General features: G+C 43.7%; 2 protein-coding genes across 2 annotated transcripts; both read left to right on the forward strand.

Annotated features, from left to right (window-relative positions):
• The first annotated feature begins 8,344 nt into the window (after positions 1–8,344).
• LOC144769806 (olfactory receptor 5V1-like) lies at positions 8,345–8,920 on the forward strand. The gene has a single exon (XM_078653993.1). It carries the CDS (start codon positions 8,345–8,347, stop codon positions 8,918–8,920), a length of 576 nt encoding a protein of 191 aa, XP_078510119.1.
• A 364-nt stretch (positions 8,921–9,284) lies between these two features.
• LOC144769807 (olfactory receptor 5V1-like) lies at positions 9,285–52,979 on the forward strand. The gene is made up of 2 exons (XM_078653994.1): positions 9,285–9,356; positions 52,299–52,979. Exons 1-2 carry the CDS (start codon positions 9,285–9,287, stop codon positions 52,977–52,979), a joined length of 753 nt encoding a protein of 250 aa, XP_078510120.1.
• Positions 52,980–72,089: the final 19,110 nt, after the last annotated feature.

Raw genomic sequence — 72,089 nt, forward strand, 5'->3', positions numbered from 1 at the left:
TATAATGGTAAACAGCCTTTACAACCCGTTCAAAACATCGCAGCGCCATCACAACGCAGATTTTAAAATGCAAGTCTTTACCACGACTTGCACTGGAGGGCACTCTATACTAAGGAATAGTAGATTTACTATTCCAACACCGTGCCGACTGTACGTAGGCTGGATTTGGAATAGTGAATTATACTATTCCTAAATCCAGCACCTTACAGCGCAAGTCGTGGTAACGACTTGCATTGTAAAAGCTGCTTTGTGATGTATAGTGATCATTTTGATCGCGTGGTAATATCATACATCCATGTATAACAATTGTTATAATAATAAATAATATTAGACATTTATATAATAATATTTAATATATACGTGAATGAAAAATGTAAACCGTGTATTTCAAGTACATTTGTGTGTGATTCTTTATTAATATTGATGTATGTTTTAATCAGTTGTATATATGTTTTTTTTATATCACATATACACAATTATTTTTAATACTATGGTAAAAATACTATGTATATTTTAATATTAATTACTATTTATTGCAACAACAAAAAAATGTGTAACATTTTTTTAAATGTAAACATTGGTAAATATTTTGAATACATACATTTTTTAAACAGTATTGCTTTACATTGAGTTAAATGTGAAATATATTTTTTCTAGTTTAATTAGCAGTCATTTATTTTTGGGATAAGTGGATCTTGTAATCTATTGCTGTTTTTATTTGGACAGTTTGGAGATAGAAATTTGTGGTTGGAAGCTGCATTGCATTGGTTAATGTAAGTTTATTTTACGTTATTTTAAAGGTAACTAAAGAGTAGGCTGTGGTTGTTAGGTATTGCATATGGTTGTAGTGTATTTTTTATGTTGTAACGTGGTGTAGTACATATATAGTAATACCTGTAGTAGCGTTAATGCTTTATATTTTTTGTGATATGTAGTGTTGAAGAATATTAGTTGTGTGTAGTTAAGTATACGTTGCAAAACGGTAGTTTTTTTACAGTGAAATGTATACTATGAGAAGTATATGCAGGAGTGATTTGTGCATTTAACATTTTTTTTTGCAATAGGGTTTGTCCTGATTTGGAGTTCATTGGAGGTCTCATTGTACAATTTGTTTTGAAGGAAATGTATATTTTTTTGTTATCAACTAATCATTTTTTTTAAATGTATTTCCTGTATTTTTCTGGTTTATGGGAGTGCTTCTTTTTTTAAACCTGTTTCATGGTTCTGCAATATGGAGTTATATCTTGGTGGATGTATTTTTGCACAGCTGTATTTTTCCATTTTTTCGTTTTTTTTTTAAATATAACAAATGGATTCCAATGATTATTATTTGACTGTTCTTTGGATCAAGGTCTGCAGCTATAACATTTTTATTTATTTGAAGTGGGTGGGAAATGGTATTTATTTAATTATGGTTTGGTATTTAGAATTGAGGTTAAAAAAAATATTGTCTATGTGTGGATGATTGAGATGGATTTGTTTGTTAAATTTATATTTTTGGACGATATGTATTTAGTACTTATTTTTAATATGGCAAATAGTAATAAATTGTTATATATATTTTTTGACATAATAATATTTTAAGTATTAAAAAAAGTTTAGGTGTTTTCTTTTTGCTGAGATTTATTGAGGATAAGGGTTCTATTTAGAGTATAGATTTTGCTATGGTTTCTACGTTTTCTAGACCTTTAGTATTTGGGTACAGTCTAAATTGAATTGTTAATGCTCATACTTTGTTTTAGTTTGTTTAGTTAGTTTAGGGCACAGTTGGGTGACAGATTTGTCTAGTCTCAGGGCCTGATTACGAGTCTGGCAGTGTAGCGACTGCGGATTCGCAGTGGTTCATTTGCCAGATTACGACTCTCTGAGTCAGTTCGGTGGAGGACCGCCAGCTGCGCCAGGGAACTTCCGTTCCCTGGCGGTGACACTGCAGAGGAGCAATGCAATATGCTTAGCGGGACTGGCACACTCCTGCCGTGCATATTATGAATTCCTGCAATGCCAGCCTATTGATGGAGGTAAGCCTGCCATGAATATGCTGGTGGTGGTGTGACAAGGGGGCTCTACAGGGCCCCCCACCACTGCATTCACAACATATGCCCCCCTGTCAGCTTGCACCACCAGTTCCAACATAGCATGGACTTCATTGTCCATGCCGTGCTGGAACATTTTGGTGGCTCCCTTTGCGGTGCCCTTTTTCAGGGCACCGCCTTGGGAATGGCAAAAGTCTTCCCCTTCTGCACAAGTTGAACTTGTAATCAGGCGGGCAGTCCTTGCACAGCTTTGGCTGTGCTTTGCAAACACAAAGCTGGCGCAACACCACCAAAGACGTAATTTGGCCCTCTGTTCTTGGTAGCTTTGTTCTTTTTTATTAGATTCTAGTATAATACGTAGGGTGGGTTGACTTCTTCCCATTGTGGATTGAAAGGCATTTTGTCATCCTTCCTCTGAGTTGATGGTTTTTGCTTGTTGGTCTGGGATACTGTTGTACACATTACATTCCACCATGGAATGTGGAATGTAGGTTTGCATCTGTGCCTATATCAGTGTAGTCTTCCTACCGAGGTTTCTTTAAAATAGTTAAGTAGTGACGAGTGTCCGACCGGCACCAAACCGGAAGTGAGACCACCCCCCACAATGAGTCAGCGGTTCCACCTCCCTTATTACAATGCCACCGCCTTCACAGCAGTCCCAAAGTGTATATTTTTCTTTGAGCCTTGTGCAGCGGGCCTGCACATTGCATAGGGATGTTTAGGTGTGCACCATAGATACTCCTCTGGTCCCATATCGGAGGTCCAGAGAAGTGACCAAAGTCAGTTCCCACCTGCCTTTTCATGGCAGGTGACCTCCCATTAAAGAGCATTCGGAGAGGGACAATATAATCACTACGTTGGTGACTGAGCATGTAGGGATTACTGACCCTCCAACAGGACTGTGCTTATGCGTGCTGCCTCCAACCACATGTATTGTAATGCAGTAGTCAGACCATAGCAGCAGATAGCGGGCTGACTGCAACCAATGAGCCATCAATTCCAGTCCGACTGACATCAGAATGAGTAGATTTTAGAAGGTGCCTCCATATGCTCTGTCCAAAATGGATGGCTGTGTGGGGAAGAAAGTTTGAGGATGACTTGTATCATTGAGTGTTTGAAGTCAATGAGGATTTTCTGAAGGTAGTAATTGTTAGTTTCTTGTAAGAAGTTCTACATCAATAGCTATTTGTTTGTTGGATTAAAGTGCATACATGAAAGAGATGTTACTGCTGTAGTATTTTCCATGAATTGTATATCATTGGTAAAATGGTTTGGAACATATTTTAAATGTACCATCCATCATCTATGTTTTACATTGCTGTAGTTTTAATGGCTGTGTATGTGTTGCAAAGATAATATATATTTGTATGACATTTATTGTCATAAAGAAGGATTTGTTCTTCTTTGGTAGTGATTGCTAGTTTTGGTGGTATGTGTACCTCACTGAATGTTTTGGGGTAGGTAAGATATGAGTTGCAGCTGTTTTGGTTCTGCTAATTTGTCTTTTTCGAGTTGGGATGACAGCTAACTGGGTAGTTACATGCTGAGGAGCATGGGTTAGAATGTATTTTAGAATCTCAGTTGTGGGCTTCTGGGAGCTGAGACTAGCTTCCTTAATATTTTCTAAAACAACACTGGCTTTTATTTCTGTTATGTTAGAGGGTGGTTAAGCTCTTTAACATTCATTACAGTTGTTTCCCTGGTAGTTACCCTCCCACAACATGCATTGGAATAGAATTTTGTGCATTTACAATTGGTTTGCAATTGATTTTTTTGGCTACAAGTTTACTCCATATTACATAACAAAAGTTTCCTTTCCTGAGAAATGATACATTTTGCACCTTCTGTCACTTTCTTAATTGTACTGTAATGAAATATACAAGTAGAAAATGTTAAATATATATTATTTATAAAAGGTATACTAAAAAACATAACATTTGTTAATACACTTACATATTTGAATATGTTGATATTTTTGGCTTTTGATAAAATATTCGGTTCTTCTTGGATTTCAGTTGTCGGGATTTTCATATTGAAGGGAAAAAAAGACTTTTTTAATAGTAGTATTTTGTTTAGGGTAGGGCTAGGGCATGGGTGGGATTGTTTTTTCTTGTACACCAGTGGATTCGTTTTTACTAAAATATACTCACATTATTTAGTGGGTTTTCTGTGATTTTGTTTGTATTTAGTTTGATTTCAGTTGGCAAAATCTGTAGAGGAGAGAAAATGTATAGAAACAAAATATGAATTATTTAATTTATTTGGTATTGTATTTTACTGTAATTATGGGTCTCATTACAATGGCAGAGGGATTGCCTCATCCGGCCCGGTCCCTCCACCAACTCAATGCCCATTTCCCCCCACCATATCAGGATGGCAGGGGAAATCATTTCACAAGCATGGCAGGCACAAAGCCCGCCTGCCATGCTTCCGCCACAGGCAATCGCAATGATTGCCTGGAGGAGCAGATAAGGCGGTGGATATGGCACTGCTAGCCTGATCATGATACTGGCATCAGCCAGCCTTTCCATGACGGTGGAACCACCATAGAAAGGCTGGTGGAGACTGGTTTCGGGGGGCCTGTTACAGCCCCCGTTGTCGTGGGGTTCGGTTGTGCACTCGGGGGGAACCCATGGCACCCCCCTCCATTTCCATGCACAAGGTGGCAGGCACTGCACGGTGCGTGCCACAAAGTGCAGGGAAATGCAAAACATGGCCATGTAACATTGCAGTGGATGCTGCAGCCAGCAATATCGGTCGCATCATTATCAGGGGTCCGCATAGTGTATATTGAATTGTTGGGAAATGTGTATTGGTTTCTGTTTTTGTACTTTTATTTTATTGTTTTTTAAGCATCTGTTTAAACTGTTTTGACAGCTGTGTCCTTATTTGGAAAATGCTAATTATTTTTATTTAAAGGTGTATTTGGTTTTAAACTTTAAGTAAGTAAAATATAAGTATTAATTTCATTTAGAAATTAATGTATTCCATGTGTAAGATATATTTTTCTGTGGTGCTTATGTATGATATTTATTTTCGGGTGATAAAAGTAAGTTTAAAAGTGTGAAATTGTGTTTTACTTAAGTAGAAATATGGTTTATGTAGAGATAACAATGTTGTTAATATGTGGGATACATTTTATATTGGCATTAATATCATCTTTCTTAATTTTATTATGTTTTAAGGTTTATTTTTTGTATTTGTATGATATTCATGTAGTCGCTATTTTTACTATCGTTATTTATATTATGTTCTATGTATATTTAATATTTAAGATATGTTTGTTTCCAATATTTGTGTGTTCAATATGAGGTACTTCGAAGTTTTTTGTGACAATATTTTGAAATCAATATTTTTGTGTTTTTTCATTAAATATATTTTGGTGATATTTTTGCTAACAATATTAGTGCGATGATAATTTTGTAGGTTGACATTTGTGGTGTCGATATTTTGTCAGTGAACCGGGAAGTTGCAGGGAGACCTCTGGGGCTTGGTGTGTCCCTGTAGCTCTGGACAGGTGGTCAGTCACCTAATTCTTGGATCACTTCAGTTTAAGATGAAGAATGCAGGTCTATTCCACTTTCTCAGACAGCAGGGCAGACCTCAGACATGGCCAGTTGCAGGACCAGAACAGCAGGTAAGCTGGGCAATCATTCTTCTGTAGTATCCACAGTTCAAAGAGTATACTGAGGAGTTGGACTTAATGTGTGGAGTCTTTCTCTTACCTACCTGGTATCTGGACATCCCTGCCTCCCTGCCGTGGTCCCAGTCCACCTGTAGGCACAATAGGATAGTGTGACGTCCTTTTTATGTGAGCTGAACCAGAGTCTTTGATGTACAAGTGTGGCATGTGACAGTTCCGCCACCCCCATCAAGTCAGGTTTTCCCATCCTGCAAACACCCAGACCCTCTATTTTGTGACTGTCTGGGAGGAATAAACAAAGGACCACTGCCAACTACACCCATTCATGTAAGGAAACAGGCTGTAGGCACCAAGTAATCAGGGCATAAAAATGCTAAGGGGTCCATTACAACGTCGGATCGCCCGACAGAAAAGGGTTCTTATGGTGGTGGTGTCTATCAGACACCGCCAGCCATATTTGGATGGGCGTCTGCAGTTTCTTTTCCGTGGCGGCAATGCCCCCATGGAAAGGCTGACGGACTTCACTCTGGGGGCCCTGTGCGGGCCCCCAGATTGAACGAGAGTACGTGGGTGCACACGGGGGGTACCTGTGGTACCCCCCTGCATTAGCATAATCAAAGCGGCAGGCACCACGCGGTGCCTGCTGCTTTGATTATGCAAATACTGAAATGCTGTTTTAGCATTGTGGAGGGTGGTGCAGAGAGCACGGCCCGCCACAATGCTAAAAATACAGGATGTGCCCGCCACTGTGGCGGGCACATCCTTATACTCCCCACGGGATCCCCGCCCTTATGGCGGGCGGTCCCGACTACCATGAGGATGGCCGGCGGGCAAAGTCCGCCCACCATCCTAATGACACCCTAAGTCTCTAATAGTGGCATTTTACAAATTGAGACTTAAAATCTAACTTTACCATTAAAGAGCGTTTAAAGTTACAATTTCTCAGACATCAAACATTTCTACATACTCCCAAACAAAAGTTATCACTTATTTTTTGTAATAAGCTAACCCATTGCTATCCTATGAGACATGTAGGCCTTGCAAAAATGGAAACAAATGTAAGAGCTTTCACTACCAGGGACAAGGACAAGTTGGCCTCTACCTGCCACCTCCTCGGACTCCAACTGCCTCCCATGAGGTAGGCTTTAAAATGATACGCATGTTATAGACTGAAACTTAAAGGACTAAAGTGACTAGGTAAAATCTGTGCCCATGACACATCTGATTAGTGTTTCCGACCTGAGCCCCATCATGGTCAGCATCAAATTTCACTCAGGTCTTATTCTATGGAGACCAACACCCATCATTGGCACTTTGTGCTGTTAGTGCTATTTCTACTTAAATCATTAAAAATGTAATCCTCCTGTTCCTTGTTTGTAGTGTCATTTTGTTTACTAAATTTTCCTCTACTTGTCTACTTTGTTTTGAGACTTTTATTGGATTGCTTTTTAATATTATTATTGTTTTAGTACTGAATAAATACTTTACCCATTGCTTCTAAGTTAAACAAACCAAATAATGACATTTACTATCACTTAGTATTTTTTTCCACCTGATGAGAAGAGCTGAACTGTGCAGTCAAATTCAATTTAAGATACTGAAATCAAGATATTTTCCGGGCTCACTTTTATAAGTTTTGTCACTGTGAAAAAGCACTCTTCAAATCTGCCAGCTGCGTTTGGGGACCTTTGGTTTGAGAGAATTCACCCAGAGTAACTAACATCTGAAAACAACATACTATGTAGTCCTTGTTTTTAAGTATTTTCATAATTGAGACAAATCATGTTTAAAATGTTAAGTTATGTGTTTTTAACATGTGTATATATGTGTATGAACAACTTTGCAATGGTTTTTTATTAACTATGTAATATAGTTTGTTGATGTTGTAAAACAAAATACAGAAAATTGGAAAACTGGGATATGTGATTTTCATGAAGGGTGTAATGTATTAAGGTCAAGATTTACATATTAAATTATAATGCTTCTTTGTACTCTTTGAATGTTTCCATTTTTAGCAACATTGTTTCTCAAAACATTAGGTTTGGTGTGTTGGAAACTTATGACAAAACAATAAGCATTATCTTGAGTCAGTTCCTCATGATCTTTTTTGGAATATTATATGAGAACTCTTTTCTGTAACAGTAAAAACTAATGCTCTCCCCAATTTTTCATTCACTTTCAGAGACTATAGTGCAAGAGCAAAGTTTCTGACAACCAAATATCTACCTGTGAACCAACTGACAGCAAATATATTCACAGATCTGCTGTATTCCTTCTACCATTTCTTCATTTTAAGTCAATCTGCACGTCTGGGAAAATGGAACCATTAAATAGAACTTCACCAGATAAATTCCTTATTGTTGGATTCTCAGATTTTTCAAAGATAAAAGTTCCAATTTTTTTTGTTTTTATACTGGTTTACATGACAACATTAACTGGAAACCTTCTTATCATGATAACAATATATTCTAACTCTTCTCTGCACACTCCCATGTATGTCTTTCTTACACATTTGTCCTTCATTGACATCAGTAGCACTTCAATCGTATTCCCAAAAATGTTAGCCCAATTCTTTCTGAAGGGCAGCTACATTTCTCTAACTCAATGCATGTTGCAAATATATTTATTTGGGTCAATGATCTCCACAGAATTCCTTCTGCTCTCTATCATGGCTTATGATCGCTATGTGGCCATCTGCCATCCCTTGCGTTACACAACCATCATGAATGATACTATTTGCATCCATCTGTCTATAGCATGCTGGGCTGTTGGCCTCATGGATCCAATACCACACACAGTATTAATATCCCAGCTCACTTTCTGTGGGTCACATACAATCAATCACTTCTTCTGTGATGTTACTGCCCTAATGAAGCTTTCTTGCACCAGCACTAGCAATATTGAGGTTCTTACCTACATACTCGGTGCTATTTTGATAATAATGTCATTCATTTTAATCATAACATCTTACATAAAGATCATCACAGTCATTCTGAATATTCAGTCTGTTGATGGGCGGCGGAAGGCCTTTTCCACATGTACCTCCCACATTACTGTGGTAATTTTATTCAGTGCCTCTGTGTGCTCCACCTATATTCGACCAACATCTGCATATTCAATAAAAGAAAGCAAAATGTTGTCATTGTTGCATATTGTTGTCACTCCTCTATGTAACCCCATCATATATAGTCTGAACAACTCAGAATTTAAAAATGCCCTGCTAAAGAAAATGAATACAGCATAGGAAAACAGAGTGGGTAAACAGAAAAAAAACGAAATCATTGTTTTCATAGCAAATTGTGTCCAGTGATTTGCTGAGTGCTAAAAATATGTTATAAGCAAGTTCTCAAGAAAAAGAGGGGGTTCTCTGAATCATTTAAACATGTCAAGATCTGCTAATCATTTTTAAACGATGTTTCACACAAATTAAATGTTGGAATACATTTTCAGTTCCATCTTTCATAAATGACCATATGCTCCATTTGTAATAGTCTCTACATATATTTCTTTGAATATTTATGAACCTGTAAATCAACTCCAGTACCCACTGTGTGAAGGATGACTTTTATTTGATGTTTTCAGTGTGATAAAATTGTATTTTATCTTGAATGCCTGGTTTTTATTTCAGCTTCCGGCCCGGCTTCAGCACGGAGACAGCACTTATTGAGGTGGCAGAATCAGTAAGGTGGTCGATGGATGCAGGAGACTCAGCGATGCTGGTGCTCCTGGATCTGTCGGCCGCCTTCGACACGGTTGATCATGCCAGACTCTTGATGCGACTAGCGGACATAGGTATTTGTGACAAAGCACTGGGATGGATACACTCTTATCTAACTCAGAGAACACAGAAGGTGGCTCTAGGGACTGTCTCCTCAACACCCAAAGTCCTTAGCTGCGGAGTCCCACAGGGGTCGGCACTCAGCCCCCTCCTGTTCAATATCTATCTCGCCCCTCTCTTTACATTGATTGCCAACTGGGGTGTCAAAGCAATTTCCTATGCCGATGACACCCAGTTGGTATTTCCGTATTCAGAGGCATCACAGGAGTCCTTCTCGAACTTTAGGGGCTGTCTCCAGGATGTGGCATGTTGGATGAACACAAACAAATTAAAATTAAACGCCAACAAAACTGAAGTAATATTTTTTTGGAAAAGGCCCCCCTCCGCCCTCAGAGCTTTGGTAATTTACAACAAGAGGTGGTGATGGACAGAGTCTCTGAATTAAGCAGAGTACTCTCACCCAGTCAAGAGATCAGGGCTAGATCCAACACCGTTTTTTAGCTCATTGCACCATCCCAGTTTCAGAACCTGGCTGTATGCAAATTAGTCTGTCCCTGGCCCAGTGCATCATGGGAACAGGGCAGACCAGACTACAAAAGCCAATTCTTACACTGGGAAGGAAACAAGCTTCCGGGGACCGGTTTCTGCCATTTCAGGCGTCTTCGGCCCGGCTTGCTTGAATCCTGATGGTGCAATGAGCAAGGGACTCACATCTGAGTATACCCTTCCACGCTTAGGGTGGACAAAATAATTTACAACAAGAGGTGGTGATGGACAGAGTCTCTGAATTAAGCAGAGTACTCTCACCCAGTCAAGAGATCAGGGCTAGATCCAACACCGTTTTTTAGCTCATTGCACCATCCCAGTTTCAGAACCTGGCTGTATGCAAATTAGTCTGTCCCTGGCCCAGTGCATCATGGGAACAGGGCAGACCAGACTACAAAAGCCAATTCTTACACTGGGAAGGAAACAAGCTTCCGGGGACCGGTTTCTGCCATTTCAGGCGTCTTCGGCCCGGCTTGCTTGAATCCTGATGGTGCAATGAGCAAGGGACTCACATCTGAGTATACCCTTCCACGCTTAGGGTGGACAAAATAATTTACAACAAGAGGTGGTGATGGACAGAGTCTCTGAATTAAGCAGAGTACTCTCACCCAGTCAAGAGATCAGGGCTAGATCCAACACCGTTTTTTAGCTCATTGCACCATCCCAGTTTCAGAACCTGGCTGTATGCAAATTAGTCTGTCCCTGGCCCAGTGCATCATGGGAACAGGGCAGACCAGACTACAAAAGCCAATTCTTACACTGGGAAGGAAACAAGCTTCCGGGGACCGGTTTCTGCCATTTCAGGCGTCTTCGGCCCGGCTTGCTTGAATCCTGATGGTGCAATGAGCAAGGGACTCACATCTGAGTATACCCTTCCACGCTTAGGGTGGACAAAATAATTTACAACAAGAGGTGGTGATGGACAGAGTCTCTGAATTAAGCAGAGTACTCTCACCCAGTCAAGAGATCAGGGCTAGATCCAACACCGTTTTTTAGCTCATTGCACCATCCCAGTTTCAGAACCTGGCTGTATGCAAATTAGTCTGTCCCTGGCCCAGTGCATCATGGGAACAGGGCAGACCATAGTACAAAAGCCAATTCTTACACTGGGAAGGAAACAAGCTTCCGGGGACCGGTTTCTGCCATTTCAGGCGTCTTCGGCCCGGCTTGCTTGAATCCTGATGGTGCAATGAGCAAGGGACTCACATCTGAGTATACCCTTCCACGCTTAGGGTGGACAAAATAATTTACAACAAGAGGTGGTGATGGACAGAGTCTCTGAATTAAGCAGAGTACTCTCACCCAGTCAAGAGATCAGGGCTAGATCCAACACCGTTTTTTAGCTCATTGCACCATCCCAGTTTCAGAACCTGGCTGTATGCAAATTAGTCTGTCCCTGGCCCAGTGCATCATGGGAACAGGGCAGACCAGACTACAAAAGCCAATTCTTACACTGGGAAGGAAACAAGCTTCCGGGGACCGGTTTCTGCCATTTCAGGCGTCTTCGGCCCGGCTTGCTTGAATCCTGATGGTGCAATGAGCAAGGGACTCACATCTGAGTATACCCTTCCACGCTTAGGGTGGACAAAATAATTTACAACAAGAGGTGGTGATGGACAGAGTCTCTGAATTAAGCAGAGTACTCTCACCCAGTCAAGAGATCAGGGCTAGATCCAACACCGTTTTTTAGCTCATTGCACCATCCCAGTTTCAGAACCTGGCTGTATGCAAATTAGTCTGTCCCTGGCCCAGTGCATCATGGGAACAGGGCAGACCAGACTACAAAAGCCAATTCTTACACTGGGAAGGAAACAAGCTTCCGGGGACCGGTTTCTGCCATTTCAGGCGTCTTCGGCCCGGCTTGCTTGAATCCTGATGGTGCAATGAGCAAGGGACTCACATCTGAGTATACCCTTCCACGCTTAGGGTGGACAAAATAATTTACAACAAGAGGTGGTGATGGACAGAGTCTCTGAATTAAGCAGAGTACTCTCACCCAGTCAAGAGATCAGGGCTAGATCCAACACCGTTTTTTAGCTCATTGCACCATCCCAGTTTCAGAACCTGGCTGTATGCAAATTAGTCTGTCCCTGGCCCAGTGCATCATGGGAACAGGGCAGACCAGACTACAAAAGCCAATTCTTACACTGGGAAGGAAACAAGCTTCCGGGGACCGGTTTCTGCCATTTCAGGCGTCTTCGGCCCGGCTTGCTTGAATCCTGATGGTGCAATGAGCAAGGGACTCACATCTGAGTATACCCTTCCACGCTTAGGGTGGACAAAATAATTTACAACAAGAGGTGGTGATGGACAGAGTCTCTGAATTAAGCAGAGTACTCTCACCCAGTCAAGAGATCAGGGCTAGATCCAACACCGTTTTTTAGCTCATTGCACCATCCCAGTTTCAGAACCTGGCTGTATGCAAATTAGTCTGTCCCTGGCCCAGTGCATCATGGGAACAGGGCAGACCAGACTACAAAAGCCAATTCTTACACTGGGAAGGAAACAAGCTTCCGGGGACCGGTTTCTGCCATTTCAGGCGTCTTCGGCCCGGCTTGCTTGAATCCTGATGGTGCAATGAGCAAGGGACTCACATCTGAGTATACCCTTCCACTGCTTAATTCAGACACTCTGTTCATCACCACCCCCTTTTCTGTATCGTTTTTGGCCACTATAGGTGTGGCAGGGTATACTCAGACATGAGTCCCTTTCTCACTGCTCCATCAGGATTCAAGCAAGCCGGGCCAAAGAGGCTGAAATGCCAGAAACCGGTCCCCGGTAGCTTGTCTCCTTTCAGGTGAAGAATTGGCTTGGTAGTTTGGTCTGCCCTGTTCCCATGATGCACTGGGCCAGGGACAGACTGATTTGCATATAGCCAGGTTCTGAGCTGGGATGGGGCAGTGAGATAAATAACGGTGATGGATCAAGCCCTGATCTTTGGACTGGGTAAGAGTGGTCTGCTTAATTCAGACACTCTGTTCATCACCACCCCCTTTTCTGTATCGTTTTTGGCCACTATAGGTGTGGCAGGGTATACTCAGACATGAGTCCCTTTCTCACTGCTCCATCAGGATTCAAGCAAGCCGGGCCAAAGAGGCTGAAATGCCAGAAACCGGTCCCCGGTAGCTTGTCTCCTTTCAGGTGAAGAATTGGCTTGGTAGTTTGGTCTGCCCTGTTCCCATGATGCACTGGGCCAGGGACAGACTGATTTGCATATAGCCAGGTTCTGAGCTGGGATGGGGCAGTGAGATAAATAACGGTGATGGATCAAGCCCTGATCTTTGGACTGGGTAAGAGTGGTCTGCTTAATTCAGACACTCTGTTCATCACCACCCCCTTTTCTGTATCGTTTTTGGCCACTATAGGTGTGGCAGGGTATACTCAGACATGAGTCCCTTTCTCACTGCTCCATCAGGATTCAAGCAAGCCGGGCCGAAGAGGCTGAAATGCCAGAAACCGGTCCCCGGTAGCTTGTCTCCTTTCTGGTGAAGAATTGGCTTGGTAGTTTGGTCTGCCCTGTTCCCATGATGCACTGGGCCAGGGACAGACTGATTTGCATATAGCCAGGTTCTGAGCTGGGATGGGGCAGTGAGATAAATAACGGTGATGGATCAAGCCCTGATCTTTGGACTGGGTAAGAGTGGTCTGCTTAATTCAGACACTCTGTTCATCACCACCCCCTTTTCTGTATCGTTTTTGGTCACTATAGGTGTGGCAGGGTATACTCAGACATGAGTCCCTTTCTCACTGCTCCATCAGGATTCAAGCAAGCCGGGCCGAAGAGGCTGAAATGCCAGAAACCGGTCCCCGGTAGCTTGTCTCCTTTCTGGTGAAGAATTGGCTTGGTAGTTTGGTCTGCCCTGTTCCCATGATGCACTGGGCCAGGGACAGACTGATTTGCATATAGCCAGGTTCTGAGCTGGGATGGGGCAGTGAGATAAATAACGGTGATGGATCAAGCCCTGATCTTTGGACTGGGTAAGAGTGGTCTGCTTAATTCAGACACTCTGTTCATCACCACCCCCTTTTCTGTATCGTTTTTGGCCACTATAGGTGTGGCAGGGTATACTCAGACATGAGTCCCTTTCTCACTGCTCCATCAGGATTCAAGCAAGCCGGGCCGAAGAGGCTGAAATGCCAGAAACCGGTCCCCGGTAGCTTGTCTCCTTTCTGGTGAAGAATTGGCTTGGTAGTTTGGTCTGCCCTGTTCCCATGATGCACTGGGCCAGGGACAGACTGATTTGCATATAGCCAGGTTCTGAGCTGGGATGGGGCAGTGAGATAAATAACGGTGATGGATCAAGCCCTGATCTTTGGACTGGGTAAGAGTGGTCTGCTTAATTCAGACACTCTGTTCATCACCACCCCCTTTTCTGTATCGTTTTTGGCCACTATAGGTGTGGCAGGGTATACTCAGACATGAGTCCCTTTCTCACTGCTCCATCAGGATTCAAGCAAGCCGGGCCGAAGAGGCTGAAATGCCAGAAACCGGTCCCCGGTAGCTTGTCTCCTTTCTGGTGAAGAATTGGCTTGGTAGTTTGGTCTGCCCTGTTCCCATGATGCACTGGGCCAGGGACAGACTGATTTGCATATAGCCAGGTTCTGAGCTGGGATGGGGCAGTGAGATAAATAACGGTGATGGATCAAGCCCTGATCTTTGGACTGGGTAAGAGTGGTCTGCTTAATTCAGACACTCTGTTCATCACCACCCCCTTTTCTGTATCGTTTTTGGCCACTATAGGTGTGGCAGGGTATACTCAGACATGAGTCCCTTTCTCACTGCTCCATCAGGATTCAAGCAAGCCGGGCCGAAGAGGCTGAAATGCCAGAAACCGGTCCCCGGTAGCTTGTCTCCTTTCTGGTGAAGAATTGGCTTGGTAGTTTGGTCTGCCCTGTTCCCATGATGCACTGGGCCAGGGACAGACTGATTTGCATATAGCCAGGTTCTGAGCTGGGATGGGGCAGTGAGATAAATAACGGTGATGGATCAAGCCCTGATCTTTGGACTGGGTAAGAGTGGTCTGCTTAATTCAGACACTCTGTTCATCACCACCCCCTTTTCTGTATCGTTTTTGGCCACTATAGGTGTGGCAGGGTATACTCAGACATGAGTCCCTTTCTCACTGCTCCATCAGGATTCAAGCAAGCCGGGCCGAAGAGGCTGAAATGCCAGAAACCGGTCCCCGGTAGCTTGTCTCCTTTCTGGTGAAGAATTGGCTTGGTAGTTTGGTCTGCCCTGTTCCCATGATGCACTGGGCCAGGGACAGACTGATTTGCATATAGCCAGGTTCTGAGCTGGGATGGGGCAGTGAGATAAATAACGGTGATGGATCAAGCCCTGATCTTTGGACTGGGTAAGAGTGGTCTGCTTAATTCAGACACTCTGTTCATCACCACCCCCTTTTCTGTATCGTTTTTGGTCACTATAGGTGTGGCAGGGTATACTCAGACATGAGTCCCTTTCTCACTGCTCCATCAGGATTCAAGCAAGCCGGGCCGAAGAGGCTGAAATGCCAGAAACCGGTCCCCGGTAGCTTGTCTCCTTTCTGGTGAAGAATTGGCTTGGTAGTTTGGTCTGCCCTGTTCCCATGATGCACTGGGCCAGGGACAGACTGATTTGCATATAGCCAGGTTCTGAGCTGGGATGGGGCAGTGAGATAAATAACGGTGATGGATCAAGCCCTGATCTTTGGACTGGGTAAGAGTGGTCTGCTTAATTCAGACACTCTGTTCATCACCACCCCCTTTTCTGTATCGTTTTTGGCCACTATAGGTGTGGCAGGGTATACTCAGACATGAGTCCCTTTCTCACTGCTCCATCAGGATTCAAGCAAGCCGGGCCGAAGAGGCTGAAATGCCAGAAACCGGTCCCCGGTAGCTTGTCTCCTTTCTGGTGAAGAATTGGCTTGGTAGTTTGGTCTGCCCTGTTCCCATGATGCACTGGGCCAGGGACAGACTGATTTGCATATAGCCAGGTTCTGAGCTGGGATGGGGCAGTGAGATAAATAACGGTGATGGATCAAGCCCTGATCTTTGGACTGGGTAAGAGTGGTCTGCTTAATTCAGACACTCTGTTCATCACCACCTCCTTTTCTGTATCGTTTTTGGCCACTATAGGTGTGGCAGGGTATACTCAGACATGAGTCCCTTTCTCACTGCTCCATCAGGATTCAAGCAAGCCGGGCCGAAGAGGCTGAAATGCCAGAAACCGGTCCCCGGTAGCTTGTCTCCTTTCTGGTGAAGAATTGGCTTGGTAGTTTGGTCTGCCCTGTTCCCATGATGCACTGGGCCAGGGACAGACTGATTTGCATATAGCCAGGTTCTGAGCTGGGATGGGGCAGTGAGATAAATAACGGTGATGGATCAAGCCCTGATCTTTGGACTGGGTAAGAGTGGTCTGCTTAATTCAGACACTCTGTTCATCACCACCCCCTTTTCTGTATCGTTTTTGGCCACTATAGGTGTGGCAGGGTATACTCAGACATGAGTCCCTTTCTCACTGCTCCATCAGGATTCAAGCAAGCCGGGCCGAAGAGGCTGAAATGCCAGAAACCGGTCCCCGGTAGCTTGTCTCCTTTCTGGTGAAGAATTGGCTTGGTAGTTTGGTCTGCCCTGTTCCCATGATGCACTGGGCCAGGGACAGACTGATTTGCATATAGCCAGGTTCTGAGCTGGGATGGGGCAGTGAGATAAATAACGGTGATGGATCAAGCCCTGATCTTTGGACTGGGTAAGAGTGGTCTGCTTAATTCAGACACTCTGTTCATCACCACCCCCTTTTCTGTATCGTTTTTGGCCACTATAGGTGTGGCAGGGTATACTCAGACATGAGTCCCTTTCTCACTGCTCCATCAGGATTCAAGCACGCCGGGCCGAAGAGGCTGAAATGCCAGAAACCGGTCCCCGGTAGCTTGTCTCCTTTCTGGTGAAGAATTGGCTTGGTAGTTTGGTCTGCCCTGTTCCCATGATGCACTGGGCCAGGGACAGACTGATTTGCATATAGCCAGGTTCTGAGCTGGGATGGGGCAGTGAGATAAATAACGGTGATGGATCAAGCCCTGATCTTTGGACTGGGTAAGAGTGGTCTGCTTAATTCAGACACTCTGTTCATCACCACCCCCTTTTCTGTATCGTTTTTGGCCACTATAGGTGTGGCAGGGTATACTCAGACATGAGTCCCTTTCTCACTGCTCCATCAGGATTCAAGCAAGCCGGGCCGAAGAGGCTGAAATGCCAGAAACCGGTCCCCGGTAGCTTGTCTCCTTTCTGGTGAAGAATTGGCTTGGTAGTTTGGTCTGCCCTGTTCCCATGATGCACTGGGCCAGGGACAGACTGATTTGCATATAGCCAGGTTCTGAGCTGGGATGGGGCAGTGAGATAAATAACGGTGATGGATCAAGCCCTGATCTTTGGACTGGGTAAGAGTGGTCTGCTTAATTCAGACACTCTGTTCATCACCACCCCCTTTTCTGTATCGGCTCAGAGCTTTGGTGGCCGTCGGAGATGGGCTCAGCCCCCTCACCTAGCCTCTCGGCAAAAAATCTTGGAGTGCGGTGGGATGACAGTTTGTCCTTTCCTCGCATATACAACAAGTAGTCGGTTGCTGTTTGGGTAAGCTGAGGAATCTCCGTAAGATCCTCAGACTCCTCCCGGAGAGCTGTCAGAAAACTGTAATCCATGCCACAGTAACATCTCGGCTGGATTACGCCAACGGACTCTATCTGGGCTTACCTAAATATCTGATCCATAGGCTTCAGCTGGTCCAGAATGCGACTGCGAGACTGCTACTGCGAATCCCTTTTAAGCATTCAGTCTCTCCGCATCTGCGATCACTGCACTGGCTGCCCGTCGCCAGCAGAATCAAATTTAAGGCTCTCACGTTGGCCTTTAGATCTCTGTTTATCACCTGCCCGAAATATCTCAAAACCCGTCTCCCGAGATATTCCCAGGCCCGTCCGCTCCGTTCCAATAGCCGCGTTCAACTTGTTGTGCCACGAGCTAAAAGGGCTCGACTGGGAGGTCGTACCTTTTCGGCAAACGTTGCAATGCTATGGAACTCCCTGCCCCCAGCAATCCAGCAAGCACCCTCTGAACCTTGCTTCAGGAGGCTGTTAAAGACCTGGCTCTTCAGCCAATCACGATAATTTCCCCCACTCCTACCCTCTGGGTCAGCTGTGTTCGCACTAGCGCCGGGACACCTCCATCGCGAGGTAGCTGTCGCGCTTTATAAAATGCTGTATTATTATTATTATTATTATTATATCTACATATGTGACAGTCGTACTGCTTTCATACTCAACATACTTCTTGGTGTTTGTACTGTAACTTGAAACCTTGTTTAGCTCAACTACTATACTGAATATAGCCTTTTGAATTTATATGTTCTAGTCCTGTTTCTTTTATGTTTCTATTTTTTTATTATAATACACAATTACAACTGCCATCATAAAAGCACACTTCCTTTGTTGTGAGTACTGTTTTTTATGTTTGAAATCATTATTGGAATAAAACACAAAATATATGGTTGCGTTATTAAGTTCAATCAAATCAGAGTTAATATCAAGTACAGGTAAGAATGAAGAAAACAGCTGACATCTGTAAATGCCAACATACAGAGAGATAATTAAATATATGAATAGTTAAATAGTTCCAAATGTCATCAAAAGTTAGGTTAAACTTGTTCTGTTGTGGATAGAATGTTACTTTCTAGATGCACACATCTCTCGAAATAGTTCAATTAAATAAAAATCAACAATTTAACATTTGAATTCCATATAGTCAAATGAATAAGCCTGCTTCCCTGTCCATTTTATTTTGGCATAGCCAGACCATAAGAGATTCCCTAGTGCCTGCACCTATGTCCTTTCATCCTAAAAAGGCAAATTCTACTTCAAATATATTTTATACGTGTGTTAACCAATGGATTTTCTTGGTCAGGTAGGAGTAAATACAAAGGTTTACAATACACAATTGTGCCACCCCAATGGCAATCATATATTAATCTATATATTTCTGTGGGTATTTTCATCTGTACTAAACACTATTTTCTGAGAGGACAAACAAAGAGAGTATGAATATTATTTCTTACCGTTCGTAAATGTATCCCAGCCTCCTTTCAGGTACAACACTTGGCAAGTATAGGGAAGTTATCAGCTTCATCTTGGCCAAATCTGGTACAGTTAGAATTACTGAGACGAACCTAGCACAATAACATCAGTTCTGTATAATCTAATATATTAACTCATTTAACGTGCAGAAGTGCTGCAGTTGGAGCTTCATAGCCATGAATGTTTCTAAAACTAAGATCATACTCTCAGATATCCCATTTCTTTTTAGATATCTCTACAGTTAGTGTATGCTCCCATTGTAAAATTACATCCTAAAGCTTGCCTGTGAGTATCTCCAAGAATTGAATGTAGATTTTTAAATATCTTTGTTTTAGATCCACCCACCAGCATCTCTATTGCTGAGATCATATCCTATTTCATAACAACCCTTATGATTTTCTTTTTTTGAAAACAAGGTATATACACTTTTGTAAAATCCTGTCAAGCATGTATCAAATTCTCCTTAGAATTCTCTGAACATTCAAAAACATTTAGTCCATGTTAAAATGGCATTGTCATTAAAGATATCAGTAAGAAAAAGCCCACCCCAGAGTGGAGAGTATTGTAATGTCTTGTAATACTGAATGGTTTATACCAGGCCATACATACCTGCAATCCCACTAACTTAAATTATGTATAATAATTTGTTTCTGCCAGGTCAAGGAAATGACTATGCTTTAACTCCCATGTAGGTATGCTGGTCAGACTGTTAGACCTGCCATCCTTGGGTGGCCTTCCCCCAAAACATTTACCTGCTCACATCCTCTTTTTGCTGAATATTTTTGTTGGACTTAAGACTCTGAGCACTTAACCACTGTTGACCAGTGCTAAAGTGAATGTGCTTCTCCCCAAAACATGGTAATATTGGTGTATTCGGAATTGGCTTATTTAGTTTACTTATAGGTCCCTTGTAAAGTTGTATACCATATAGCCTTGGCCTGTGAAGCCTGCAGCACTGATTGTGCCACGCACACAAATAGCTCTTCATACCTGCCTCAGGACTTCCACTGCAGGTCCTGTCTGTGCAGTTTACTGCAGCTATCACTTGGCATTTAAAATCCATGGTCAAACTTTAAGCTGCACTTTTATTATACATAAGTCACCCCTATGGTATGCCCTAGGTAGCCCATAAGGCAGGGTGCTGGGTACGTAAAAGGTAGGACATGTACTGTTAAGTTTTAAATGTCCTGGTAGTGACAAACACCCAAATTCCTTTTTCACTACCTTGAGGCCTACTCTTCTTATTTATAGGGGTGGGCGGTAGTTACGTGGGGGACTTTCACGACTCCGCAAATTTCCGTTACGCTGCACCCGCCTGCAGCCCGCCTCCCACCCGCCTCTGCCCGCCATATTAACATTATGAAAGCCTGAAATAAAGATTTTAAAAAACGTACCTTATCGCCGGGTCATCTTCCTTGTCTGTAAGCCTTCTTGGAACTGTGCATGCGCAGGAGCCTGCGCATGCGCATTCCTCGCCTGGATAAGGTACGTTTTTAAAATCTTTATTTTAGGCCTTAATAATGTTAATATGGCGGGCAGGAGGTGGGCGGACAACTTCGTTCCACCCAGAGGGTGCGGAGATTTGCCCCGGTTCTCCGCCATTTTTGCAAAAGGTGCAAACCTCTGCCCACCCTTACTTATTTATAAGTTAACATTGAGAATTCCTTAGTACATTTTAAGCTGTAATTTCTGATTAGAAAAGAATAGCTTTGTCACATGTTATCTACTTGTAATGGTAATGATAAATCCTATTTACTGATAGAGGTGGATTTAATATTACTGATTTAGAAATGTCATTTTTTAGAAAGTGGGCCTTTTTCTGGTCTTACTGCTGTGTGTGCCTGCAGCATGTCTTCAATATACCTCTAGGATGGGTAACATTTGTCTTTTGCGCATTCCCTAAACACATCAACAAACACAGGAAGGGTAGGTGTGTTGGATTGCCCATCTGCATTCTGCATTCTGATGGCTCTTCATGTGCAGGAAGAGAGAGAGGCACTGACACTTGCACCTGAACAGGTAGTGTCCTGTCCCCACACAAAGGCCTCATTACCTCCTACTGATAGTCTGGAGCCAGGGCGGGAAAGAAAAAAATGCTTTGCACTTTGAAGACACTTCTTTGAAGTCACCACCACTTCAAAGGCACAACTGGGTTTAAGTATTGGGTCTCTGACCCCTTCAAATAAGACCCTACTGAATCTGTGAACAACTTTGCCAGGAGGAAGGACCGCTGTGCAGCTACAAGGACTTCCCTTCTGCTGTAATGCTGCTCTTGAAGAACTCTCTGTCTGTCTTTCTGCTGTGCTGCTCTGCTGCCTGCTACCCTCTGCCCTGTTGAGGAAAGGGCTGGTCCGATCTTACTTGAAAGAAGAGTGACCCCAAGGGCATGCTTGCTCACCCCAATTCTGAAGTCTCGGGGACAACAAACTCTTCCTGCAGCCCTGTAACAGCACCTAGATTCTGCCATCTGTGAATCCCTGTCCTGCCAAGTGGTGCCAATCCAGTCTGCGATGCACCACTGCTGTTCTGTCAATTGTAACCAGCGCATTTCATTCAACATTTTCAGTACTGCCCGATGCCCGATGCCGAAGCTTTCTGAAAGTGAGTGGCTCAACAGCGATGCATCACCTATGTATCTTTCCGTCACTGCCCTGCCTCTGACCACTTAGAGACCACTAACAGTTGGGATGCCTTATTATAAATATGGAAATCTGGCAACGTCAGTCCCCCAAAGTTCCTCGGAAGTCATATATATGCGGCCCAGCCAAGGGATGTACATGGGTGTCCATCTATGGAAATCTGCCTCCAGTTGTTATAGGAGGGGAGGATAGTTAGTCTTAAAAAGGGGTGAGATTCTGGGGTGACCTTTGAGCCTAGATATGTTATATCTCTTTTGGCTCATTGATAGGGGGTGGATGTCACCAAAGACTCCGTTACCTGCTGCGGCAGGGTGAGATTAGACACGTATGATTTGATCAAGTTGATAAGCAATACTGCCACTTGTTCGTAGTGTCGTAGCTCTACCTGCAATGATTCATGGGAGGACCTGGGAAAGGTGACAGTCATTAGTATGTCATAGGCAAAGAGGGAAATCTTGTGCTCCTCTGTGCTAAACGGAATGCCGTGAATGGAGGGTGGCTTGCGTATCTTAGCCGCCAGTTGTTCAATACGCAGGGTAAATATTAGGGGTGAGAGGGGACACCCCTGTCGTGTTTTCCTCTCCAAGTGGAAAAGATCTGCACCCACACCATTTACCAAGATATGGGCACTAGAAATCGCATAGTTAGCTCTGATCATAGTAATGAAATTATTGCGAAATCTTCCCAAAGTGTGGAATAAGAAGGGCCAATGCGCCAAGTCGAAACCATTCTTGGCTTCTAACACCAATAAAATTGTCAGGAGTGACTTTTTAGTTGGTTTGTTGACCAGATGAAATACCTTCCGTAAATTATAATGTGTTTGTTGGTCTTTGATGAAGCCCGACTGGTACAGATGTATCAAGTCTCACATGAGACCTCCCAGTATAAAAGGCTAATATTTCCATGTACATTTTTGTATCGAGCTTGAGAAGCGCTATTGGTTGGTAGAAACTACATTGATGGGGTTCTTTTGCCGGTTTCAGTAGGACCGAGATGAGGGTCTCACTCATGGATGCAGTAACTGCCTTGGAGTCTGTCATAAAGTTGAAAAGGCTCACTAGATGTGGTATAAGTTCTGTGCCAAATGTCCTGGGGAATTGTGCTGTAAGCCTATTGGGAACTCGTGATTTATGAAGTTTGAGACTCGCTATTGCCTTGTTGACCTCCTCCTCATAGATCGGATCTCCCAATATCTTATTCTTTACTGATGTCACCCATGGGAGCTATTCCTTATCCAGATAGACAATTTGTGCAGTCTCTTCGCAGCCATCAGCCATATAAAGGTTCTTAAAGAAGTGACCAAAGGCCTGGGCCATTTCTGTTTCTGTGGCTGTCCTTCCCCTGAATCTTGTTCAATATCTCATATATATTCCCTTTCTCTTTTGAATGCAATTGTTTAGCTAGGTGTGCGCCCACCTTATTTCCCTGCTCAAATGTTGTACATTTAAGTCATAAGAGGGTAAGTTCCGCCCTCTTATTGTGAAGTACATACATCTTGCCATTGAATGTAGTCACTTTCTGCTGGAGAAAGAGAGTAGTGTTTTTCTTTTGTGCATGCTCTGCTGAGTTTAGTTCCACCTCCAGTGTTAACCTCTCCCATGTTCTTTGCTTATTTAGTTCAGTGGAAAGTATTTACCACAAAGCACTGCCGTAAAAGAGTCCCAGTTTTTAGCTGAATTTGTGTTCTGTGGGTCTCTCAGGAGAAAATAGTCTCTAATGGTTTTCCACAATTCCTCTTGCAATTTCTGGTCATGGGCTAGAGCCACCAGAAAAAAACAGCATCTGTATTTTGAGGGTGAGATGTCCCAGGTCATATTCATCATTACGGGAACATGGTCAGATATAGTGATTGGGTGGAATGAGGCTGCCTGAAGAGCTGGCAAAAGAGCCTTGCTAACAAACAGGTAACCCAATCTAGAACAAGTGTGATGTCAGTGGGAGATAAGGTATAGTTTCGGATTGTAGGATTGAGGGTGCACCAAGGATCTACAAGAACCAGAGAGCCAATCTCTTGTTCCAGTGTCTTGGGGAAGTTACCCTGTATGCTCTGTCTGCGTATGTACTATCCATCCTTGAGTCCCAGGTAAGATTAGAGTCCTCTATCAGAGAAATCTCTCCCTCAGCGAACCCCCCATCGTTGATAAAATAGAACTCGGAAACAAGGCTTGTTTGGAATTAGGAGCATAGATAGCAGCAAATGTACATATGCAGCAGTATATCCGTCTCTTGACTTGGCAATGCACTTGAGCGGACAGGCATGCAGGTTGGTCCCAGTCTCCTCCTGGTTCTCAGAGGATGTTTTGTTCAAATTTTTGTTAAGTCCTTAGTTTTAAAAATTGTCCTTCTGGGTACCTTAAGCACCACAAAGTGAAGTGTCGCTGTCGATCCATGCAGTGAGAGTGATACGCTGGCCCTGATCCATGCAGCAGCTCCTATGATCAAAGAGATTTGTTGATTGTCAAAGATGTTTCAATGGAAATACAGAGATCTTGTGCAGTGGTGGTTCATGCATAGGTTTGAAACAACACACATTTACTCGATGGACAACCCCTTCCAGATGAAGCTTACGTTGTTGAAGTGATATATAGATGATATCTTGGTCATCTGGGAGGGTGTCAGTTTGTGCCTAGAAGCCTTTTCTGTGTGACTTAACACCTTGATTATCAACTCAAAGTTCACATGAGAATGCAGTAAGACACAACTTTCATTTTTTTTACCTGATACTGTATCCCAAGGAAGGTGTTAATGACACTGAATTGTCCCAGAAACCTATGGCTCGTAATTCATTGCTTAGCTACAATAATTTCCATCAATGGGCCCTTTACGAGACTATGTCCCGGTAGAGCAGTTCTTTCATTGGAAAAGGAATTGTAAAGAAATAGATAGGTACAAGAAGCATGCCAAAAACCTAAGGGATAATCCCCTGGCACTTCAGTATCCCAAAGAAGTTATCCAGAGGGCTCCCAAATGGGCACATACCAATAATTGGGAGGCCCTATTGGAAAAATATCTGAAACCCAAAACAAAAAGATTGGTCTATGCCAGCACGTTTAGCCACCTGACTGATACGGTCAAGAATGCCATTAATAAGAAGTGGCATATCCTAAACAAAGGTGATAAACTCTGTGAAAACCCCTCTGCTCATTTAAAACCAGTAGTAACCTTGGGAATTGTTTGGTTCATACGAGACCATGCCACTCTAGAATGTATGACATCCAAAAAGCACTATGGACCAGGGAGCCAGTCAGAAGCCACTTTCCATGTGGCTCCTACTCTGTTTGCAATTTTACCCAATTAACAAAACAGTTAGACCTTGGCCTTAAAACACCATGGTTGTTATCTAGCCACACTAATTGTAAATCAGAGGGTGAAAACCAGAACACAGAAGTTGGGTAAAATTCAAAAAATCTAATAAGAAAATAACAACACATTTTCCGGAGGCCGAACACACTGAGGATGACATCAAGTGGGTGGTTTTGGACAAACCGTATTATTGCAAAGAGATTGGTCCACTTGATCAAGTCAGTTCCGCAGGGAACAGCGTTGGGTCTTTAGATTAAATAGCCACTTGAGGGATCTCAAAAATGACATTCTTTGGTGTTCCCTATAAGACAGGATTTGCACCAATGACACCTAGATACAGCTATGATATTTGTGTATAAATATTCTTGCAGAATACTCTTGTAAATAATACACAATACCATTGTGGGTTGTCACACATGTATACTCGTACATTGTTATAGTTGCCGCTAGGTCCTTCTGTTACATACTACATGCCCCAGGATGCCATATCTCACAGGGTGGAGAAATGTTTCCATTGGCTCCGCCTCACTTTTATGTTATGTAGAGATTCCTCACACTGTATGACATTGAGATATTAATTACCTATGTATCTCCTTTAATCTCACTACATACCTTGTCCACGTTATCCCACATTGTTATTACCGAAATTATCATCTGGAACTACATGTCCCATGAACATCTTGCTGGCGCTTCTGGGTAGAGGCACAGAAGGTAGAAAAAGACTGCAAACCTTGCATGCTTCCTCCCATCAGACCTTTTCAATGTGGACGTGAGTAGAAGCTTATGAGGTGAGTCGCTTTGACCGCTCCCGTGTGCTTCTACTCCTATCTGCAGACCTCCCGGACCACGACCACAGTTCAACGACAGCATCGCCGACCTCATCAGCACCCACGCGGTCGCCTCCACGGACTACATCCTCCTCGGGGACCTGAATTTCCACCTCGAGAACAACAATGATGCCAACTCCACTGCCCTGATCGTCAACCTCACCAACCTCGGACTCAAACAGATCGTGACGACACCCACCCAAGCTGCTGGACACACACTGGACCCCATCTTCTATACCAGCCCCCTAGTCTCCTTCAACCACACCACCGAACCCCACTGTACCGAGCACAGATGCGTCCACTTCATCTTCAGGAAACTTATCACACACCACCACACCCAACAGCTGCCATGCCGCTGCTGGGGAAAGGTCACCAAGGACCAACTGACTACCACCCTCGCCCTTAGACCACCCACCAACCCCACCGACCCAGACACAGCCGCGACCAACCTCAAACAGTGGATCAACGACTGCGCCGACAGCCTCGCCCCTCTCAAGACCTCCACAACCAACCACATCAACAAGAAAGCCGCCTGGTTCACCGAAGACCTCCGGATCTCCAAGCGCACCTGCCGGAAGCTGGAGAAGAATTGGCTCTAACGACCGAACACCTGACAGCCACACAGCCCACAAGAGCGCCACCTGCAGACACCACCAACTCATCAGAGCCTCCAAGAGGACCGCCTCCAAGGACCGCTTAGACAACAATGCACACAACACCAAAGAGCTCTTCAGCATCATGAAAGAACTCTCCAACCCCAGCTCCAACACCAACGGCATCCCACCATCACAAGACCTGTGCGACTCCCTGGCCAGTGGCCACCTTCTTTCACCGCAAGATCACCGACATCCACGACAGCTTCAACTCCGACACCCCTGCACCCACCATCGAGTCCACCACCCCTGCGACCACCACCCGCACCAGCCGCCTGACCGCCTGGTCGAACGTCAGCGTCGAAGACACCATCAAAACCATGAACTCCATCCACTCCGGATCCCCATCCGACCCTTGCCCTCACCGCATCTTCAACAAAGCCAGCGCAACCATCGCGCCCCACCTCCGAAAAACAATTAACAGTTCCTTCAAGACAGCAACCTTCCCGGAAAGATGAAAGCACGCCGAGATCAATGCCCTTCTGAAGAAGCCCAAGGCGGACCCCAAGGACCTCAAGAACTTCCAGCCCATCTCCCTGCTCCCGTTCCCGGCAAACGTGACGGAGAAGATTGCCAATAAACATCTAACCCGCTACCTCAAAGACAACAACATCCTGGACCCATCCCAATCCGGTTTTCACAGCAACCACAGCCCGAGACCGCCCTCATCGCCGCCACTGATGACATCAGGATCCTGATGGACAAAGGAGAAACAGCCGCCCTCATCCTCCTGGACCTATCAGCAGCCACAGCACCCTATCAGCATGCCTCCATGACGCTGGAATTCAAGAGAAGGCCCTGGCCAGGACCACATCCTTCCTCTCTGGCAGAACCCAGAGCATCCGCCTTACACCCTTCCGCTCGAAATCCACCGAGATCACCTTCGGTGTCCCACAGGGATCCTCCCTCAGCCCGACGCTGTTCAATATCTACATGGCACCGCTCGCCCACGCTGAACGACAACATAACCTCAACATCATCTCCTACGCTGACGACACCCAGCTGATCATATCCCTCACCGAAGACCCCTACACCCCCAAAGCCAACCTCCACAGATGAATGAAGGCCGTAGCCGACTGGATGAAGGACAACAGACTGAAGCTGAACTCAGACAAGACGGAGGTCCTTATTCTCCGACCCACCCTATCAGCCTGGGAGGACTCTTGGTGGCCCACATCGCTAGGTGCAGCCCCGGAACCCAAAGACCACGCACGCAACCTGGGGGTCATCCTCGACTCCACCCTCTCCATGACCAGGCAAGTTAACGCAGACTCCTCGTCCTGCTTCAACACCCTCCGCATGCTCCGCAGGATCTTCAAATGGATCCCTCCCGACACGAGAAAATCCGTCACCCAGGCCCTCATCACCAGCAGACTCGACTACGGGAACGCCCTCCACTCAGGTACAACAACCAAGCTCCTGAGGCGACTACAATGAAACCAGAACGCCTCGGCACGACTGATCCTCAACGTCCCCAGACGCAGCCACATCACACCCCACCTGAGAGGCCTGTACTGGCTCCCCATCAGCAAGAGGATCATCTTCAAACTCCTCATCCATGCACACATAGCCCTGCACAACACTGGACCTACATACCACAACAACCGACTCAACTTCCACACCCCACCCGAAACCTCCGCTCAGCCAACCTAGCCCTCGCCACAGTTCCTCGTTTCTGGAAAACCACTGCCGGCGTCAGATCCTTCTCCTACCTCGCCGCCAAGACCTGGAACACTCTCCCCACCAGCCTACGACAGACTCAGGACCTGCTGGCCTTCAGAAAACGCCTCAAGACCTGGCTCTTCGATCAGTAGCGGCCCCCCTCCCCCCCAGCACCTTGAGACCCTCACGGGTATGTAGCACGCTTTATAAATGGATTGATTAATTGATTGATCCACATACTTTCAGTTACTCTGCAATGATCTCCATATCTGTCGTTTCCCTGGGGTCTGCCACCTGTCCTTGTCTTGCCGAGGGTCGTGTTTGAATGTTGTATTACCATTTTCCTCCCTCCTGATGATGGGTTGTTCTGATTTACTTTGTGGCTTCACACTGTCCACAGGTGGACGGTCTTCCTGTGCACCGGGCCTCCTCCAGCACAATAACTACCTTGTGAGGTTGAGATAATGACACTGCCCAAGTGTCCACAACCCCTGCTTTTTAAGGATTACGTTTTATGTTTATTTCATGTTTTTTAGGTTTGATCTTGTGTTTCCATAAGGTCACACCCACTAGACACAAACTACTTCACCTATAGTATAAGTTGAAGATATACAGCCTATAGAATGGTGTGTTCCTTCTTTTGAATTCCACTTGTTCTGTGTATATACACATATAGCTCTACATGCTGGGAAAGGACTGATGATGGTTGGGGTGAGCCTTGACTATATGCTGATGGTAAGGTCATTTTATATGCTCACGAGGAGCACAGATATACTCACCACAGAGGTTGAAGTGTTGGTATAGGACACTGGTGTCGCACATTTGTATATGAGTAACTGTGCCTACTAAATCGTCCATGTTTCTTACAGCGTCCAGTGGACTGTATCAGACAATGGTTCCAAAAGAACAGCTTCTGAGCTGACTGTATCGCCCAACCTTTTGTTGAAAAGCATAGTAGTCACATATATTTTGTATGCAATACATTTCAGCACATTTACATCATTTGTGTATATAAAAGTGAGTCATTACTAGTTCAGCCACTTTCCCCTATAGTTTCTCCACTATTTTTTCTCATCTCAATCTCCTTGGTAGACAAGGTACACAATTCACCCCAGTTCATGTTTAATTTGCTCCATTTATCCCACTTCTTAGGACAACCTCTGAACTTGAATTCCTATTTTTTTGCTATCACACATTTGTGTAATTCCTTTCCCCACATTTTCGGCGATGGCCCCTCTGCCACCCCCCACTTCATTGTGATTGCACGTTTCTCTAGCGTTTATCCCAGCATGGTCATTTGTTGCTCCACCTCCGTAAGGTCTGTCTCCTCAGTATATCCGACCAGCCAAGACGTCTATTTGCTTGGCGCCAGATCTCTACCGTATGGGTTGTTGGGCCCAGGTGTCGACCTTTTCAAACTTTCGAGTAGAGGTCTCCTAAGCAGCCCTCCCTGCCCATTTGATATTTGTCCAACAGATGTGCAGGGTCTTTCTGGGTGTGGTACACCCAGTGATTCACCACTATCAACTGTGAAGCCCAATGATATCGCATATCTGGGACAGCAATACCTCTATCGTACTAACCCTTGGTTAATTTATGCAGTGCTAAATGGGGCGCTTTTCCGTCCCACACTAAAGTTCTAACTGCACTCTCTATGTTCCTGAAATAGGAGTCGGGGCCCTTGTACATGCCATTTTGAAAGATATATAAAACACGGGGGAGGGTGAGCATCTTAAATAGGGCATCTCACCCTGTAAGGAGAGGGGCATTGCTTCTCGTCATTACATAGTCTCTCCAGAGGGTCTGGGGTTATATCAATTCTGAGGTATCGGAATCTCTCAGTAGTTAGCTCCACCTGGGAAGTTGAGGGGAGTTTTGGAATTGGGCTCTGAATTGCAAAATTACCAATTTAGACCAGTTAGTCAATAACCGGAATATTTGCCAAAATTTGTGAAAATATTTAAAATTCTATGTACCGATTTATGAGGGACGACAGATACAGCAGGATATCATCGGCATGGAAAGATATCCTATCTTCTTGTACTTCTGCCCACTTCAACCCTCTAAGCAGTGGGTCTCCCCTCACCTCACCCATGCATGAGGTCAGTGGTTCTAACATTAATGAGAAAATCAAGGGGGCATTGGCAAACCCTGTCTTTTTCCCCTCCACAGGGAGAATGTCCTGGATAGGCGGTTATTGACCCTGACCTGGCCCTCTAGGTCTGTATAAAGCAATTTAATCCAATTCATACATTTTAGGCCAAACCCTGAGCACCGAAGCACTTCAAAGGGATGTGGCCATTCTTTGGAGTCAAACATCATTTGGGCCTCCAAGGATAGTACCACTGCATCTTTCTCTGTTTGCGACCCAGAACGTTGTGATGGCGGCAGATGTTTAATGCCGTATTTTGACCTGGCACAAATCCTGACTGGTCTGCATGAACCAATGATGGGATTTTGAGACCAAGCGAGACGGCAGGAGTTTTGCAAGGATTTTCGCTTCCACCTTAATTAACGAGATTGGCCTATAGGATCCACAGCTGTTAGCGGGTTTCCCCGGCTTATGAATAACCACAATAGAAGTCAATCTTTGGTCCTTCGTCAGGACTCCTTTTTTGTAACTTTTGTTATACATTTCTCTTGGGGGGGTGCGACATGGGAGGCCATTGATTTTAGGAATTTAATAGGGACCCCATTGGGTCCCAATGTTTTCCCCGATTGTATGCTATTTATTGCCACAGCGGATTTCATCGTCTGAGAGATCCTCCTCCAGTATATCTCTGTCTTCAGTGGACAGGGTAAGCATTTTGAATATCGATTAGCAATTGGCAGGAGTCCTCTGCTGTAGCAGTAGCCGAGGAGGTATAGACCTTCTCCAGGTGATCTGAAAATACATCTGCAATAGCTTGCGGGTCTGAGAGATGCTGCTTATTACTAAGTGTCAATCTGAGTACCCAGCTCTTTTCCTGTTCTCTTTTTTGCAACCATGCCAGCATTTTGCCAGCTCTATCTCCCAGTTCATAAAGCCTGTGCTGTGTGTCAAGCAATCGGGACCTTGCCCGCTCTCCAGCCAGGGTTTTGTATTCTAAATATTTAATGGATAGTTGATGTGCAGTGGTTTCGCTAGGTGGAAGAGGTGTGGCGCCGCGGCCAGGGCGACTGACGCTGGAATCTGGGGATCACGGTTCGATCCCCGGCTCCGGCGGCAGGTTAGCCCAGCACCATGTGACTCTGGGCAATAGCTTGCTTAATCTTCCCGACGGCCCCCAGCGCATAGAGACCCTAACGGGTGATTGTGCGCTTTACAAATGTGGATTATTTATTGTTCAGCAGCTGGAGTTCTCTCTCAAGCTGTACAAGTTGTGTCTGCTGTTTTTTATTGTATCCCACTTTGAGCGCCAGTGCCTGCCCCTTTAGGACTGTCTTAAAGGCCCCCCATATTATTTGTGCCAAATCCACGGACCCAACTTTTTCAGTAAAATAGTATTCCCTATGGGTAATTGGGCTCTCTTTTATATCTGGAATTTTGAGCAGCCAGGGGTTTATGACTATTGTGTTACTCTGTCTCTGTTTATAATATGTAAGCTCCACCCCATCGTTGAGGAGGGTAAGGCAATAGTTATGGTTTCTTGGAGTAGTTAGTGGATTAGGTCGTGCAGATTGTATGTCTTCTGAGAAAATGGAAGGATTTGAATCATGTAGGGAATTTCTCTTGCTGTTTGCTGCTCTTTTAAGAATAGGAAAGATCTTGTCTATGAGAGCTAGGTTACTATCGGAGGCTTGTATGAGAATGATGCCATTGTTGTATATGGATATGGTAGCATTCGCCTTGCAGACGACTGAGGCTATAACCGTCAATTTGATGGCATGAGGGGTTTTCCTAGTATTTGAGATTCGAAGCAAGGAGTAGAAGGTATTCCTCCACTGTGCACGTTTTTTTGTGTGGAAGATGAGGTCATTTGAAAGACTGCCCTTGCTTGGGGAGAAATAGGGATCTGATATCAGTGTCTCCGGATGTGATTTAAGGATTCTGCGTTTGTAATTCTTGGCAGCGTTTTTAGATAACTCAGGGGGAGTATGAGATGATGAAGGCATGGCAGCCTGATGGCTGTAAGCTTATAACCATTATATTTAATAATTATTATTTTCCCTTTATCTTCTTGATCTCACTTATCTTCCTTGACTTCCTTGTTTTCTTTATCTTAACATTTATATTCTTATTTCTTGGTTTCACTGCGTCTTCACTGTTTCCTCCTATCTGCATTCAGGTAATTGCTGGTGTCTATCATTAGACCTAACACCGTTCTAAGATGGCCGCCGCTTTTTCCATACTATGTCATCTTTTCATTTGTGTGAACAATCCTCTCATCTCCTCTCTTCAGTCCTCTTTTTATGTTTATTACATGGGAGCAGCAAGGCTCCTCGATGGCAGACCTGTTTCACTATTAGGGATGGTGTGGAAGAGAGGCCCCATTTCAATAGTTAGGCTCTCGAAACAGGCGCCATTTTGGGGTCAGTCAGATAGGTTAGACTGTAGAGTGCAGTCCTGTTTCCGTGTTTCTTTACTGTGATGATGTGTTTCGGGCAGGCGCCATCCTAAGGTCAGGCGTAGGACTTTTAGGCTCCTATCTATTCCAAGTAAGTGTGGTGTAGCTTAAGTCTAGTAATTTTCTGCCAATAATCTGTTCCAAGAATTCTCTAAAGTTCTAATCTGCTCCGTACCTTGGTCTTAGAATGATAGAGGTTGTGCATCTCTCTCTCAGGACTCGATTTCCCAGCAACCCGCAAGGGTGGCCTGGAAACACCGGAGCTGGTGTTCTCGGTGAGAGAAAAGACATCGTCTTCTCAGTGCGTCAGTTGGAGGGTCGGCTTCCTTCGGCACTTGCTGCTGCAGGGCGCCGGCAAATAGTTAGTCGAGCTGCTCCTAAACCACTGTGTGTTTGACTGGGAAAATGTAGGCATATTTATACTTTGAAGATGCCGAGTTTGACGTAGGATTGGACATAATATCGTCACTAGTGCCTCATTTCCTTGAAAACTCTAGGAGTTCTTGGATAAATTAGTATTCAAGCAGGGGGAAGTCCCTGACTGCTGAAGGCTGGTTTTTCCAAGAAATCGTTGTAGATTCTCAGAGTTTAGTGGAAGTAGCCATGCCGTATTTGGGCTGTATACGATAAGATTAAATAAGGTAATGTTTCCTATGCATATATAAGGATTGGGTGATTTATATCTATATATGGGCATGAGTCTGGAAAGTTTCAGTAGGATCCTAGATTCCCACATAACACCCACTCCACGATTATTAAGTTCAATAATACCTAAGCACTGAACATATCTAAATTTGAATAGGCTTGTTCATATGAAATGAGTATATACTGTATGTAAAATTTATAGGCATCATCTGAAATCAAGCATGAATCATGAGCATATATTCCCTCATTAAATAAAACAAAAGTACATTCATCAATTGATACCTGAAATCTGTCTCATAGCATACTTTTTTTAACTGTGTTTGTTTTCGAGGTTGAAACCAAATATTGTTATTCTAGGATGTTCAAAACACGAAATCTTGTTCTCTAAGAATAGTTCTACTTTAAGCAGATAATGCTGTGCCAAAAAGTTCAATGTTTTTGGAGAGAAAGAAAAAAATGCAATTGGTTGTGAAGAAATTCTTTTTTTAGAGTTCTAAAGTTAGAGGTTTTTGTTTTGAAAAAGGTGAAGGCCAAATTTCAGAGTTTCAGAACGCTGTGTGAAAAAATCAAAAGTTATTCTCAGGAGTGTCAGGAGAAAACATCAGATCATCTAGGCTGGCAAAGAAACCGTCTACCTTAGTAGGTGAAAGTGGAACCACCTCAGTTAGCAGTTCAAAAGTGCAGAAGTGTGGATCATCGCCGTCAGTGTTTGATGCATTAGCAATGTCCGTAGTAGATGGTATCTCGTATCTCACCATCAGTTAGACTTGCCGGTGAGACCTCAATGAATGCCGTCATCAGGATTTGTAGCTGTTGGGGACAACACGATGCATGAGTAGTTACCGGACTTAGCAAGTCGTTGACATCCGATGGCAGGACTGATGGAAGTGTAAGACAAATGTCCAACACGCATTCCTGTCCGCAAAGCAGGCATCGTAGAACAGGTAAGATGCAATCTTGCCAGATTGGTCTGAAGGATAAAAAAACAGGGAGTGTTCAGATCTCTTAAATGACCCAAGCCAAGAAACTGTGAAATTCTCTCACGATACCTCATGGCAAGGAGGGTCCCTTCCAAGGTGGTCTGGGTATCGTCGGTGACTGGACTTGCCATATCAGAGCAGAAGAAATAAAAATAGTATTCCTGCTACGAGTCCCAAAATGAGAGGTAGTCCGCCAAACACAGAGTGTACGAAATTTGGAAAAATGCAGAGGACTGCTTCGAATAGTGTTAACAGTCCTGAAAAATGTGTCTTAAATACATGTGCGATGCCATTGGTATCAGACATGTTTAAGATTTGGCTTAACATTTCTGAGAAATGTACTGGGCAGTTTGATGATAATAATGCATGTATCTCTGCAGAAGACCTTGCTACTTGTAGATCATAAGTTTCTTTAGATGAGGTCAGTGGCACATTTTTTTGTAAAAGAATGGCTTTCATTCTGCTTAAAGTATCAATTTGTATAGAAGAGATATTCAGTGAAGACCATAAAGCCGTCTCCCTTCCTGTCTTGCTTTTTGGATACAATGCTTGCATACAATAAGTGACCATGGATGACACAGTTACGAGATAACTTTTTCCTGGCAACAAGCCACAACAGCTGTGATCATTGAGCATAATGTAGCTGCCATTGGATAGCTGCCTGAAAATCGGTACTATTGCTGTAGAGGGTGAACCGTGCAGGTGGCAAGAGAGGTTATTTGCAGAACCTTTGCAGGCTCCGTGCAAATTAATACTCTGGCACAAAAGTGTACCACTCAGTGAGTTTTTGCAATTCTTGCCACTAAGGAATACTTCATGTCCTCCATTCCAACATGTGTGTGTGTATGGTAAAACCCAGGTCAACTTAATGTATTCTTAACCCAACCTCTCATACAGGCCCGCTGGTATATGCTCCAGACAATACTGAAACAGGAATGACGTCACTGGTATTGTAATGGTGTCATGAATTATCCATTCAATGACAGGTTTCTCAGAAACGGAGCGGAGAAGTGTGGCTCACTGGTTAGAGGAGGCAGACCCGGACGCTGAGATCGGACCCGGGACCAGGGTTCAATTCCCGACGCGGCAGGGTCTTGAGCCCAAAATGTCCACGGACTCGGTAATTCTCGCTTCGGTGCCTACTCGAATCACAGGTTCACACTCTGCAACTCTGGGCAATAGCTTGCTTAATCTCCACTACGGCCCCCCGCGGCGGGATGCCTGGCTTTCACCTTGGGGATACCCAGTAGGGGCTATCTCACAGGGAAAAACCAGGACGGGTTCCCAATGCAAAGCGCTTTGAGACCTGGCGGTGATATTGCGCTATATAAAAACCCATCCATCCATCCATCCATCCATTGTAATGCTCAGCACCGTATAGTCTATTCCTCTTTGTGCCAAAGAGATTTGTTTAACTGACATTGTATTGATTAGATGCCATGGCACATAGCCTGAATGCAGATTTTGCAATGTCCAGCCTAGCAGCATGATAGAACGTAATTGAGACTGGCCATGTTGTAACATTATCAAGTCTTGTTCTATGCTGTCAATGGCAGATGACATTATGCTGTCCAAAGAATACATTCTGGTGGACAGAGTCGTTAATCCATTGTCCACTACAAAGAGGCTTTTTTCTAAATTCTACAATCAATTTCTCGTACTCTTTCTGCAGTTTCCATTTGCGTCACTTTCCATATTTCGTTGTATGCCGCATATATTCCGGCGTATATGAAACGTTTTGCTGTGGTTTGCGAGGCCCCATTAAGAAATCTAGCAAATCATTGCTTTCTTTAAGTAAATATAAGTGTTGTTTAATTTCTGGAAGTGTAGATTTCTGTAGCCACTCAAGGCACAGCTTCCCCACACTATAAGTTGTTACTATCCCTGGATGTTGTCTCTGAGAATATCTTGGATCTGGCCTATTCAATCTGAACCCCTGTGTTTTGTTCAGGAATCTATCTTGACAGGTATTTGTGTTTGTGGGCCAGATTAACAATTTTTTCCAATCAGGATTAGTTCTGTTTTGTTTAATGTTATATTGTACGTCTACCTCCTCATCTTAACCGCTTCAGCGCGGCACGAATTTTAGCGCTGTGCTGACGGAACCGTTCCGTCATGAGCACAGCTCAACCGACGCTCATGACGGAACCGTTCCGTCATGAGCATTGAAGGGGTTAAGTGCTATTAATGTAACTTGTGGGTTTAGGTATAGACGGTTTGTTTAACTCTTTAATCTTAGTCAGGCCAAGACAAGACGTCTGTTGAACAGTGTCATTTAAAAACATTATTTGTTCTGGTATAATGCAGGCTCTGAACAGGGCTTCTAAACCTTGCACCTGCCATTCTTTCGTGCCTCAGACAGTTTTTGTCTCGAAGTTGTCTTTACAAAAGTCAAAACCTAATGTAGACAGCTGAGCATATAAGTTTGCATAATAAATGTGTTTAGTATTGTTCAGCATTGTTTTCATACCTGTCTTATTTATATTTTTAATTAAAATGTTTCTGGATTGGTTATAATAAAACCTGAGAAGTACGAAAACTTTTCTTGAAATGTTTTATAAGTGCCTTTCGGCGGAGTAGAACAATTTTCCCATTAATTGTAATGAAATACATTTGTTCATAATCTGATAACCCTTCTAAGTAGTCATGTTCTGTAAATGTAGCTGACATTTCTAGCTCTTTCATCATATTGTTAACAGTCTCAAAGTCCCAATCATCAGAAAATGTACTGGGTGCGACAAAGTCATTCAAAGAAACCTTAAACTGATGTAGAATCTTCAGCAGTTCCTCCGGGCCATAGAATATATAATTGGTTCTATCCCATGCTATACCACCAGTTATAGGAACGGCTGTGATGTTCACTGATGACAGGTTCCTTAAATGCAATTGCAATTTGAGAAATCGGAATTATTTGCGAATTCTCAAATTGCGAGTGCCTTAAACCTTGATGCATTGCAAATGCCCTTTTTGCAGGCGCAAGAGGCCAATTTTTGCAAATCACTCTGTTTGCGCTTGCAAAAATGGATGTTGCATGTGCCTAAAAGTGCCTTAAATGTGACGCTCTGTCCAACTGAAAGCCAATGCAGCTCTTTTATCCCAAAATGAATGGACTGATGTTTAGGGACATCTAGCACCAATCTGGCGGCAGCATTCTGTACCGATTGTAATCTTCTGAGTTGATTGGAATGTAAGTTCATATATAAGGTATTACAGTAGTCCAACTTTGATAAAACCAGGGAGGTTAAAACAGTTTTTCTTGTCTTTATTGGAATAAACAGAAGAATGTTACGCACGGTTCTAATGGTAGAAAGAAACAGAAGACACCACCTTAGAAACCTGTGATTTAAAATTAAGCTTCTCATCTATTATGACCCCCGAATTTTTAGCTTTTACTACCGGTGTAAGAAGGGGGCCCAGTGTACTTGGCCACCAAACTGGTGACCATAGCATGACAGCCCTGAGCAGTCAGAGATCGTGGAAACAGTACAACACCTTTTGCTAAGTCACTCCTGCTTACTTATTCTCAGAAAAGTATGCAGAATACACAGTGGGACATTTTCAACATATTTATTGAACCAACGTTATTCCTGTATAAAATACATGTTCTGCAAGGATTAGGAGACAGAAGCAAATAAGCTAGTTTACTAGCACCAAGAGAGTGAAGAGTAGATAGATTTCTACCATGGTGCTGGAGCAATGAATATATGCAGGCATATATGCAAAATGGTAATCTAGCATACTCCTACTATGAGTGAGAACCCTACTTTAAGCGTACCAATAGTTTGTATAGGAGGAGAGCCAATTATACCCCTAAGGGATGGCCCAACCCCATTACCTGATGGGAGAGACTGAAGGACCCTGCCTTGATCTCAAGTTGGACACCCCTCACATAATGTCAGACCGGTGAGTGGTGGATTCTCAGACTTCACAGGTCCTCGGGGTCAGTCCAAGTACCTCCTCTACCAATCTATCAGGAGGCCTATCATTAATCATAAAAGGCGGCCTCTCAATGTGGGTATTAGATTAGTAATGTTATTGATATGTAGATAGCATTATCGCCTTGTGGATGAAGATAGGACGATTTTCTTACCCAGTGCGTAAAGAGGCCTAGTACATGATGTTCAAGGCATTGTGATAGTGTTGTGCGAAGCTGGATGTGTAAACAAAGTATTTTCAGATAAACTAATCCAACATTGTCATGCATGCAAATGTGTGCAAAAGTTCACAGCTGACATTGTATTTTCTAGGGCAATGTAAGAAATGAGCTGCTTCGCTACATGGGCCTAACTCGGGAATATAACATCTTTTCTCTGTTACATTAAGGACGTTTAGAGTGAACTTAACTGCACTCTGCTCTTTGGTTTTACTGTTATGGATTTAGTGTTTAATTTGCCCTTGGATACACTTTAAAATGTTATTTGACATTATATTTGTATATTGTGTTTGCATATTGAATCTTCCTTTTGATTTTGCTTCACACCTTGTAATACTAATTCAAAAATAAATACAATAAATTAAAGCTGGCCATTTATTCCCCTGTCAACAGTTGCCTCTTAGTTTGTGTACCCCTTAGAGGTCTTGTCTCCAGGTGCGCATCCAACTTTAATGGGCGAAACTCTGCCTCCATGGAGATACATGTTCAACGTTCACCATCAGGGATCACATCCCACTTCACAGCACATGGAGAAATGGTATATAAGAAGCCAGTGAACAAGGCGCAGGACTTTCTTTTCAAAGGTGTTTTTTGTTTGTCCGTGTATAGTGTAACTTCATTCAAATAAAGTCCCTCTTGGTGTTTCATCTCTAGTTGAGTGTTCTCATCTCTTGGAGTTTTACTGTGACAGGCATCACCATTTTCCTGGATTCCCTAGGCAGGGGTTGCTTTTGAAAACTAAACTCATTGTATTATTGTTTGCCTAAAGGTAAGGAGACCAGGTGTGGAAGACATACTATGAATATAGTTGCTGTTGTTCGTTTTACTTTAATTTGCTTTTTTTTAGTTGTTTCATGAATTCAGTATTTTGCTGCCAGGAGGACAACGAGGGGGACCATGCACAACAGAGTGTCTATATGGGCCCTGTATAGGACCTGACTGGGTATGCATAGGACATACGCGAGCCTTTACAATATAAAGCAAGCACTGGGAGCGCTATGTTAAGTCCCTGGGCCGTATATCATACAGCTAGGACAGTGTGCACTGAGCTTAGGCCCACATGCATCATTGTTGGTATTTGCGATTCCTAAATTGCGAAAATTAAGGAATCGCAAATTAGAAATCGCAAATACCTATGCATGAAAAATTCGCAAATATTTTTGCGATTTCCTATTTTTCCTTATTTGCGATTCCAAATTTTGCAAATCGCAAATAAGGAATCCCTTTACATTGATTCCTATGGGCCAAGAGGCCCATAGGAATTAATGGGAAGGCATTCTCATTTTGCGATTCGCAATTAAGGAATCGCAAAATGAGAATGCAATTTATAAGGTGCAGGGGGGGTCCAAAGGTCCCCCCCTGCACCCCAGAAATGTAACTTAAAGTTCATTTTTCACACATACATGCCCAAGGGCATGTGTGAGTGTAAAATGAAATTGTAAAAAATGCAAGTTTGTGCATTTTTGAAACTTTCCTTCATGCTAATTCAACACTTCTAATTTGCGAATTCGCAAACTTTTCCAGATGATGCATTGCATTTAAGAAATCGCAAAATTGCGATTTCTTAAATGCAATCGCAATTTAAGAAATCGCAAATAATTTGCGATTTCTTAAATTGCGAAAAAACAAAAAAGGTTAATGCATCCCAAAACAAAGAATTGCATTCGCAAACGGCCGAATTTTGCGATTCGCACCGTTTGCAAATGCAATTCTGTTTGATGCATGTGGGCCTTAGTCTCTGGGGTCGATGTGATGAAAACTCACGCAGTGCAGCACAGAGCAGCAACCACAGCTGGAGGGCTGCATTGCATGAGAGGGACAGAGCAGGACAAGGCCATGTCTACTAAGATCTGCTGCTCTCCCGCTCGCTACCTAGAGCTGCTGCACTCTCAGGCTGGCCGTTGGCTGTGGTGGAGGGAGGGGAGTGCAGACGAAAGCACGGAGGCTGGTTTGGTGCAGCTGGAGCGGCCTGCCTGCCTGTCGGCTTGCTTACTGCTCACCAATTGTCCACTTATCCAAGCTGTTCAACTTGCCTGTTCAATTTGCTTGCTCCTAGCTTGCTCCTTGCTTTGCTCTCGGCTTGCTTGCTCCCTTCTCCCCCTTCTCCTCTCTGTCACCCCCTCACCCACAGTCTCCTTGCCCCCTTTCTTCACAGTCTATTGCGGTGCTTCGGAGCCTGGGGAGAGAATCGGGGTTGTGGAGTCAGAGGAGGCACAGGAGTGGCTGCTAGCACTAGCGTTTGCCTAGTTGGGGCAGTGCTAGGGCAGTGCTGGGCAGGCGCAGGGGCCCGAATCACAGGGGCCCGAACCGCAGGGGCCCGGACAACAGGCTTCACGACCGGAGAGTCACATTGATCAAGCTATTGCTTGGTCCCTCAGGGGGAGCGCCCGGAGAGGCTCACAGAGAGCGGGGAGCTTGATATCGACCCTGCAAAAGCGCGACATCAGGAAAAACAGCAGTCACAGCAGTCAGTTAAGACAGCTACCTCAACCAAACCAGTCCATAGCATCTTGCACACAATAATGCGATCTTGGAAGACAAGGCAGCAGGCACCAGTAAACCCTGCTAAAAGAATGAGGAGGGCAACCAAGAAGACAAGGAAAGTGCCGAAATCCATGAGAGGACAAAAGATGAAGCGTTCATTCTGATCTCTCCGCTTTGTACCAGCCCTGAACCCCCAACAAGCGGAATGGAAAGTAGTTCAAGCAGTGGCTCTAACTTGCCCAAGTCAGGTTACCAGACACATTTTTTTTTTTTGTGTTCAAAATATTTAATTGCATTTTTTTTCATAATAAACAATAAGCAAGACATACAGAACAGATTAAATTTGCAAAAGATCTAGGGCCTTATTTATGAAGGCCTTGCGTCACTTTTAACATGGGAAGAAGTAACGCACCGGTGGCGCAAGGCTTTCATAAATAAGGCCCCTAGTAAAAAACTAAGAATGCAACAATTGCTAAGTCATCTGCAATAAATGAAGATAAATGTGTGCAAGGAAAACTTAAAAAGGGGAAGGAAGGAAAGGGAAACATGTAATATTAACCAGCCTAAAATGTACACAACATTTTCATTTATAAATGACGCCGGGCCAGTACTGCGTTTAAATAGCGGTAAAGTAACTAACCTCCCCGACCCACTCCAACCATTGAAGATACACCAAATGGAACACCAGCTGGTACGACAGCAGCAATGGCAGCAGCAGGGGGCAGCATTGGCCAGACTGCAGAGGCCTAACAGTCGCCGTCAAAAACTATGGCAGCGCCGACACAAGCCCTAAAGAGGGAACAGACGCAACAGCCATAATCAAGGAGGATAAGGCATGCCCTAGCAGGAAGAAAGCTCTTTGCAAATCAAGGGGCCGATTATGATGGCGGACGGACCTGAGTCCGTCCGCCACCATAGAGTAGGGGGGGCCGTCCGCAGGGGCAGCGGTGGTCCCTCCGTGCAAATTAGGATGTGACCGCCACCCTGGCGGTCACATCCTGTATGTTTATCATTGCGGCGGGTGCTGCTTGAAGCAGCACCCGCCGCAATGATGTAAGTTGTGCATTTGCATTGTGCAGGCAAATGCAGGGGGGTACCATAGGTACCACCCATGTGTGCCCCCCACACCCCCTTCACCCCTGGGGGCCTGCAACGGGCCCCCAAACAAAAATCCATATGCCTTTGCACGGCGGAAATGCCGCCGTGTAAAGGCATGTTCCTCCAGACATCCTAATATGGCTGGCGGTGTCTGGTAGACACCGCCAGCCATGTTAGTGCTTTTCCGCCGCGGACAGGAGGCGACCGCGGCGGAAAAGCTGCGGACTGAAAAACGATCCCCCAGCCATCCTAATCTGCCGGGGGGTCTTTTTCAGTCCACTGCGGTTTTCCCGCATCCTCTGGGCCGGCGGTGGCTTCCGCTTGCCCGGAGGATGCGGGAAAACCGCCATCATAATCGGGCCCCAAGTGCGGTGTCTAAAAGATATTAACCAACTGATCTCGTAATTGAGGCATCATTGATCTAGCGTTCTTATTTTTTATTTATAAATTAATTAATAATTTCCCTTCTTAACTCGGCCTATGTGGTTTTTCTTCAGATATCACAGTAAATTACAGAGAAACAAGAACTTACCACAGATTTACATTTAAAATTAGAACTCAACCCTGGAAAGGATAAGCACATTTTTTTTGTGAGGGTACATATCGCAACCAAATAAAAGATCTTTAAATGAAATCTGATTGGATAACGTACATACTACATTAAAACTGTTTCCGGTACGTGGGATCTTGTACAATCCTCCTTCCACTCTATCACCTTCCACTAATTCTGCACACACCTCTCAACAATCCATTTCTAAGGTAGCTATGTCTTCTTGAATCCCAACCACTGTCCTTCTACCACACTTGGGGATAGATTTAGAAAAATGTTGTGCTGGGTGAGTGTCAGAGAAGTGGCGCTAAACAGCACAAACTGTTTTTATTCTCATTTAATATTTCCTGTGCAAAGCTTGTTTTGTAGTGGAAAGTACCCTAAAAGTAATGCAAAACAGCATGAAGCACTGCTTTGCATTACTTAGTGCCAAGGGGGATTTACATAGGTGGTCCATAGGCGTTTCTTTGCAGCCACTCATACCGTTGACACAAAATCGCAGCAAACACCAGTAGACAAGGTTTAGCGCTAAAAGTTAACGCGATTTGAAAGGAGGCATTTAAAGGAGAAATAATTGTATTTCTACTTTCTTTTCTGACTTTGTATGTTTGGTGCACTGTGCAGCACACATACAAAGTAGGAACAGTTTTAAAGTGTGTCTAAGCATTGCATTTTGTACTGGAAGTGTACCCTTTGAATCTGAAACCTATGTTAGACTCATCCACACACCCTAAAATTATGGCTCTAAGGTGTGTGCCTGGCGCACAGCTGCTAAAAGCTGCACAGGCGCTCGGGAGAGGGGTAGAGGAAGCCATATCTATGTTGATATGGCTCTCTCTTGCTCCCCTCCAATTGGCCTATGTAGCGCAGCATTTTTTGCTGCTGCGCTGCTACACGTGTCTGTTTAGAATATCTGGGCTTCACTCCTTTAAACAAGTTGTGATATGGATGCTTCATTCTGTTGAACTTGTAGTTCTGGGTACGCAGTCCTCAGCTTTAAAAGCAATGTTTGGCTTTTGCACTGGTCAACCAGTTAGCATATCAGGTTAAGTCCCTGTTTTTTTTCTGTGGCTGGTGAAGTGGTGACATGTGTAATGGTCTTTCCAGGGATATTGTTCAGGTTGGAGGCGGCGGTAGGCTCAAGATCGTACTTTATAAAGGACTCTGTGTTCTTCAATCACAACTGAGGGCACGTTTACTCACTTTAGCTTCACTGAAGAAGAAGTGGAAGCAATTGCCCCAGAGGCCCAGATTTAGCCCAAAATTCTTTGCTGCATTACCATACAGGGAGGGAGCAGGAGAGCGCCATACCTACAGAGTTATGGCTCTATCCTCCCCTCTCCCTAGTGGCGGTGCTGATTTCAGCTGCTGTGTGCCACGCACACCCATTAGAGCTGTAGTGCTAAGGTGAGTGCCTTAGTTTACCATAGGCCTTGTACTGGAAGGATAACTTCCAGTACAAAATACTATGGCTATATAAGTGAAATACTTTTCCCACTTTGTACGTGTGCTGTACAATGCATTTCTTCTTTTAACACCTGCTTTTCAGCGCCTTAATTTATTTGCGCTAATCTATAACCCTGTCTACCAATGTTAGCAGAAAGTGTTTAGCAACAAAGAGCTTGGGTGGTTGCATGGGAGCACTCATGGAATGCCCTCTTGACGCAAAGTAATATAATGCAGTGTTTCACGCTGCTTTGCGTTACTTTTCCATACAAACCAATGCAAGTACCAATTTGAGTAGGTTTATTAATTCCCAAAAATGTTTATCACCGGTTTAGTGTTCAAAAAGAAGCGCTAACCTGACGCTAAACCTTTGTGAGTCTTGGCTATACTATCTTTCTGCAGAGTACCAGCAGACATTGCCAGTCTGGAGAGACGCATGTGGCCAAGGTGTGCGTACACCTGTGCATGGTGGGCTTGACAAGAACAAAGTGAGGCTGGTGTGTTATTCTGTCTGACACAAAAGCCTTTAATTCCACGCTCCTCATAGTTTGAGTGTGGTAATACTGCCTGGAGAAATAATTATACCATGGGGCAAAGTACAGTACATTTTCAATGTGGCTTTACCTCTCCATTACAATCCAGGGTTTGCAAAATGATATGTGAAGATGTTAGTTATTGACAATTGTGAAACTGCAATTTCCGTTTCCCCCTAAATTGAACGTATGCACTTTCCGTTGTCTACTTGTTTTTAGTGATACCAGATAGATTAAGAGGCAGAGCTATCAGTGGTGCAGCAGGTGCGGTGGCAGCAGGGCAGAGACCGTGAGGAGCACATTACACACCAAATATAGCTCTATTTTATTACACAAATGGTGGCAGGGTGGTGAGGTTCCGTGCTCACATTACTGACCATGACTTCTTTGCTGAAAAGAAACACCATTTTTATGAAGCACTCTAATACGTTCTTAGAAATTAGTTAATTGATTGTCCCCCCCAGAAAATTGTCTGTTTGAAGAAAACCATGGCTTACACACAATTTGGAACAGGAAGATGTTCGGTGATGGGTAGAAATTGCTGGAAGTACATGTATATAGGATCGGGGTTGGCTCTTACATGTTCTTGATGTGCACTGGATACAGTTGATGAATGTCATGATATGATTAGCTGTTGGATCTGGTCGGCATACTGGAACCGGTTTCAGGGTAACATGTCTCATTAGCCAGGCTAGCTTGAAACAGATCCCAGGATGCTTTTTTTCGGACTAGGGAGAACTTGGCCCTGCAGTTTGGGACGGACTGTTACCATGAGGAGCAAGGTTAAGACATTTTTGCATATGGCTGGGTCAAAACTGGGATGCCATAGTGAGCAAAAGAACAGAACAATGGATTAAACCCAGGTCTTGTGACTGGGGTGAGTGGTTGAAAAGTTTCAGCACTCCATCCATCATCTTGTTGTGTTTTTTATGTTTGTCCTAAGTGGCCAGGGTTATGCCTAGGTGTGTCTTTCTTGTTTGCTGAGCCACTGGATTCAAGCTGGACTGGATAATGAGGGGGCAATAACCCATATTTGGTACCAGGATGCTTGTTTCTGGCCCAGGTAGTACCTGCCTCCGCAATTCGGGCTGGACTGTTCCCATGAAGTGCGGGGTCAAGACGGATTGACATATGGCTGGGTCCAAAGTGGGGTGGTGTGGTGAGCAACAAAATATCGATTAAACTCACATCTGTCACTGGGGTGAACGTTTTATTTATTCATCATTCTATCAATATTCTGTTGCTACTTTTGTAACCATAAGTGGGAAGGGTATGCCCAGACATGGGTCCCGTGCTCACTGCACCACTAGACTCAAGTTAGCCTGGCTTATGAGGGGTGATGCCCTGAAACCGGTTCCAAGATGCTTGTTTCCAGTCCAGTGAAGACATGGCTTGGTAGTTCAGGCTGGACTGTTCCTATGGCTGGGTCCTAAATGGGATGGTGCAGTGAGCAAAAAAGAACAGTAGCTTAAACCCAGATCTTTGACGGAGGAGAATGTTTAATATTCTTTTTAGTTTTAGATATTTGCCATTTTCTTCCTTCAGAACTTTTGTGCCTACAACTTGGCTTGGGTCACATGACTGAATGTAATTGGGTTATACTTGGTTAATTCTTCCCAGACAGTAACACAATAGAGGGATTAGGTGTGTCTCAATGGTTCACCTGCTGGCAGGATAGGGTGGGAGCTGAAGAGAACCTTACTTACAACATTATAGTGCCACATTGTTACTGTAGCCAGCTTGGAGCTAGGGCAGGGGAGGCAGGAAATTCCATGCACTTCAAAGCTACTGTCTAGAAACTTCTCCCACCCTGCAGAACTATGGAACCAGGGTTTAAAAGTAGGACGTCAGACACCAGCTCTTCAGTACACTCTGGACCTGTGGATACTCTGACAGGAAGAAGGACGTCTGTTTTGCTAGAAGGACATCCACTCTGCCACATTGCTGCTCTGAAGCACTGCTGCCCTGCTGGATTGCTGCCATGTTGCCTCCTGCCTGGGTACAATGGCTGTATCATCATCTGTTGCATGACCTCAAGAGTGACTAACGAGGGCTAGTTTACTGACCTCCTGTTCAGAGCAACACAGAAGACTTGCTCCATTTTGAACCCACACCTGGTTCTCGGACCATTGAAAGTGGTGCTAAAGGTGGCCAGATAGCCAAAGTCAGTAACTGAGAACTTAGACAAAATTTGTCTCAAAAGTGCCTCGAGAACATGGAGGAGAGTGGGGCCAAACTTCTTACATGTACGCTGAAGGAGCGTCGCCAGTCGAATTGACTTCCCGGCTTTTCCTACTACATTTTTCTCCTGATCAGCAAATCCTTTGCAGCAACCTTTGCTAAAGGGGTATCCGGCTACCATGGATATCAATTCGCCAAAATGTCAAGGGTAGCAGAAGTGGCAGAACATGCCATTTGACCTTTACTTTCGCTCAAACACATGTGCTTACAGAACATATTCACTCATAGACACTCTTTCTTACATAAGCATGATCTCACCCACAAGCATGCACAGAACATACATTTAAAAGCAATTTCACTTATCTCAGCTGCCAGATAGGGTCTTTTTCTAGCTAACTGTACCAATAGTGAGCAATCGGCTATTGTTATTCACTATTAGTGTAATTTAAAAATAAATGATTGAAAACAAGCACAGTGGTGGCCCACCCAATGTCCATAAGGATGAGCTGCCCTTGTGTTCCTTACACTGACTTTGCCACCTCTGATGTCAGAGGTCACAGAGGCATTGCCAGGGATTGCAAAGAGCAAGCCAGGGGTGCAGGTGCAACCCCTAGTGACCCCTAAATGTCATCCATGCCGGCCTTGTGGAATTCTCTTTGACTACAGCTCTCTGCCAGTTCCTGCTAGTGATTTTCAGCTTCCATTTCACAGCCTAGGTTTGAATATAGACTCTTCACTGTGGCTTCGACCCTAGGCTATCAGTCGATGATGCTCCTCCTGCAGCCTTGCCCCTCTGAACTTTACACTCTCAGACCATTTTTCTCTGAATTTTTCTAAGTCAAAAAGTTAGTTCTGACTGAGTGCAATCAACTTCTGAACCTCGCATCATCATGGTGGGCAAAGTTTTGGATTTTGACCCAGTTTCGTGCGTTCAGGGACCTGATGTATCTTTACTGTGAAAAATGATTACCTAATTGTGATGCTATGCGAATCACAATTAGGAAATAGCTATTCCTAATGTGTTAAACTCATAAAATTTCAATTATTGATTCCTAGTGGGTCGCAAATCAACCAAACTCATAAATATTAATGAGGTAGGTCACAATTTGCGAACCAATAGGAATCGCTAAAATTATGGGGATGGTGGCCTGCTGGGGTCAGCAGACCACTATGTACATGATTGCTTTAAAATAAAGCTATTATGTTTTACTGAAATGCAGACGCTATTCCTTTGGTTCTACTAATTGGATTTTTGTTGTTTTAGTTTTAAATACTGTATTTAAATGTGCTCTGGTTTTCTAAATTGTTTTGGGATGTTTCCTGTGTTATGTTTTCACTTGATTACTGTGTGTGTGCTGCATAAATACTTTACACATTGCCTCTAAGTTTAGCCTGACCGCTTTTTGTACCAAACTAGCCCAGATTAAGTGCAGGTTAATTTAATGACTTTTTCTGGTTCGCCCTTTCTCTGCTATGACGGTGGACTGTCTGTTAGGAAATGACCTGGAGAACACTTCCTGGAAAGTGGAGCTCGGGTCACAGCTGGAAATGTTAGGGTTGCCTGAGTGAGTCTCTGCAATCACCAGGTCCATGGCCTCTCTGGAAGGGAGTCAAGATGGTTGGGAGCCTGGAAAAATTGTACAGACAGCTGCCAGGAATTGAAGGGCACGGGTTGCGGGGAACCAGCCCCTGAATGTCAGATACGACAAATCAGAACAGTCTCCTCAATGTGCTTCAGCGCCCTCCGCCTATCTAAGGAGACCTTCAAATGGATCATCACGGAATCCAGAAAAAACGTCATCCACACACTCATAACCGGCAGACTTGACTGCTGAAACGCCCTTAATGCCATAATTAACAAATCCCTGATCTGAAAACTCCAGACCATCCGGAACAACGCTGCCAGACTCGTCCTCGGCATCCCATGACATGAACACATCATCCAGCACCAATGTGACCTCCACCGGCTGCCCATCGAGAAGAGAGTAATCTTCAACATACCAAAGAAAAACCTCCACTCCGCCGGTCTTGCTAAAACCCCAAGCATACGCAAAGACAGAGTGGGTGGAAGTTCCTACTCCTACATCACGGCAAAGACCTGGAACAAGCTCCCGCTCAACATCAGACATTTGCCCACTCTGCACACCTTCAGGAATAGCCTTAAGCCCTGCACCCCTCCCCCCAGCGACCCTCATGGGTGAGTAGAATGCTTCACAAGTCCTTGATTGATTGATTGAATGATAGAAACTGGAATTCCATCTGAAATTATTTGAGTGGGAGATGTATTTTGTATAATTACAATTTGTTAAATTACTCCCACCTCTACATTTTTACTAAATCCTTCAGTGAAAAGCACTGATGCAACAGAGGGCTGGACTGAGGAATATAGGGACATAAGTATTAGCTAATTATAAACTGATATGAAGCTCAGATGCCTCAAGCGCTTCTAGGAGTCTTATTGAAACAAACTCTGATGTGGAGTGATGGGTCCATGCAGGAGCAAGCTCTTCTCACCCTGTGCTGTGCCATATGCTAAAGAATACTGTTACTCTTGAAAAAAGCTTATATGAATATCAAACGATATATTCCCACTAAATTAAATGTATGGTTGCAACATGCTTTTTATTGTGCATTATGACACTCATTTCACTTTCACCCATGCTACACTCCATCAGGTACATCCTTAAACTTCTTATGATTGTTGTGCTCTTTTTATCAGCTGTCAACAATAAAGGTGACACTCTTTGGTAAACAAACAATCATCAGAAATTGGAAAGGTCCAACAAGTATTTCAAAGCATTGTTTGAAAAAGGATATTATGTCATGTTAAATATGAAAACATTATATCTTACTAGCTCCATACGTGCACGACTGCCTCCAACCATATCTAACAGGGGCCGCACCAATGATGTTGAAAAAGGATTATGCCAGGCTCGCTTCACAACGTTTGACAATTAAAGAAATAGGACAAAACAGAACAGGACTCACCATCTCCCTAGATAATTCTGCCAAGTATATGTGGGGTTCCTCCCTTTGACGGAACTCACTCTGCATAGCTAATAGTAGAAACTGTGTTATTATGTCCAATTTGTAAGTCTATTCTAATAATTGATACAAAACACTTTTAAGGGGCATGTTTGCAAACCCCTATTGCCACGACAATGTCACTTTTTGACATTGTCACGTTGTCACGCTATGATGGCGATAGGGGCTTTGCCTTATTTATAAGGAAGCATTAAGCCACTTAATGTGGATTAAAGCTGCCTCGTAAATAAGTCACCCTTTCACAATATACTTAGCGGTAAATGGGAGGGCACTTGGTGTTGTGGTGGGCATTGCACAACAACAGCCATTGATTTTGACTCTGCCCTATATTTACAAGGGTAGTGTAAATCGGAGGTAAGACCTAAATTAAGACCAGGGAAAACCTGAGGGCTTATTTATAAGCCTCTTGTGCCACTTGTGCGTCATTTTTACCATGGGAAAAGTGACATACTGGTGGCGCAAGGGGCTTTTAAATAAGCTGTGTGGTGTTAAACAGCCAAAACGAGGAGAAGTGCTTTATTTCTCCTCATTTTTTGCAGTATCTATGTGTGCTGGCTTGGGCAGCACACATAGTAACTTCAAAATGCCAATGATTGCTCATGTTCAGGAGGGCCCACCTTCCTGCACATAAACAATCATTTAAATAAAATGCAGTTTTGCAACTTCTATGTGTGCAACATTAAGTAGCACACAAAGAAGTTAAAAAACAGCATTTAAAGAGTGCTTATGTGGAGTAAGGGGGACCTTCCTCCACATAAACAATCTTCCCCTAAACACAGGCACCCTTCCACTATGGTTCAAGGGTGCCAGCGTGGGGACTAGGGCAGCTTAATTTAGCCCCAGCACAGCGGGAAACGCAGGGCTGCACCATATTATTGTAAATATTGTCCAGCCCTGCATTTCTGAAGTGGCGGAGTGCAGCATTAAGCCAGGAAAGCTAACGCTGCACTCCATCAATTTACTGTAAATATGCCCCTAAATGTGTTACTTGTGTGTTTTTTAAACTTAGAGGCATTAGTACAAGGGGATTGCTCCACCAGAACTTCACTTACTGCGATGCTTTGGTGGCGCAGTGCCCTGCACCATATTTATAGGGTGGCGTTTAACCACTTTTCATTGCTTCACACCGCTTTGCAAATATGGCACACTTTCATGCAGTTTTCTGCCTGAAAGGGGCATGTAGTAGGTTTTCCTGTGGGTGTTCCTTCTCAAAACCCATTGCTTTTTGATGCTGCCCCAGATCTGTTAATCTGAGACAGCGCCAAAAACTAACACCATGCAAAAGCAGGCATGAGAATGGCATAAGCAAGAGAAATACTTTTGTTTCTCCTAGTTTTTGCTTTCAGAAGTAGCGCATCACCATTAATATTTGTTTATGTGCCGGAAGGGACATCTTCCTGCACATAAATAATTATTCCAACGATGTAGGCATTATGAACAAGTATGTCTGAGTTAGCGCTAGTCAGCTATTTTTAGCACCACCACAAGGGAAAACACAGATGTGCACAGCATATCCCCATGCTTTTTAAATAACCCAAGGTGGCGCTGCAAAATGTGCCACATTGCCACACTGCACATTTTCCTGTAAATATGCTCCTTACAGTTTTAGTGGACAACTTTTTTAAAATCTATGTATGTTTATTAACAGTTTTAAAATAGTTGTTAATAACATTGCAGGAAAGTTTTTTGTAAAAAAAGTTCTGAAAATTAGAAACTGGAATATGTGTTTGTCATTTACAGTAAAAGATGTTCAACGGCCTCTACATATTTATTGCAACTGTTTACTTGTACTCTTTGAATATGTTTCCTTTTCCCACAAATTCATCTCTCAGGATCAAGGTTGGTGTGTTGAAAACTTGTGAGAGAATATTAAATATTCTCTTCATTGTGTGCTTTCTGGTCTTAAATTGAATACTCTATGAGAACTCTTTTTTACAACAGTGAAAACAAAATGATCTCCACAATGTTTTACTATTTTCTTGAGATTATAGTGCAAGAGTTGTGTTTTCGACAAAGAAACATCCATCGATGAACCAGTTGACAGCAAATTCCGTCACTTCTCTTGTATTTGTTTTTATTTTTCTTCACGTTAAGCTAATCTACATGGGTGACTAATGGAACTATCAAATCAAACCTCACCTGATACATTCTTAATTGTTGGATTCTCAGATTTTCCAGAGATGGAAGTTCCAATTTTTGTTATTTTTATACTAGCTTACCTAACAACATTGACTGGAAACCTTCTGATTATTGTCATAATATGTTCTAACCCATGTCTGCAAACCCCCATGTATATCTTCCTTACACATTTGTCTTTTATTGACATCAGTTTCACTTCAGTTGTATTCCCAAAAATGTTGGCCCAATTTTTTGGGGAGGGCCATTACATTTCTCTAAGTCAGTGTCTGCTGCAAATATATTTCTTAGGTTCTCTGATCTCCACAGAATTTCTTCTTCTCTCTGCCATGGATTTATGGTCGCTATGTTGGCATCTGCCATCCCTTACGTTACACAACCATCATGAATAAGACTGTTTGCTTTTGCCTGCCTAGCGCATGCTGGGTTGCTGGCTTCATTGATCCAATACCACACATGGTATTTCTTTCCAAGCTCTCTTTCTGTGGGTCACATACAATCAATCACTTCTTCTGTGATGGTACTGCCCTAATGATGCTTACTTGCACTAACACTAGCAATATAGATACACTTACCTACATAATTGGTGCTGTTGTGTTTGTAATGTCATTCTTTTTAATCATCATATCTTACATCAAGATCATCTCAGTCATTTTGAAAATTCAGTCTGCTGTGGGACAGCGGAAGGCATTTTCTACATGTACCGCCCATATCACCATGGTCATTTTATTCACTGGATCATTGTCTTCTACTTATATTCGGCCAACATCTGCATATTCCATAAAAGAAAACAAAATGTTGTCATTGTTGTATATTGTTGTTACTCCACTATGTAACCCTATCGTATACAGTCTGAAAAACACAGAATTTAAAAATGTTCTACAAAAGAAAAAGAATACAGCATGGGTAAACATATTTGGTCAACAGAAAATATGTAGACTCCTGTTTTCATTTGAAATTGTGTGTAATGACTGGGGAGTGTTAAAATGACTTTAAAAGTAAGTTCTAAATAAAAAAGGGGATTTGTTGTTTAAGACAAATGTATCCTTGTGTATTATTGATTTTGGGATGGTTGATGATAACTACGCAACGACGTTTTTTGTTTTGTAAAACAAAAGCTCAGGAAAATGGAAACTGAGATATGTGTTTCTCGCGTAGGGTAAAGCATCTTAAGGTAAACTTGTTATGATATGGTCTATGGGCCTCATTTAGAAAACAATTGTGCAGCACAGCGCTGAAAGCCATTTTGCTGCGCCTAGCTGCATCAATTTAAAAGCACAGGGATGAATCTATTAACAGCAATACAACACATCCTTGTGCTTGCCATGCGCCATTGCAGGGACACTTGTGTCATGTTGAAAGGGTGCCTATATTTCAAGGGGATGATTGTTTTTGTGCAGGAAGGGACACAATCTGAGCATATGAATGGACAATGAACTTAGCCTCAAGAAATAAGTAAGCAGCCTAGTCGGTACTTGATTTGGTCTTCAACCACAGATTTTTCAGTTGATTTTCTGATCTCTTATTTTATCCTACCTAAACTACTGCAACACCCTCTATCTGGGCTGGAAGAAATCAATCCTAAAGAGGTTACAGTTGGTCCAAAATGTGGCAGCCAGATTGCTGTTTTCCCTCCAAATGTTTTGCTCCAATTCAGGGCTCCTTCTGAGCACCATTGGCCTCCGTTAGAAATGTGAATTCAATTCAAAGCCCTCAACGTGGCACACAGAATTATCAACACTCAAGGTGCCCCATCCTGTTTGATCTTTTGCTACCATACCTTCCAACCTCCGCACTTCGCTTGACTGATGTTGACCTGGCAGTTACTGCTTAGTTCCACAGGAAATGGGCTAGCGGATGGTCTTTTCCTGTATTAGCTCCAGCCCTCTATAAATATTTGCCTCTTGAGCTCTATCCAGAATCATTTTGATTTAGAAAAAAAGCTCATACCATGGATCTTTAGACATTTGGAGGTTCTGACCCTCAGCTGTAGCACTTTAGCCCGTGGATAGGGCTGGGAAGCCATGTTGATGGGGCAACTATGTGATTCATGAGTTAATTTACATAACATAACATAACATATTGTGTCAATTACGGTGCATTCCTGCTCTTTCTCTGTGACACAGTGCAGCACAGCAAGGTGACTTGCTGCTCTGCATGACCTCTACAGAAAAATAGCCCCATAATGTTTACTGTATCATTTGGATTTTGGTCCCTTAAACACCTAAATCCACATGGAATTGTCCATGAACTCATACTAGGTATTTGTATTCCTCACAATAAATAATGATCCCAGTGGTATTCTTATTTATCAGAGTCCATAAATAATACCTTAGCTCATAATCAAGCCTTACGCCTTCTCTTCATTGAGTGCCTCCTGAGCATGATTAGAATTTTCTAGGAGATCTCTTTCCTGCAACAGAGAAAATATAATGATCTCCACAATAATGCAAGAGTCATGTTTCCAACAAGCAAACACACATCTGTGAAGCAGTTTACAGTCAATATATACATAGTTCTGTTATATGCATGTTATTTTTCTTCATGGCTGGACAAATGGAACCTGGTCAAGTCCTAATTGTTGGATTCTCTGATTTTCCAAAGATACAATATCTATTTTTTGTTGTTTTATACTATTTTACCTGACAAAAAGAACCGGAAACTTTCTTTCTATGGTCATATTATATTATAACCCCTATCTGCACACTTCCATGTTTGGTTTGTCCATTATTGACATCAGTTGCAGTTCAGTTATATTCTACTAATTTTGTCCCAAGTCCTTTAGGAAGGGAGGTACATTCTTCTTTCTCAATGTCTCCTGAAAATCTTTTTATATGTGTCTATGATCTCCGCAGATTTACTGCTCTCTGTAATGGCTTATGATGAGATCGCTGGGTGGCCATCTGCTATCCCCTATGTTACACAACCATCATAAATAAGGCTCCCAATTTTCAGTTTTTACTGATTTTTACAGCTAAATACAGACAGAAAACAATTTGTTTTCTGTCTGTATTCATTTTTAAAAGCAGAAAAATACAGAACATGGTGCTTCTTGTGAGTGACTCCTCATGCTGTTCTTCATGAATTCCAAACCAACAGCTGAACAGACAGGTAACATGTGGAGTTAAAAAACAGGATGAGATTTTGTTAAATACAGATATTGGTAAACATATATTTGTATATAATACTGTATTTACATGTAGTGTTTTGTTGCATTTGGATGCTTAATTTGGTCAAAGTTGACAGGCATCAAGGTATGAATGCATGTTTATAAGTTAAATACTTGCAGAAGAAAGCCATTTTACAACTCGGACTTATTCCCAAAGCATAAAAACAATATGGATAACTACCAATAAAAATGGCTAAATACAGACAGGAATGATAATAAAATAAATACCATAAAACCAGGAGCCCTAACCATAAATGAGGCTTTTTGAATATGTCTGTCTATCTCTTGTGTACCTGTTTCTTTCAGGAAGTCCATCCTTAATTCGTTTGAAGCAAAGCAAAGTCCTTAGAGCTGTAGTTCCATAGTGCATCTGCAGTCTTTATGAGTGCAGTCCTCATGGGGTGCATACCTGTGATTCCAGCAGGGCAGTCCTCCTTCTCTTGATTATTCCAGACAGGGACTTGAGTTGCATTGCAAATCTTCCATGTTTATGCTGTGTTTCTGAGTGCCAAGCATGGGGGCACACCTGACCCATGGAATGCAGGGTGCCACCCAGGTGTCTGACAACTTCCTCCAAAGTGTGGCAAATTGTTGTCCCAGAAAGCACCATTCTTTCAAAATCCAACATGGGGAAATGTTCTCCTCGGAGGTTAGACCATAACAAGCCAACATACTGGCATAGCTAAGATTTCCTAACGCTCCCCTTTCATCCCTCTCACTAATCTAACTACAGGGGCTCCTTTGTGGCTGGGGTGGTAGGATGTGGGGGTGAGCCTGTGCTGTCGTAAAGTGTCATTCTTGAAGATCAATTTGGCCACCCCTCCTCCCTCCTGTTTTCTGCTTCTGCAGTTTCAGCTCTTGTTAAAAATGGGGGTCTCTTGTTGGGATCACTGACATAATATCTTCAGACACAATATCAAGCTGCCAAAATATAGTGACAAAAATATTGATTACACTAATATCAACATCCTATACTTAACTATAAAAAACACAAATATCAACTACAAATTATCGTGAAACATTTGCATCGATTTCAACATTATCGAAGTCAAATATATTGTGATAAATAATATGGAATAGATTAAAAAAGCATACGAAATGACAAAAATATTGATAGCAAAAATATAAACAGCAAAATTATCATTTAAAGAAATATATCTTCATGTTAAATATTTTATAATAACTCATAACGTACCCAAATAATATAAAAATAACAATAACACACACAACATACATTATAAATCACTTAGCACATATTTAAAAAAATATCAAAACTATATTATAAACATTTATAAATACACAAATATAATTTACTACTCCAAACGTAATATGTAAAATAAAATATACCTCTTTAAGATTTAAAAAGTTATAAATAACAAATATTATACTACAAAAAAGTAACTGAAGCTTAATTAGCGTTTTCCATATATGGAAAACAACTGCCAAATTAATTCAAACAAGGAATAACAACCAATGAAATACACATACAATTGAAATAACCCAATAAGTTTGAAGCAACATCTAATAACACACTATATAAACACACACAAATGTAACATTTTTTTACCTTGCAACCAAAAAAGCAACAGTAAGGAGAAACTCTGCCATAATGCCTACACAACACGGAGCTGCAGAAAACTCTGATTATAGCTCCACAAAGTAAGTAAAATATCATTTTAAAACCACTACTTCTAAAAATATTCCCAAACATTTTGCATGGACAAAATAATTAATATGTATTTTTTAAATTATATCTCCTCTACAGATCATTCTGAACACACTCAAACAACTGCAGAACAGTGAGAAAACTCAATTTGCAAATAAGGCAAGTATAACTCTCTGATTAACAAAAACAATGTTGTAAAATAAACAAGAGTACTAGCTAACTACAACTCCCCCCATAAAACTCAATTAAACAAATAATTAATATTACTCTTTTTTCACATATCTAAAGAAAAACCTGAAGCAAACAGTAGAGAAGAAGTACCAAGATGTTAAAAAGTCTTCAAATTCAACATTGTAGGTATACAATTGACAATGCTATTTTTTAGAAAATAAAACAGAACAGAAACACTTTTATTAATGTTTATATACATTTCTCCTAGCATTTGAAGCAACATAATGACTCAATTTACTACTTCCCAGAAAGGAAAATTAATAATATTTTATATGTGGTATGTGTACACCCAAGAAAAGCAAACAGGGGACAAAGTCAACTGGAAATGTAGCACATATTATTTAACACATTTTATGGAAGGGCTGCTACTAGGGAAACAACCGTATTATATGTTAGAGAGCCTAACCAACCCCTAACATAGCTGACATTGAAGTTAGAAATGCTGTAGAAAATATAAAAGAAATTAGCACTGCATCTCAAAAGCCCACAACAGGAATCCTTAAACACGTGCTCCCCAGAGTCCTAGAACATGCAGTTCAGTTCAGTTCATAAACTTTATTTCGATTATAAAAATCACAAAAGTTGAAACAACAACATAAGCTTGGATGTCGAAATGGAAAAATCCAGCCTGTTTCTAGAACAAGATACTGGTAAATTGTCTTAAGTAAAAACGAACACCCTGGAAGTTCATCATATTACAATAAATATGTTAAAAAACTCTAAAACACACCCATGGGAGGTAGGCACTTGGAAAATCAGCTTTTAGGCTTTAAAATGTGATAGGAAGGATCAATACAGTTCAATAAAGTGCATAGTGCTAGTTTGGGAAAACAAAGCTACTGAACATAACATGCACAATTATCTATGCCTCCTTTCGTTCCATCGAATCACCCACACCCAACCCAAGAACTTTGCTACGGCAATCACAAAAGGCCCATCCACTGTAGGTTTGAGGATCCTACGATCCTCACTGCTCAACCTAGTCCCCACGTTTGAACATATAGGTTTTAGCCATTTGGATCTAGGTTTGCAGTAAACTGGGCAAGCAAAAAAAAATGTGGCCCAGTGTTTCAATCATGTCGGAACAGAAAGGGCAGTGGCTATTAATTGAGTTACACCATTTAGCTGTAAAAACATTTGAAGGAAGTGTGTCCACCCTGAACTGGTGGAACAGTTTCCTATCCCGATTCGAGGGGATTAGATCCCAATACCCCTCGTATTTGGGTTCAGGCTTATTGTCAAAAAAGACTTTGGACAGAGTGGGACCAGAGGAAGCTGCGAAGAGCCTAATGATTATCGAGTTCCAATAAGCTGCCTTTAGCTCGGTTTTACTTGGAAATATACTTCCTGCTGGCAAAGTCCACAATCGGCTCATCCCCATCTCAGAGAGTATATTTTTTACACTCCTAAACCACACAATTTTCCCTGACTTCCAATAAGGCCAGGGCATAGTGTGAATGTTCAGGAGTCACCCAAAGCCTCCTCCAATATGCTACTGGCCTATAGTATGCCACATCCCTGATCAAATGACATCCCGAATCTAGATCCAGGGGTACCGGTGGAGTGGACTGCGGGAGGCCAGTAATGGACCTTAAAAATGTGTTCTGAGCCACCACTAGGGAATCCAGATTGGGATATCCCCACAACTCTGCCCCGAAGAGGATCGAGGCACTAATTTTGGTGTTATTAATCTGTAACACATGAGCTATGGGTTTGGTGTGAGAGAGTCTCTGCTCCTTGAGTAGAGCACCCTTGAGTTGAGCGTGTCTAACAGTAAGACAGTCTATTTGTGGTTTCCAGCTTTGCATTCTGTCTGTTATTACCCCCCAAATAGGAAAAGATCTCAATTTGTTCTAGAATGCCACCCTTCATTCTGACATCACCAATGACATTTTTGGAGCTGTGTAGGACCATGTACTTGGTTTTGTCCACATTGACAATAAGATCGTGGTCCACACAGAACTCCTCAAATCTTGTCAGGGCGCTTTGGAGTCCCTGTCTCGTCTTAAAAAGAATGAGGGTGTTGTCGGCGAACATAAGTAGCTGTATCTTGGTCCCAACTAAAAGCAGAGCGTCTGTGGGGAAATTCTCAAAATATAGCACCACCCCGTTGATGTAAAGTGAGAAGAGGGTGGGTGCTAGAACGCACCCCTGTCTCACCCCCTTCTCAACCGGGAACTTTTCTGTAGTGCTGCCTCCCGCGTCCCATCTCACCTGCACATAATTGTCGGCATGTAGCTTAATCACAAATGCCAGAATGTCCAGCGGCATGCCTAACTTTAAAAGAGTGCGCCACAACTTGGTGCGTGGGACCAAATCAAATGCCGACTTTAGGTTCGACGAAGGCTGCATATATAATACCAATCCCCAGAATTACAGTGCGTCAATATATAAGAATAAACCTTAAGACTTTTTTTTTTCTTTTTTTTTTGTAGAGTTTTATATAGCGCGAACTAGACCCGAACCGAATCAGGTATCAGAGCGCTTTACATAGCACCAGTTACATTACATGAGGACACACTTTCATTTTTTTAGGCACAGGGAGATTTGCCCATAATCACAGGAGGTTTTGGCGTCGTTACCGAGACTCGAACCCAGATCCCTAGGTCCGAGGTCGAGCGCCTTAGCCGTTAGGCCAACTCCTCTCCCCCTGACTTGGTCAACTGTGCTGGTGCTTGGCCGAAACCCTGCCTGTAGATGGGAAAGGATATCACATTCTTCCATCCAAGCCTGGATTCTACAAAGCAAAACCCTTGCCAATACCTTTTGAATGCAGTCAATTAGGCTTATGGGCCTGTAATTTCCTGGTACAGAATGATCCCTTTTTTAAAAATGGGGAGTATTACTGCTCTTGCCCAAGTACTGGGCATAGGTGTTCCCTTAGCGATAGCGTTTACTAGGAGCTGAATATAAAAGTCCCAGGTGTCTATTTCTTGGAGGAATAAGTCAGCAGGGATGCAATCGGGCCCAGGGGCTCTGCTTTTTGGGACAAGAAGGAGTGCATTTTCCACTTCTTTCTTTGACATATGTAAATTTAACCTGGGAGACGGCATTACAAACAGATCATGAGGATCTGCATCACATGTAATGTAAGACCCACTGATCTGGTTCAACATGGTTCATTGGTACTTTGCTAGGGGACCTGCTCCCCCACTTCACCATGTGCCAAAAGGCCGTCATGGCTCTCCCTAAGCATGCTTTGAGAAGATCAGCCCAATGTTGTTCATCCTAGTCCCTTTTGGCATGGGATTGGGCTGCCTTATATGCGGACCTGTTCTCTCGTATGAAATCCCTATCTTTTGTGCTAACTGCTGCCACTAGGCTTCAATATGCCATGCAGCAAGAGGAATTATACCAGGTGGCAGCCTTAGCGCATGGGTGACTCGTCAGTTTTAAGCTTACTAAAAAGATTCTCGTGGACCTTCCCAGCTCAATTGTTGTGTTCTTCCTGTACTAAATCGGTCTGGAGAATGTCTATGGTATTGGCTACCAACCTACTGATTTGATTCATGTGCTCTACTTTGATGACCACACTTGCCCATTTAACTCGGCGAGTGTCATTTGTCATTTGGGTCTCTACAAAGTCTACACGTGGTACCCACCGTTCTCCACAATATGGATTCAAGGAACACAAAGAGAATAATAAGGGTTGTGGTCGCAGTCTGGTCATTCACAGACCACCATGTCTAATAATTTGGACCAAAACTCCTTATTGAGCATAAAAAAATCTATACAACTAGTACGGTGCACATTATTATAATAATAATAATAATAAAGGGGATTTATAAAGCGCCTGGTGACGCCATCTCGGCGTGTCCCCGCGCTACGGAGAGAGAAAGATACAGATAGCGGGCTAACCAGGAGGATTAGTTATTATACAGGTGGGTCTTAAGGAGTTTCCTGAACTGCATTTCAGATCCTTCTAGCCTTAAGCTGACCAGGAGTTTGTTCCAGTTGCTGGCTGCCAGCCGTCTGAAGGAGCGTCCACCCATTTTTGCTTTTTTGACATGGGGAATTTTTAGTGGCCCTACTCCGACTGAGCGTAATGCTCTAGTAGGTTCATAGATCTGAACCAAGTCAGAGAGATAGGACGGTGCTTTATGCCAAACAATCCTGTGGCAGATTAGGAGTGCTTTATACAGCACTCTCTTTCTGACTGGAAGCCAGTGTAGCGACGCCAGGGCTGGACTGGATGCTGCTCTTTTCGGGAGTCTCAACACTAACCGAGCAGCAGTATTCTGGAGGACTTGCATTCGTCTTAGATTTTTTTCCGTAGTGCCTAAGAGCAGCACATTGCCGTAGTCCATGCCATGGTTCGTCGGGCCTCCAGAGGGAGTAAATCCAATGTGCGGTTGAGGGTTTTCAGTATCCCGAAACATTTTCCCATTAAGCGATTCACATGGCCCTCATAGGACAGTTTGGGATCAACCCATATTCCTAGATTCTTTGCCTCTTTGCTGGGCTTGGGCGTGGGGCCCAAGCATGTTGGCCACCAGTCCCCTGTCCAACTGGAGTTGTTACCACCAATCACCACGACCTCCGTTTTAGAGCCATTAAGCTTTAAACAGTGAGAGTTCATCCAACCTGCTAAGGACTGCATACAGGCCCTGAAGTTGGATGCAGCTGTGTCGGGGGCTTGGGACAGAGAGATCAGCAGTTGGGTGTCGTCAGCGTAAGAAACTAACTCCACTCCAAACGCTAGTACCACTTATGCCAAGGGGGCCATATAAAGATTGAACAGACTAGGGCTCAATGCCGAGCCCTGCGGCACCCCTTGTTCAAGTGCGATTATATGTGCAAAACAACAGTTGATGGACAGAATGCAGAACAATGTCATACATTCACCCCAGTACAGAGATCTGGGCCTAAATCCATTTTTTTTGCACTCCACACCACCCCAGTTCAGACATGGCCATACGCAAATCAGCCTTGACCCTGTGCCTCATGGGAACAGTCCAGCCCAAACTGCCAAGCCATGTCTTTCCTGGACCGGTTTCTAGCTATCAGCCGTCTTCAGCCAGGATAGCTTGACTCCAGTGGTGTGGAGAGCATGGGACTCACGTCTGAGCATACCCATCCCACTCGGGTGACAAGTGCAAAACAACAGTTGATGGACAGAATGCAGAACAATGTCATACATTCACCCCAGTACAGAGTTCTGGACCTAAATCCATAGTTGTTTTGCACTCCACACCACCCCAGTTCAGACATGGCCATATGCAAATCAGCCTTGACCCTGTGCCTCATGGGAACAGTCCAGCCCGAACTGCCAAGCCATGTCTTTCCTGGACCGTAATCAAGCATCCTAGGACCGGTTTCTGGCTATCAGTCGTCTTCAGCCAGGATAGCTTGACTCCAGTGGTGTGGAGAGCATGGGACTCACGTCTGAGCATACCCATCCCACTCGGGGTGACAAATGCAAAACAACAGTTGATGGACAGAATGCAGACAAATGTCATACATTCACCCCAGTACAGAGATCTGGGCCTAAATCCATCGTTTTTTTGCACTCCACACCACCCCAGTTCAGACATGGCCATATGTTGGCAGGGTATGCTCAGACGTGAGGCCCTTGCTCACTTTGCCACTGGAGTCAAGCAAGCCCGGCTGAAGACGGCTGTAATGCCAGAAACCAGTCCTGGGGAGCTTGATTCCGGTCCAGGGAAGACATTGCTTGGCAGTTCGGGCTGGTCTGTTCCCATGAGGCACAGGGTCAGACTGATTTGCATATGGCCATGTCTGAACTGGGGTGGCGGAGTGAGCTAAAGAACGGTGATGGATTAAACCCAGATCAGTTGACTGGGGGTGAGTGTTTGTATTGTCAACGCTGCGTCCATCACCACCTTTGGTTTTTCTTTGTTCGCCCTAAGTTGGCAGGGTATGCTCAGACGTGAGTCCCTTGCACACTTTGCCACTGGAGTCAAGCAAGCCTGGCTGAAGACGGCTGTAATGCCAGAAACCGGTCCTGCGAAGCTTGATTCCGGTCCAGGGAAGACATGGCTTGGCAGTACCGGCTGGACTGTTCCCATGAGGCACAGGGTCAGACTGATTTGCATATGGCCATGTCTGAACTGGGGTGGCGGAGTGAGCTAAAGAACGGGGATGGATTAAACCCAGATCAGTTGGCTGGGGGTGAGTGTTTGTATTGTCAACGCTCCGTCCATCACCACCTTTGTTTTTTCTTTGTTCGCCCTAAGTTGGCAGGGTATGCTCAGACGTGAGTCCCTTGCTCACTTTGCCACTGGAGTCAAGCAAGCCCGGCTGAAGATGGTGTAATGCCAGAAACCGGTCCTGGGAAGCTTGATTCCGGTCCAGTGAAGACATGGCTTGGCAGTTCGGGCTGGACTGTTCCCATGAGGCACAGGGTCAGACTGATTTGCATATGGCCATGTCTGAACTGGGGTGGCGGAGTGAGCTAAAGAACGGTGATGGATTAAACCCAGATCAGTTGACTGGGGGTGAGTGTTAGTATTGTCAACGCTCCGTCCATCACCACCTTTGGTTTTTCTTTGTTCGCCTTAGTTGGCGGGGTATGCTCAGACGTGAGTCCCTTGCTCACTTTGCCACTGGAGTCAAGCAAGCCCGGCTGAAGACGGCTGTAATGCCAGAAACCGGTCCTGGGAAGCTTGATTCCGGTCCAGGGAAGACATGGCTTGGCAGTTCGGGCTGGACTGTTCCCATGAGGCACAGGGTCAGACGCATTTGCATATGGCCATGTCTGGGGAAAAACTTTTGTGGCAGTTTTTACGAGGTGCTTCGGCACCCCGTCGATGACGCAGCTGCCCGAGATTGTCAAACGTGTTCAGGATGATCACGGACCGGAGGCCGCTGTTGAATTGGGTATGCGCCTGTGTGGTTCGTTTGAGATCGTTAGCGATCTCATACTCTCCAATGTTAAAGGAGATGCAGTGAATTTTCAGGTGTCTAATGCTTTGGCACTAATACCCGATGCCGAGAAACCCCGCCAGTTGGCGAAGATTGTAGTGGCCGCTTATAAAACAATCGGTCGCACAAGCAAAGGTCTGAAGTATTTCGCGGTCAAGGAGAAGAAACAAACGCAAGTACAGTCTGCTGCGGCAGATGTGCAACCAAAGTCCAAGAAACAAAATTGGCCTCAAAAACAGAAACAGGGGAAGCAACAGCAGCAGACTCAGATTTCTTATCCTGCTCCGCAAGTTTCAGTTCCTGCGCCTACTGAGAAAGTTTATGATTTGCGCGACCGCGCGATGATTAAATCGCCTGATCGATTTCAGGGTTCTGATCAACGCTCTCCTCGTTCCTTTCAGGACTCATCGGCCCCGAAGACCGGTGGAGGAGGAGGCGGACGGGGACGTGGTGGCCAACAAGGACGTGGCCAGCCCCGCCAGACAGACGGCGCGGCGAAGCTGGAGGATTCTGCGCAAAAGCGACCACAGTTTGCAAAGAAAAAGGTTGCGGCCTTAACAGCGCATAGATATGCCACAGATAGTGAGAACGCGGCTTCGGAATCTGACGTGGGCTCTGACCTTGCTGGACAGCGCGGCGGAGATTACCATAGTGAGAGAGGCGCTGTGTCCACTACTGAGGGTGACAGCGACTGATGTCTACGTTGTAATCGAAACAGCCGATACTAGACTTGCTCCCCCTGAAAGACTTTATGAAATTGTCCTGTTAATTGAAGGTGACATACAGCGTACCGTCAGAGGGGTATTTTGGGAGAATCTTTCTTCTACATATGATATTTTGCTTTCGGAGGCTGACTGGCCCCCACCTTTTGTGCTCGCGGCGCCGCGAGGGGAGGAGGTAATCCTTCCCAGTTTCGCGCACACTGTCTCAACGGAGCATGCGCAGCATTTTGCAGAAGAGTGGGCTCGGGCTCTTGCGCCAGCTCTGTACCGCAACCAATGTGGTTGGGATAAATTGTCTCCTTGCCACGAAATTCCTTTGCGGTCTGAGCCGCAGCCTCAGCCTCAATATCCCATACGGCGTGAAGCTAAAGCTGCCGTCGCAGAAATCCTTGAACAATTGGAATATCAGGGAGTTATTGAAACGTGTGTGTCACCGATGAATAATCCCCTTTTTACTGTGACCAAGCCTGACGGATCATATCGTTTGGTATTGGATTACCGGCATTTGAACTCGCATTGCCGTAACTGTGCAGTACAGAATACTCACGGCTCTGCTCTAGTGGATAGTCTAGTGCGTAAGCGTTTCAAGACAACGCTTGACATATCCAACGGTTTTTATGCCCACAGACTGGATAGCTTTAGCTCCCAATGGAAAAGTTTTACGTCCGCTGGTGTGCAAAAACGCTTCCGGCGACTCCCGATGGGCTACAAAATAGTCCTGGAGTCTTCACCTCAAGAATAGTCACTCTATTGGAGAGTATCGATCCAGATGCATGTTCTTATGTGGATGACATTTATCTCACAGACGACGAAATTTGGATGCATCTGTGTCGAGTGAATTCCATCATTTGTGTCTTTGCAGATATGGGTTACAAATTTAATTTTGCAAAATCGCACATTGCTGAACACACAGTGTTGTTTTTGGGCTATGAGCTCAACAATGAAGGTAGAGGTTTGGCTCCTCACTTCTTAGAGAAGTGCGCACAATTGCGCGCTCCTACAACACTGAAAAAATTACAATCTTTACTGGGCTTTTTGAATTTCGGAAGGACATACATTCCGGATTATGCCCAGCGTATCAAGCCGTTGTATGCATTGATACAACCTACTTTCTCAAAATCATGCTGGCTGCCTGAGCATTCAGCCATTTTGCAATCCTTGCAGGCTGATCTGCTCGCTTCTAAATATTTACTGACTAACCACACCAACCTGGTGATAAGAATAATTCCAGGAGCGGTGGGTTTCACGTACCCGACTTTTAATGAAGGAGACACAGTGCCTATTGCTTACAAGTCACACTTGTACACTTCGGCTGAATTGCGGTTTCCCACTGTGGAGAAAGTTTTAACTGCTGTACAGATGGCGATTCTTAAAGAACGAGCTCTGTCACAGGGGAAGCGCATGTTAGTGGTAACACCCTGTCCTCATTTGGAGGCAGTCACGAAAGCCAGTGTACCGAATTCTAAAGCTTTGCACCCACGGTGGATTCAATGGGCAGCGTCGTTGACGTCCACGGATGTCACGTTTATTTTTGACGCCTCTTTACGGTCGCAAGAGTACTTGCAGTATGAGTTCGTTCATCCTGCTCCTCTGGCTATGCGGCCTTTGGAGGACTTCCATTGCATCATTTACACTGATGGGTCAGCGCAGGTTGCGCATGGCTCTAAACATGCCTACGTTTCCGCATGCGCTATTGTGGTTGGTGCTATGTTGAACGATGAATTCATTTCCAGGGAGGTACACACGTTGCCCCTGGGAGATTGCACTGCACAATTAGCTGAGCTTCGTGCTCTTTTACTAGCGTTGGAGTACGCAGATCCAAGTGTTACTACTCTGATTGTAAGTGATTCTTACTACTGTGTCCAGTCTTACAATGAAAACTTGTTCTTTTGGATTCAAAATGATTTTCATGATTCCAAGGGTAGCACAATAAAACACAAAATGATCTGGGTTCGAGTGGCAGAGCTTAAGGCTATGTTGCCTCTCGTTTATGTGATTCATACTCTCGGTCATCAGCGCGTAGGAGTTCACGCTGTTGGCAACTCGCTTGCTGATGAAGCAGCGAAATCAGCAGTATCTACATACTTAGTTGCAGCGGTTACTAGGTCAAAAACCAAGATTGATAGCGACATCTTGGCAGCAGTTGCTGCCTCTGAGAAGGGAAGTAAACATCCTGCGGGATTCCCTTCGAAGTACAAATACCACTTAAGTCCCGAAAAGGTTCCTTTTGTGACAATTCCTGACGTTGGGGAGCGGCTGATTCCCAACTCGGATCGCAGAGCAGACTTGTTTACAGCGGCACATGAAGGTGTGGCGTCTGCGCATGCGGGCGTCTCGGCCACTGTAACTCAATTACAACAACGTTTCTGGTGGCGGGGACTGTACAAACAGACGCGTGATTATGTCCTTCTTTGTGACATATGCCAGCAGATTAAACCTTCAACTGCTACGCGTCCGCCACAGACTCAGTTGTACATATCTAATAAACCGCTAGGTTGTGTTTATTTAGATCACTGCGGTCCTTTTTCATCTGATACTGCGTATAAGTACATCTTAGTAGCAGTTGACTCATGCACACGCTTTGTGTGGGTATGGCCACATCGCAGCGCTGATTCACGGACTGTCATTAGAGATTTGCGTGTCTTTATAGGGATTTTTGCCTGTGGTACCTTCCATTCGGATCGGGGTCCGGCTTTCGCCTCTAAGGCGTATAAGGATGCCATGACTTCGTTGGGGGTCCAAGTCAAGTTTTCGTCTCCCTACAGACCTGAGGGTAACAGTGTAGTTGAGCGAATGAACCATGATTTAAAGCAATCTTTGACAGCCCGAGTTATAGGCACTGGCAGAAACTGGCTGGCTCACCTCTATGGTGTGCAGCGTGCTCTTAATAATCTCCCTAGAAGGTCTCTGGGTGGGCGGACCCCATACGAAATGCTCTTTGGCATCAAGATGTACGTCCCTGACCTTGACGGTCTAGACTGTGTGGTTCGCGCCACTTCCTTTGACGCAGATGAACATTGCAATGTTTTACAGAATCTACAAAAGACCAGAGACAGTCTTGCAAAGGAACATTTGCCCTCCACGTCGGATGATGCGTTGCAGATCCCGGTAGTTGGCTGGCTACCCCAAGTTGGCGAACTGGTTCGAGAGAAGATCGATAACAAGAAAGAATTTGGTCCTTCCTATCGAGCTCCGGTTCCCGTCCTTGGAGTGAAGGGCACAAGAACAGTCATTTTACCACCACTTCCTGGTCGTAAGGAAAACAGGTTTATTTCAATTGACAATGTCAAGATACACAGAGTGGCCGATTCTTCTTAGCATGACTCCGGCTGTTTCCTGTCCTTCCATTGTGAGAAATTCAGTTATGCCCACTGCTTCTAATAATGAACCTGATGTGGCCATCGAATTACCTGCTCTTTCCAGTCCTTTATTAAATAGTTTACCCGGAACTAACGTTGATGAGACAGACTATGCCTACCCCACTGATTTGTCCATACCTGACCTGCAAGCACGTTTAGCTACGGAATCCAGATTTTCTTTTGACTCTGTTTCTCTTGCCTCAAAGAAACCCTCTCATTTTGCAGTTTATGCAAGCCAGTTTAAAAAGCATTTTTTGATACCCCCTTGGACATACATTTGGCTGGCCCTTTTTACAATTTACCTGTTTATGTCAATCGGTTTTGTGTTTTATTTTTTTTGAATCATGTATGGACACTATGTGGAGGAAAGAACTTGCATTACTCATCTGAATGGAACTTTGGCCCCGCTCTCCTCGTCCCATTCTACACATAGATTTAAAAGAGACTTGACTTTGGTTAACATCACAGCTTGGCCTGTCCTTGATGGTATCGTGTGGGATGCAGTTCGGTTTCGGATTCATGGCCCAACGGAAGTCGTTAATGTCCCTAATGTACTTAGAGTGAATATGGGGGATGTGGTGAAACAAAACATTCGTTCTGATGACTGGGATGTCAATGCTGTAGAAAGTTTATTTTCTGATTTGCGTTACTATGCTGCTTTTGATGCTGAGGATTTATATTTAGAATCTGCTAATTATGGTGAATTATTCTGTTACCAACATTATGGCAATCACTTCTTACACAAAACATCATCCAGAAGGGATACTGTTAACTTTACTCAGTGGGAACATTGCCCAGCACCTCAGCAAGGGAGTTCTGAAACGTTTCTAAAGAAGTATACTTACTTTACTGACTTTAACCAGTCCAATCCCGAGTCCTTTTATTTTAAATTTCAAAAAATGCCAATGTCCAAGGTTAGACTTACCAATACTAAATTGTTGTATTCGAAGGCCTTCCTTGATCGATTAGTTACTGGAGGCTATGATTTATGGAAGGATACAATAGACCTTAAATCGGTTTGGGGTTCAAGGGCCTGGCAGGTACAAGGCACTGAGGCTTTGCACCGTGCATGTCTCATCCCGAATCATATGTTGTTTCTGAATGAAACGATTTCCCAAACCACATGCTTTGGATTGGCTACTTCTAAAAAGTTAAACACTCCTTCTTTCCCGGAGTTGGAAGAATATGATGGTTGGAGTAATTTTACTCAGTTGTCCATTAGAGAATTACAGACTCTACTTCTTAATTCCTCCTTTAACATATCCAGTATGAATCCTAAGGGTTGGCTGCTTTGGCACCGTAGTGCTGATTCTTGCCAACATAGATTTTTGAATTTAACTGACGGTTTTAAAACTGTTAGATCTGATCCCAGATTTAGCTTAGGTCATACTGTCACTTCGTATTCTGTAGGCAAATTATGTCAAAATTGGTTGAAACATTCAACTTTACCTGCGGTTAAGGATCACCTTTCTAAACTAAATGCAGATGTGGACTTGAATGATTTCATTAAAGGCCCGGCTAGTGGCAGGTCGAAATGGTGGTTATATGGGGTTTACAACGAAATTTGGAAGCTTTCGCAGATTGAGGCTGCTACACGCCTTAGGGCTATTGATCAAGCAAATCTTGAGAAAGTGCTTGCAGTTGTTGATAATAGCATTAATGTGCTTTCCTCTAGAATTTACACGTTGGATAATATTGTGTCGTCAGTCGTCGATATTGTACATGATGAAGTGTCAGTATTGTACCATGGTCAAAATCAATTACGATCAATCATGCAGTTTGCATGGACCCTTCAAACTCTGAAAATGGGTAAAGTTCCCTGGGGGTACATGAACGTTTCTTCTTTATTTGCACCGTTTAATTTGACTGACAAACAACGCTTACTTTCAATGCGTGATGCTTCCTTTTCTATGTTACATATTGAAAGGTTAGAATCTTTACCTTTTTCCGTGGCTGAAGCCACTGCTGCAACGTGGCTTATCCACGGTTTAATAACGCTGCCTTTTGCTTTATATAAGTTTTCAAATTGCATGAAATAGGTCGTTATGAACCTTTAGGTGGCGGTTTCCTTCATGAAGTCTGGTCACTCCCATACACATACCGATGTTTTAAGGATGACCAGGAAGTTTATCTGACAGGGGAGGAGTGCACTGAGACGCCAGATCATTCTTTAATGTGCAGACACATACAGTTACACGGTTCATGCAACAAAGACCGACCGAATATGGCTTGCGTTTTACAAGGCACGCCAGTTCCTGCTATCATCCCCACGTTTAAATTATTAGAGAATGGTAGTTATTTAATGCTCAATAATGAAGACTGTTGTGGGTTAGTTAAAGGTATAGCTTTCATAGTAACAGTAAGTGAGCGGGTTATTTGCTGCAGAAATGTGCTTTATCCTCCCACACGTGAACATAGGGAGTCTTCCATCTGGCCACAGATACCAACCTTGGGAGCAGAATTCAGCGGCATGGCAAGAATAAGGGCTCTTTTGTCCCAGAAAGAGGTGGCCTTGAGCTCGGCCCGTGAAACTTTCGTGCTTCACATTGCAAACACCCGTACAGAGGTTCAGGCTCTTTTGAATACTGATTTGCCTTTGCATTTCGGAGCGATGGTTCGAACTATCTTTAACGCATCCTCCACAAAAGGCCTTGCACATTTTTTTAAAGTTGTTAGCAGTGGTCTCGTGACTTCTTTTGAAAAGATTTTTGGAGTCATCCCTGCTTTCTTCCATTCTATTTTTTCATCCTTGTTTGTAGGGTTCCCTTTTTTACTTGCATTAGCAGCAGGCGCGCTAGTGGTTTTTTGTCTCTTTAAATATGGATGTCCTTCCTGTGCAAGACCCCGCGCAACAGCTACTGACGCGGTTTCGCAACCGCATGCTTGAATATTATGGCACACTGCCGTTAGCGACATTGAGCACGGCATATGGATTATCTTTTTGATTCTCCTACTTCACCTGTGTCCAGCCTGTATTTCACTGCCTGACCTGTGATTTCCATTGGGCCATTGATTTGTGTCTCTGCGGACCGGTTTCTCCTGACGTCGATTTTAATCAGCTGATGAGTCCTATCATTGCTCACGAGTTGGTTTGTTCTGACGAGAGGATTCTGGCCTTAGCAGTGGCGCATGGACTAATGGGTCCCTGGGATATATTGTCGGCAGCACAGACTTTCTTGGAACTAAGTTTTCTTGAAAACCCACCGAGCTGTCCTCTGATGGTTATAGAGGATCCGGTGCTGGGAGAACACGTATGTTCCTTTCATATTTTAAATTGGATGGCTGAACTATTTTCGGAGGAGGACAGTGATTTCCTATTAGAGGCAGTTGCTGCTTACTTTTCATATACTGTTTTATCATAGACACTGCCTCGGATTGACGTGCTGATTAATAGCATTTCACTGATTTTATTGACTTATTTGTCAAGACATTTTTTTTACTTGCCTATTGGCTTGAGCCACGTTATATTTTTGGGCTATTTTTTAGCATTACTTTTTAAAGTTTAGTTTCAATTCATGCTCGTTTACTGTTGAGTTCTGCTCTCATGTGATGGCACTTCTGTTATCGTATTTAGTCCGTTCCCGGATCATGGGGGGGTGTCATATAGCTCCTGTATATCCTTATATCGTGTTAAGTTAGCATAGGTACATCTGAGGTTTAAACGCCATTTTTCTTTCTTGCAACTTCTGCACACGACACGTAATTGTTGACTTAGCTTTCAACCTAGTAGTTTGCCGTGGTGTATGTGAGAATAATATGTTATTGCTCTGATATCAGCTTTGCTTAATAAACTATGTCTGCACAAAGAGTGCTGAAGTTTCAGGAACAACACGATATGGAATTGTTATGAGGTCTGATCTCCACGCCTTCATAGTCATAACACAAGTGCAGCCTTTGCCAACTCTGGCTTCAGGCGGGATTGATATTGCTTTGCACGAGGCACATAGAACACACTTGATGCGGTGCACATGCAGAGAGAGCTGGTGTATGCTGATGTGATTCCTTCATGCTAGGACACTAAGGTATGGGCCCGCCCTAAAACAACCCAAAGAGACCTTCTTAGCTAAT

Source organism: Lissotriton helveticus, chromosome 7 (genome assembly GCF_964261635.1).
Source record: "Lissotriton helveticus chromosome 7, aLisHel1.1, whole genome shotgun sequence".
In the NCBI taxonomy this organism is placed as follows: Eukaryota; Metazoa; Chordata; class Amphibia; order Caudata; family Salamandridae; genus Lissotriton; species Lissotriton helveticus.

Excerpts from the sequence above, each read along its gene's own strand:
- LOC144769807 (XM_078653994.1), top strand. The coding sequence starts at position 9,285 with ATGCCTGGTTTTTATTTCAGCTTCCGGCCCGGCTTCAGCACGGAGACA. Across the intron at positions 9,357-52,298 it reads TTATTGAGGTGGCAGAATCA|AATTTCTTCTTCTCTCTGCC; the intron begins GTAAGGTGGTCG and ends TGATCTCCACAG.
- LOC144769806 (XM_078653993.1), top strand. The coding sequence starts at position 8,345 with ATGGCTTATGATCGCTATGTGGCCATCTGCCATCCCTTGCGTTACACA.